The following is a 71,079-nucleotide window of genomic DNA, read 5'->3' on the forward strand; positions in this document are numbered from 1 at the left end:
TAGAAATCAGGGTAGACCACAGGCAGTCTCTAAAGGAATCGTTCAGGCTCCAGATTACAGCTCCCTGAGCTGGACAAGAAAGACCATGGCAGATGTACGGCCACTTCTTTGTGGTGCTTCATGGGGTCTAATCTCCATAGTCCTATGGATCATTGTTTCTTGCCCACCTTATGCAATACCAAGAAAATAAGAGAATTTGAAGTTTAAACTAAACCTATTAAAAATAAGGTCAGTGTTAAGACTCAGGAAGGTCATCAGGATTTAGCCTTCTTGCTAATTTTTTAACTTCTGTCCACAAATTTATGTTTTTGTTTTTGTTTTTTGCCAGAGATACTAAAGTTTGCAAATAATGTGACCCTCTTCAACTTTATGTATCTGTGTTGGTGTAGGGGTGGGCAGGGATAGAGGAAACTTCTTTTTGATGAGGAAAGACTGAAAAAGAAGAGGACCCTTGAATATAAGGAAGTTTTGAAACCTACTTATAAAATATTGCACTATACTTAGTAAGTAGGGGAAAGAGGAAGCAGAAAGAAATGCAGAGTTATATAACATTCAATGTGTCATCTTATTCCCCCTACTTAATAGTATTCCGGGGCAATAGATATAAGTTGACACATAGCAAACTTCAAGTACCCAGCAGAATATAAGATAAATATTGTCGAGAAACTGAGTAGTGTAAAACCTTCCTGAGAAAGAAACTTAACTATTTATATCAACTAAGGCCCACAGAAATTCATGCCTTTTTTTTTTTTCTGTAGTCAATTCCTGGACTGTTTTTCTTGTATTTCCATAAAAATCCAAGAAGTTTTATATGCCAGAAGCCATTATGGTTCTAAGAGATGATAGCTGCCATGTGATCTGAGTAAGAGACAGGATAAACAGAAAAGGGCTTGAAAGTGGTTTTGGCTAAAATACTTTGTAGGACAGGAGCTAACAGAAAGCTTTTTTTTTTTTTTTAAAGATGTATTTATTTATACATACAACAACTGGGATATAGGCCAGAGGGGTGTGTGCGTGGGGGTGGGGGGTGGTTAGAGGATTCACCAGAAACAGAGTGGGGAGCAGAACAGGCAGATCTACTGAAATACACTGCTCAGGGGAGCAGGCAAGACAGGAGAGGTCTGCTGTGCCATGTGGGTTAGCTCCCTGGCTGGGATCGAACTCATCCCACGGTGGCTAGTGATAGCTTGATAACGCTGAGACTTTGACCCCAGTGCCACTAGGGAGGCCCCCAAAAGCTAATACTTTTGATGAATGTCTTCTCCCACAAAGTTCATTGGTTGAAATTTTCCCAACCTAAGGACTTTGATCCCCTTATTTCCACATAATGGTTATAACTATGCTTTATCAGGCACTTTGCTAGATGCTTTATGTCAGTTTTCTCTTTTAACCCTCCCAGCAGCTCTCCAAGTTCTGGCTAGAAATCAGCTCCAGAGAGGCTGTGTAACTTTCCCAGGTCATGTCATCAGAACACCTTTCAAATTCCTTGACCTGTTACCCAACTCTGAGGTTGAACTAATCCCTAATTCAAAACCTGCTTGTTTCTCGAGTGTGAGTTACTCTTGAATTCTGTTAGAGAAAACTAGTTTGCATGAATTGGCAAAAATTATGAAAGTACAGTATTTCAAATCTTTCCACCTAGTTAAAAACTATTTGATCGATAAAATATGGTAGGTGGATTTTATCATAGATTGAAATTTAGGAATCCTAAGATTTTTTATTTTTCAGTTCTATCATTGAGTTATTAATTCAGAATTTTTAGTTAACATTCTGGTTTGTTAATAACATGTAAGTTTGAAATAGAAGAATAAGGATAAGAAAAATAAGTGGTGGAGATTTTAAACAAGAATAGGAGTTAACGTGGATGTAGATTGTTTTAAAGGCAGAAATCCTGTGATTCAATATGTTCAAAGATTATGCTAAGGTTCCATCTTGTCACATGTGCTTACTAGCTCTTCCCCAAGTTCTGTTCACTGTAATTGCAATATTGGCTGTTTTGTGGACCTTGAACCCATTTCTTAGAAAGAAACAGTGGGGTGGAGCTAAATTAGAGAAAAAAGTTCTTGGAGAGCAAGTTGTTTAAGTTGGCAGTGGACTTAGAAATTGGAATAAACCAAAGACAAAACAGCATAGCTCATGAGTAAGCCATCAAATTGAGATGACAAACTGCATTGCTGTGGTGGTGGTTTTATTTGTTCTTCAGTACCCATTTTTATTCTGGAAAATACTCTGTGGATCTTCTTAAATTAAAGCTATCAAAGAAAACAGACTAAAACAACTGTGAATTTACCTTCTGTAAGTAGAATTCCTATTTTAAAGAGAATGGTGGGTTAGGCGTGTTTGATTGACTTAGAAGATGAGTTATCTAGATACCTAGAACACATTAGTTTGAAAAATAGAAGGAGAAAGAATATAATTATTTCTTATTTATTGTGCTTTAATGAATTTCTAAGTTTTTCCTCATTTGACATAATTTGAGTTTAACATAATTGTTCCCATGGATTTTTTCTAAAACAAGACTTAAGTGAACATAAGGATTTGCCAGTATTGATTTAAGTTTGTGTCTACAGTGTATGTTTGTATATTAATTCCCACCAGATTTGTACCTTCTTGTTCATTTACCATTGGGCAGACTTTGCTTAGGATTCCATTACAAGAAATCCTTGGTCCACTGCCAATGAAAGGAAGTAGATTCTGTTTCTACTCTATTTCCTAGTGGTTTGAAAGTAAAATACATTGTACAAAGGTGACACTTCAAAACAAGTGCATACTTTGAAAGCCATTCTTGAGATTTGGACTTCAGAATTATTAGGTCACTGTCATGATTGCATATCTTCGTTGGTCAGGTGTCTCTAATTGTTAATAAGGCACCTAAATAATTAGGAATTTGTGCATCTTCAAAAAAATCATAATGGGAAGAATATGTAAAAGTTCTTCAAGGAAATCAAGGGTACAAATCTTAAGTAGTTTTTGGTACTTGCTTCTTGCTTTTAAATAATCTATTACATGTCATCTTATTTCCCCAAATGAAAATTATGGCTTCATTTTTCTCTTCCAGCTTTTATCCTTGATGCTCCTTTATGAAAGACTGGTGGAAATTAACATACAAAACAGTCTGTTTCATCTCTACATCTCCCTCAGTCTCTTATACCCAAAGGAACTCTGCAGATATCCACTAAATCAATGGCTGGGATTCATGTTAACATGGAATGAAATTATCCTTTATGGTTTTCTTATGTTGTGATCTTTTTCCAGACCTATTGGAAGAGAACAAAATTTGTGATTTATACCTCAGTCTCTTTTTGAGAATGTTATCTGTCTTCTTGTTTCACATCATTTGCTTGGTTAAAAATCATAATTTATAATCACTCAGATACCAGTGATCTCTCCATTCTACTGTGATTCTTTGTCTCAGAAGTGGTGCCCTCTTACCATTTGTGCTGTCATTGAAACTGATTGCTCTTTTGGTGGTTATTCTGGTATGTGTTGGCTTTTTTGTTTTTTTTTCACTGTTTATTATAAAAACCTCATGGACAGAGATCTCATTATATATCTCTTTATACTTCTAGAACCTTTGTGGCAATAAATAGTAATAATACTAAATTGTTAAGCTCTATAATTGTAAAGTAATATTGTGTCTGGCATTGAACTTTGATTATCCTAACTGATGCTTTACCTTGTTCTTTGCTGAAAGTGCGAATCTATTTATTGAGCTTGATGTCATAAAATCATGGGATGTAATTGAAGAGGAAAAAATAGATGGCTGAATAAGCATGCTTTTGAATTGAGCATACTTGACTCTGAATCTATAAATTTCATATTTAAAGTATTCCTTTTCTGGGCCTCCCTGGTGGCATAGGATTTAAGTCTCAATGCTATAATGTTGTCACCATGACGGCCTGTGTTCAATCCCCCACCAGGGAGCTAACCCACATGGTGCAGCAGACCTCTCCTGTCTCACCTGCTGGTCCCTTTAGCAGTGTGTTTCAGTAGATCTACCTGTCCTGCTCCCCACTCTGTCTCTGAATCCTCTCAGCTCCTGCCCCCTGATCCTCTTGTCTATACCCCAGTTCTTCTATGAATAAATTTTTTAGATAAAATTCAGAATTCCTCTTCTCCCTCCTTAGTAATGCTGTCACAGTACTCTGTTTCTTTCATAGCACTAATCTCACCGTGATATCATTGTTGCTTTTCTCTCCATTAGTCTTAGGGATACTTATGTTTGTATTTACTGTTGAATTACTAGTACTGAACTCGGTTTGTCACATAGTAATAGCCTGATAAATACTTACTGATTGAATGAATAATGACAGGCACACTTAGGCTCATAAGCATGAATACATGCTTGGAATTCTAAAGCATACTTTTTCACAAACTGGAGTTAAGGGACAGAAAGAATCCACCAGCACTTTCTTCTCTCCTTTTCTCAATTTCCTACACCCCACTCCAACTCCAGCTACAGGAGGTTTTGCTCCTTGGTGTATGTCCTGGATGGACTTTTACTTGCGGCAAACCAGTGACAAGTCTGTCTAGACTTAATTTAATATTGAATATCCAATTGATACCTTGTTTTCAGTGTTCTTAACTCTCATGCCCTGCTAGGATAGAAATGTATCTAAATTCTGAGTACACTCTTTGCCTAGGGCATCAATAGACCTTTCCTTCAAATTTAAATTAGCCGAAGTCTGGTTGTTCTATATGTGAAAATTCATTCTTAATGTCCTGATTAAACACAGACCATCCAATTAGGTGAATTTTCTGAAGTACTTGCTTTTTTATCTACTGACATTTATGATTAAAAAGCCTTATAACAGTTAAATTTCATTGGTGACATCCATTTGTCATTATTACAAATTACCTGTTTCCTGCAACCAAGAAGTCTTATCTCAGATTTAATTTTTTTCATCCTCTACCAAACCAGCTGTGCTCATTTGCCTCTCTCCCCCATTCTTCCTCCCCCACCCCCTTCCCGTTCCCTCTGGTAATCATTATGTTCTTTTTGCTGGGTTCAATACTTATTCCTATTATTCTTTGTCTGTGATTGTGGGATTTATATTCCATGGAAGAGTGAAACCATCCAGTGACCATCTTTCATTTTTTTTACTAATTTCACTAAACAAAATCACCTTGAGAGCCATTGATTTTGCCCCAAATGCTACCATTTTTTCTTTCTTCACAGCTGTGTATTTCTCCTTTGAGTATATAGTCCACAATTTCTGTCCATTCATCTGTTGAAGGGCACTTAGGTTGGTTCCATGACTTGGCAATTGTGAACTGTGCTGCTATATACATAGGCATAGATATATATTTCTGTTTTAGAGTTCATATTATTTGCATCAATACTTACTAGAGGTATTGCTGGATCATAGGAATTTCCATTTTTATTTTCTTAAGACGTCTCCATGTCATTTTCCACAGGGGCTGCACTAATTTGCTTACCCACCAACAGTGGATGAGAGTTCCTTTTTCACTGTAACCTTGCCAACATTTGTTAATTCCATTCCTTTTTATATGGACTATTCTCAGCAGGAATTAGGTGGTGTCTCAAAGTCGCTTTAATTTGTATTTCCCTTATACATAATGTTGAACATCCTTTCATATGTCTGTAGGTCAACTGAATGCCTTCTTTAGAAAAATGACTATTTAAATCCTTTGCCCATTTTTAATTGGGTTGTTGGTTTCTTCTTGATTGTGTAGAACTTTGTAAATTTTGTATATTAACCCCTCAGCAAATGTGTGGTGTGGAGATTTGTATTCAATCAAATACTGAACACCTCTATTAAAGAAATGATTCTGCAGAATAAAGAAAGGTTAGGTTTCTAAAACCCTAGTTGCAAATCCCCTTTGCCTCACTCTCCAAAGGGGGTCCCTATTAGCAGTTACTTCTCTCACCTGTAAATTCTGGAAAATAACTCTGATGCTAGAAGAGGGTTCCTTCACTGAATGAAATCCATGTAAAAAGTATTTACCAAGAAAACAGTTTTCATTTCCTTAAGTTATCATATATTATTGTTTTTCTTAAAGAATCTTCTGTGGATTCAACTTTTCCTGGCAAAATGAACCATTCCCACCATATGGGGATGCACTCGATGGACCACACCATGCCACCTTCGCACTTTCACTCGACCACGTCATCCTCCCACTCCCACGGCGGGACCACGACACCCTCCCACTCCCATGGTGGGGGAGGTGGCCACATGATGATGGTGAGTGCCACAGAAGAGGCAGCCACGGCCCCCTCCCACCCATTTGGGTAATAGAAGTAGTTGGGTTTTAGGGTATTATCTTTAAAGGACAGTTACTGAGGAGGAAAAGCTCGGGTAGACTCGGGCAAGTCAAATGATTTCCCAAGATCATGTAGCAGGTTCATTATGGAGCCACACCAGAACCAAGGTTAGGAGGGTTCTTCTCTATTTCTTTCCTTCAAAATTGACCCTTTTCTGAGTTAAGTTCTGGTCTTTGGGCTCTGTGGAGGAAAGGGATAGTGGCAAAAGTTGGTGGTGGGGACAAAGAAGACAAGCTGTGGAGAGTGCCTGCGGGGATGATGGCTAAAGTGAGGAAGAAAGTCTCCTACTTCCGTGAATGTCTCTTGTCATCCACATTGACTTTTATTTATTTTTTTTAAATAATAAATTTTATTTTTATATTCCCCCATACAATTGCAAACGCCCCATTCTGACCCCAATCCCTCCCCTCCTGCCCCCCGCCCCCCAAAAAGTGTCTCTGGTTCATAGTTTTTTGTTGATTTTGATTTTCACTTTCTTATATTCATTTTCCTGGTCCCTTATTTAAGTTTTCTAGATTCCTGCTATGAGTGAGACCATCCGGTATTTTTCTTTTTCTTTTTGGCTTATTTCGCTGAACATCAATTCCAAAGAACACCTGCACCCCTGTGTTTATAGCAGCACTATTTACAATACCTAAGCTTTGGAAACAGCCCAAATGCCCAAAAATAGATGACTGGATCAAGAAGATGTGGTACATATACACCATGGAATATTACTCAGCATTCAAAAAAGATAAACACATGCAATTTGCAGCAACATGGATGGCGTTGGAAGGGATCACATTGACTTTTTTAAAAGTCCTAAGCTACTTTGCCTGAAATTTTCATTGAGAATCTTCAATCACTTCTTACTGATTGGTTTTTTTTTTGACAGCCTATGACCTTCTACTTTGGCTATAAGAATGTGGAGCTGTTGTTCTCTGGTTTGGTGATCAACACAGCTGGAGGTGAGTAAGACAACATAGAAAGACAACAGAGGTGACCTTTAAAGATGACAGTCACAAGAGTACAGTGACACAGATTATGGAGATCCACCGCCTCTTCTGCCATAATTACTAAATCAGCGAATTGATAACTTGTTTCCTGCTTCCTCTTTAGAAGGCAAGGATGCACAGTGCTTATTTTGGTCTTCATTAAACTTTCTTTAAATGACCTTTATATGTTTTAATGTTTATGAAAAATAATTCAGACACCAAATAGATATCTTTTGCAATCCATTTCCTTTCAGCCTTTTCTAGTTATTGGTCCTGGACATTAAAAAAAAAAAAAGCTATAGACAAGTTCAAATGATATGAGAAGCATTTTATACATAAATACCACAAAGTAACTATGGATTAATCCTAATATCCTTCCATTTTATAGATAGATGAAACCTAAAACAGTAAAATAATTAGTCCTAAACCACCATGTCAGAGCTAGGAGAGGAACCCAGACAGTGAAAACCACCCAATCCATGCTATTCCTTGCGCACTAAGCCATTGGGGTCTATATCTTTCCTGATTCTTGGCATACCCCATGAATCAGGGTCAGTCCTAGTTTGGGGGAAGCGAATCACCCATTTCTTTGTGTCTTAATGTTGACTTGGTGTGCCTTTAATTTAAATTGCCTAAACTTAAAAGTCAGTTGGACTACTTTTAGCTACCAGGTATATCTTTGGATTCACAAAATCAGTTTGTGGAAGACAAGAGCATTTAGTTCAGATAGTGTGCTAAATAAGCAATTTGTATACATTTACCTCATTACCAGTACGTTGGTGTCAAAGATTTACGTTTGAAATGTCTATTCAAGAAATAGAGTCAGCATTTAAAAATAAGCGTTTTGTTTCCCTCTTGCATATTTTACATTGTATATTTCAATGAAGCATGCTCATTTAATGACATTTTTAATGACATAACTTAAGAAGCCAAACACAAAGGTTATTACTGTTCAGGTGATTTTATGTATTTTAATCAGAAAATGAGTGTGTTCTTCGGTGGAGGCGATGGTTTTTACTAACACTGTTCTAGTAGCTCGATTTGTGCAAGTACAGAACAATATATGTATTTAGAAATTGAGCATAGCGCTTTTTCTATGTTGTCTTTCTAGTTTGGACAGCATGCTAGCTAGTGGTTTTGCATGTGTTTGACAGTACCATCTTTCCCTTCCCTACTTAGAAATGGCTGGAGCTTTTGTGGCAGTGTTTTTACTAGCAATGTACTATGAAGGACTCAAGATAGCTCGAGAGAGGCTGCTGCGCAAGTCACAAGTCAGCATTCGCTACAATTCTATGCCTGTCCCAGGACCAAATGGAACCATCCTTATGGAGACACACAAAACTGTCGGGTAAGAAGACTGAACAGTTTCAGATGGAAGTTCTGGAGATTTCGATTAAACAGCAAAGCAACTATTTTTAGCAACAGCCCTCTTCTTGAATTAGTGGTGTCATATGATCTTAATCAAAACTGTCTTTGGAGGCTTGGGGTTGTGGGTCAAGAGCAGATCAGTGGGCTAATAGGTATCTTTCGGCAATAGGAATGTTTGTCTGAATTATAAGTACTGATCACTTTGGAAGAAAGTAAGGAATCCATATTTTAAAATATTTTCCCAGATAATAAAAATTAAATTCAGAGGAATTCAAGTAAGGGTATAGAAGAATGGCAGGGTCCAGTTTATTTCTTTCTGGTAGAAGTTGCACTTAGTGCTAGTCCCTTTTTGTTTATAAGATCAGATTGTACAAATGTCTGTGTTCTAAGAAAACACTTGGATGACAATTGGTTTTTGCCACACATGGGCAAATAATTTTTGAGATTCAGTTTTAAGAGAAATGTAGGTCTAAAAACTAAATTGTAGCTCAAGGAATCCTGTAGACCAATAGCCTCCTTTCAAGTAAGCTCAGTATTATTTATTCTCATTGTACTAATGAGTTTATTGAGGCCCAAATGGCTTGTAACTTAACTAAGGTGATAGAACTATTAATAGTAAGTAACAGAGGAGATTTAGTAGCCAGGTCTCCTGATCCCTAATTAAGTAGCTTCTACTAACAACCCAATCCTTAATTCTGTCTCCATTTTTGCAGAATGTGAGCTTTGCAAAGATGGAAGCCCTGGAAACATTCAGGCATATCAACGTGGGAAGGTTTAGTTAGGGCTTCCCTTTCAGGATCTAAGGTGAAGGTCAGTCAGTGGGTTGCTCCTCTTTCCTCTTGTCTCCTCCCCAAAATGGTCCCTCCTGCTGACATATAACCATATCTGGCCTATGCCTAGAAACCTGACATCCCTGTTGTGTTTTATTTCCAGAGACCAGTAAACATACACGTTACACAGAAATACCCATGTGTTTTTCAGGGAAGCTTGAGTCTAGTTCAAACTGAATTGGTGGCTACAACTGTTTGCCCTCTCTGTCTGCAGAGCTGAACTCTGAACCCGAGCCTTTCTAGGGGTCCCTGATTATTGTGTCCTTATTTGCTCCCCAGGCAGCAGATGCTGAGCTTCCCCCACCTCCTGCAGACAGTGCTGCATATCATCCAGGTGGTCATCAGCTACTTCCTCATGCTCATCTTCATGACCTACAATGGCTACCTCTGCATTGCTGTGGCGGCGGGGGCTGGCACAGGCTACTTTCTCTTCAGCTGGAAGAAGGCAGTGGTAGTGGATATCACGGAGCATTGTCATTAATGTCAGACTCTATGGTGTGGCCTTATCGATTGCAGTGGGAAGCAGTTCAAGACTGGAAGACATGTTTCTTGTCTCCTTGTGTACACACATCCTCACGTACACCTACTCAACAGAGGTTTAGCGTACAGTCTCTGGCTAAAAGTGGTAACCTCTTTTACTGTTTGTTTTTTTTCTCCTAATGAACTGAGATTCCCATTTTTCTTGAGGTGAAGCCACCCATGAGAATGTCCTCTCCTACCCCATCATCTTAGATCCAAGTTATATGTTCTTGTTTAATCCAGGTAGCTTTCAAGTCAATGATTTCATCACCTACTTCCTTTTAGTCTTTTGTTTTTATTTTTTTAACAGACCATATGTGAATTTGGTGGGGTTTTCCTGGGTTAAGTGATGGAAAAGAGTTAACTTCAGCTAGGATTGATGGCAGATGAGAGAAGTTCTTGCCCAGCTAAACCCAGAACCCAACTTAACGTTAAAAAATAAGTTCCAGTCTTTGGACTCAATGAGTGGGAAGTACCTTGTGCCTTTCCCTAGGTATGATGTGTTGACTGAAATCCTTGTAGTGTGCAGGGCATGGTTTGAACTAAATACAGGACTGGAGCTTTAGAAGTGCCCATTCTTGGGTGGCTGACTCGTCAACTGTGTTCCCACTTAACATGTTGATTAGAATGGTCTTGTCAATCAAAATAATGACAATCATTTTGAGAAAATAGAAATAATAGATATTTTTAAATAAAACCATTGGCATTTTACTTTGACTTGGTACTTTGGTTTGTCACAGCTGAATGAAGCAAAACAGTTTGAATTGTTAACTCCTGTTTTTATGTGTCTGCCTCTAGACCAGTGTTTTTCAAATTTTAGCATGTATCAGAATCACCTGGAGGTTTCTTAAATACTAGTCCCTAGGCCTCAACCAACCCACAGCGCCCAAAATTGGTATTTCTAACAGGTTCCCAGGTGATGCTCCACATTTTGAGAATCTCTGCTTTACACTGAGGGCGTACACTAGTGGGCGAGCTACCTGGTATTGGGCATGGAAATTTGGGTTGCTGATTGGTCGGTGGTATATCTGGGCTTAACTCATGTACCAAATTCTGCTGGTCAACACTTAATCATTCCACAAACATTTATTCAGCTCCAGCTGTGTATATGTATGCCCAAGGGCACATGCACAAAACATTATATAGCCCAAGTGGCTTTTTCAGCATGTATGAAATCACTAGTCTTTATTTTTAAAGATCTGTGGTTCCTTAGAAGTAGCTTGAAGGTTGAGAAAGACCTTTGATCCGAGATGTAAATCTGCCAGAACGGCATAATCTCAGCCTCTCTTTGGAGAGGCTTAGGGTGTGGCTGCTGATGGCCAGGCTCTCCTCAGCTCCTAATACCCATGCCCACACCAGGCAGATCCTCATACTCTCTGAGCATCTTTGTGACTCTTGGTGGCTTAATTAGATCACAAGTGGCCACAATCTCTTGTCGAAAGAGTCACATTGGGTTTTTCTTCTGTTCGGTCATTAGGCTACACCAGTCTTGTTCCAGTCCAAACTACCTCTATATAGTGACTCCTGTGCTGGTCTGTTAAATCCTGCCCTCCTTGGTGCTAGACTCCAACTGTGCCTCAGGGCAGAGGAGGCACAACACAGCTATCCTGTTGGCCTCTGCTGTGGTTTGGAAGTTTGTGCTTTCTGTAAGTGCCAGTTAAATATTGACGAGAAAGGAATGTGTACTTCCATGGCTTTGAACCACGACGGAGTTATGAGCCTACTGGATTGAGGTTAAAATCTAAGAATCAACATTTAGAGTTTGTGCTTTTCTCTCATTCCAACCCCTTGTAGTGCCGATACTTTGCATGAGCAGAGTGAGTGACAGGTACTGACAGAGTCCAAAACTAAAATGTTAATAGCCTATTATTGTCTCTGAAGCCAAGGAATAATAAAACCATGAAAAATCAAGTAAGAATCAATGTTAAGTAGTGACTGACCCTGGTGCTCTAGAAATCTTGGCATGAGCTGCTATGAAATACCCTTTCAGGAAGAGGAGACCTCACTGGTCAGGTAACGAGAAATCAAGGCCAGTTAAGACAAAGTGTTTTGACTTTGACACAGAGAGAAACATCAGTTTGGGATAGGTCTTCAGGCATTCAAGATAGTCTCATGAAAGACTTAAATTCCAGAGATTCGTAAACTCTTGCTGACATATAACCAAGGTTGCCAATGGGAGAAGTTAGTGAAGGAAAAAAATTCTAAATTGCATCTTTCTTCGGCTCTTGGATTGTGTAGTACAGTGATCTCATTGACTTTCATTTCTGTATCCTGGTCATTCTGAATTCAGTGCCTCACTTTGTTCCTTTTGGAGCCAAATTTATCTTTTCCTCCTTTGCTGTTCACCTCTGTTGGAAACCAGTTTCCCCACTTCTCTGTCCCCTTATTCAGCTCTCCTTTCCCCTTTCAGTCTTTCAACCCATGTACCGAGTTTGTTAATTCTCCCTAACCCTCCTGATGCAGGGGACATTGTCATATAGTGGGGATGGATACCACCCAGAGTTTTAAAACTTGATGGAGACTTTTAGCAATTGTCCCCCTGGAATGTCTATAAGGCTGGGTAAAGGGCTCCCCTAGTATCATCCACAGAGTTACAGAATTTTAGGTGCTGTTTCCAGCCTATGCTGGAGGAATACTGAATCCCCATTGCCACAGACAGGGATCCTCTGTGTCCACCACGAGATTAGAGATTAAGATTTCTTCACTGCTTCTCTGGAGGAGTGTCTGGAATTCCCCTTTCAGGCTGTGGGGCACTGGTTAGGTTCTAGCCACAAGGAGCTAGAAGGGGTGGGGGCAGGGGGTACACTCTCATGTCATTTAATTTTGATCCTGCCCTCTCCTGCTGCTGCTTTCAGAAGATACATATAAAGATACAAAGTCTGCTTTTGATATAATGCCTTAATCACTGGGTCTACATTTAATGTTGACTGTTTTAGATTGTAAGCTCCTGGAGAGCAGTATTGCTGTAGTAGGATTGTATTAACAGTGTCATGAGGAAAGAACAAAATAAATATTTTGATTTTGTGATTCTATGCACATCTTTCCACCAGAGTGTTCTTAGAATAAGCTACTTTCTTTGTTGTCCACATAGAGTCTGACCATTAGCACCAGTTTTAAAGATGTCAGTCTTTTAGGAGGTACGGGCCCTTTGTTTTTTCATCTCACTCATTCTACTCTACTTACAGTGATAATCTAGCACATGCCAGATCTGCATGTCCTTTTGCACAGAAGCTGGTGTCTTCATGGCTGCAAATATCTCCAGACACCAAGGATACCTGACATTAAAAACTAACTTGTTATATAATAGTCCCCTCCCTCGGTTTATGCCATCAAGCAATAAGATGAGCCTCCGGGAACTTCACCGCCAAGCCTCATGTGCGATGGCCCTGCCTATCCCTTTGATAACACTAGAACGCTGCTGTTGCCTGCCCTTCCTACGGCCTGCAGATAGGCACCTCACCATTCAGCATCACTCCTAGTCTTGGGTTAGTGTGAGGATGGACTTTGGAGTCAAGCACCAGGGTTTCAATCCTGGCTCTACCATCTTCTAGCAGTGCGACCTTAGGCAGGTTATTTTAACCCCTAAGCCTTAGTTTTCTCATTTATAAAAAGATAATACTATCATTTTGAATTAGGAGCTATGTATGTAAAGCGCTCAGCACATGAAAGGCAATCAGGCCATACTAAATATATTTTCTGATGATGATCATTACTCCAGCTTTCAGCAAAGAGAAAGGTACAATCTTGGTTTAGTATCTCTTCACAAGCACTTGACCATCCTCCTGAGTTTGGACAATCCAGAAATGAACAGTCGTGTCCAAAAATGTGTGCATCTGCAATAAGTTGTCTATTAATGTGGCCATTTTCTCATTCTTTGCCAATAAAACAGCATGGAAATTTCCTGAGAACCATAACCTCCACCTTAACATTCAATCCCTGATATCCCACCATCCTCAGACCCAACAGTGGAAGACTATGCAAGCAGCATAGCAAGGAGTTTAGAAGCATGGGTTCAAGTCTCAACTCTAGTCCTTAATAGCTGAGCATCAGTTTAACCTTCTGTAAAATTAGGATCAACTTCTCATAGGATTAAATGAGATAATCTACATAAAGCACTTAGCACAATGTCTTACGGAGTCCTCTGTGTGGTGGGTCCTGGAGTGGGGGTGGGGAGGAGGGAGTGCAGGAGTAGTGTCTCGTGTTTCTCTGCCTGTTGGTACAGGCTGACTTGTCCTCCATATTGATTTTTGCAGGCTTCAAGATAACAAAATTTTCCTATATGAAGCCTCACTCTGGTTGTATTTTTAAGAGTGTAAAGTTAACAGAATTGAAGGTCCTAGATAAAACTAGAATAAAGATTTTATAAGAATTGTTGAAGGAAAATTCTTCTGTCCCTTACTCTGCCACATTCTTATTACCCAGATTTAAAATACCCCAAAAAGGCTGTGTAAAATCCTAAAAGGTGTCTTTTTTAAGGATCAGTGTTTCTAGAGGTTCTTTCTACCACAGATAGTAGTTGCCTATAGTTGAATTAAATGGCAATGACAGGGCATGGTTTCCTTTATTATCCCATATTATCCCCTAAGCTGTTCTGTTTCTCAGATTGACTGTGAATGGAGAACATTCTTAGTAAAAGAAGGAAAACTGAAATGATTATACTGTTTGGAACATTTCTGTTACTATTTCCCTCTACTGCCTGTCCTCCCAAAATTATACCCACAGGAATTACAAAGTGACTCAGTAAAAAGATTCTAGAAACCAACAACTTGATCAGGTCCACACAACATCACTAAGATCAGTCTCCACAGTAGAGGGGTCTTTGGTTTTGTTCACCAACATTAATAAATACCTAGAACAGTACCTGCACATAGTAGGCTTGTTGAATAAATGAGTTAAATGAAAATGGGTGATGAGGGTCTTTTAAAGTCTAGTTACCAGTTCTATTACTCTTCATTAAAGATGCTGCACACTGTTCCAAAAATATATTTATTTTTAAAAACAAAAATCAGCCAAGTTTTATAGAGTCAAATTTTCCAGAAACAAACCAAGAGTTTGGATTTCAGCTTAGGATGAAAGTTAAGCTTCAGTAATCTCATGCAGAAGTATTTCTATGCAGGAGGTAAAACAGTCTGCTTAACTGTAAGCACCCAGTTCTCTAAATCTTGTTTGTACTTCATTCTATCCATTCCAGGACTCTGGCACTCAAGGTCATCCACCTCTAAAATTCAAAACTTCCAAATTGAGATGAACGACTGTTGGGCTTGGGTTGGGGTTTGTAACCAATTCGATCATGAATCATTTGCTCCCGACTCTTGGGGTCGTTGCCAAGACCCACAGCACCTTCCCCATCGCTGCCTCCTACAACTTCCACATCTTCTTTTTGTTTCTTACGGGTCTGAAAGCATAAGAGTTTTTGGATTAAGGCAACATTCTTTCCATTAACAAATATTTGACCTATTTGAGAGCAATTCAGGAGGGAGGGGCCTGACCACCAAGTACTTGGTGCAGGAAAAAGGACAGTGTTGAGGTCTTTGGGACAATAAACCGAAATCCTAGGTTTAGATGGTTAGGGGCAGAGTGAAGGTACAGGGAAAGGGTGATAAAAGATGTAACCCCTACACTCCAGGATGTCACACTCTAACAAGGAAATAGGTAAACAGATAATTGCAACATAGAGTGACCAGGGCTATGACAGAGAAACCCAAACAGCTAAGAGACATGAGGAGGCAGGGAGTTGAGTCTGTAATGATGGATGTTCAGATCTCTAACAGCTGCAGCTGGAAAGAAATAAGAGTTAGCAGACAAGGGAAAGAGGGCAGTGTTTCAGCAAATAGAGGATAGAAAAATAAAGTGACTGGTGAAACAACCACTAAAAATTTACAGCCTGATTGACACTATGAGGTTAAAAGTAACACAAAAATAAAAGGTGTGTGCTATCTTATCAAATGGCCTGAGCTAGGGGATTTCATTTTGTATTCAGATCAAAGGTTCAGCCCTTAAATGACAGGTGAATATAGAATTCACAAAGTCTACTTCTCAGTTCAATTATTTTTAGAGACACTAACACTTACCTCATAACTATATTACCTGGCTGTAAAGATATTAGATGATAATAACTTTCTCTATGACAGTGTACAGATGTTTTATCTAGAGTTTCTTACTAGAAGAATGGCTCAACTAACCACTGGAGTCGCTGCCATTCTTTTTTTTAAATTTTTTTATTTATACAAGAGCTGGAGTACAGGCTAGAGGCACAGGAGGGTGAGAGGATTCACCAGAGACAGAGCAGGGAGCAGAACAGGCAGGCAGACCGAAAGCACTGCTGAGGGGAGCAGCAGGCGAGACAGGAGCAGTCTGCCGAGCCATGTGGGTAACTCCCCGGCCGGCCAGGAATTGAACTGGCATTGCAGAGGCTGCAGACAGCTCCACAGCACTGCGGCAACCTGCTGTACCACCGGGGAGGCCCTCTTTACCATTTACTATTGAATTGTCAGCACTTACATGTCAATGTCAAAGTAGTACAGTGAATTCAATAAAGTGTTTTTTTTTTTTTAAGATTTATTTACTTATGCATACAAGAACTGGGGTACAGGCCAGAGGTGGGTAGGGGGTGGTGAGAGGATTCAGTAGAGATAGAGTGGGGAACAGAACAGGCAGAATGACCAAAGTACACTGCTGAGGGGAGCAGCAGGCGAGTCAGGAGACGTCTGCAGCGCCATGTGGGTTGCTCCCTGGCTGGCCGGGAATCGAACTCATGCTGTAGTGGCTGCGGATAGCTCCATAGGTTGTGTCTTAACCCTTGCGAGGCCCCAGTAAAGTGTTAACTCATGTTTGTGTGCACATGCATGCAATGGCCTTCCAAAGTTACTCTCTGATATATACTACCAATAAGTAACATGAGAAAGTTGTACCCAAATAACTTGGTGAAAACAAGTTCTTAAAGGCAAATAATACTATAATTTTATAAATGAGAAACTCTCAAAGTATCCAAATAGATCCCACTGTGAACAACTGCTGATTGTTTCAGAATCTAGAGTCTTCATAATGTAATTGAACCAATTTCAGTAATAAAATGGAATACCAGTTCTCTACTGCTCTCATTGTTCAGGGAAAGACTGCCTTTCCTCTCCCAAGTTGCTCTAAAACGGGTCAAACCCACTGGATAACTGCCTTTAGCAGAAAGACTAACTCAATAATGAGTTGATTTTGCAGTGTCAAAATTCAGTATGCTAGTGCTTTGAGACTCATTACAACTGAAATTTAAACCATACTTGAAGTCATCCTTAATAAGATATTATCAATGAGTTTTTGAAAAGCAAAAATTATAATGCCTTAGAGAAAATTAAAGTCTCCTAGGGTGAGGAAGAGTGGGGGAAATGTAAGTTACTTGTCTTAACAAGAAGCATCTGCAAAACAAGCCACCATGTTCATGGACAGGTAATGTCCTCTGCCATAGAGTACAAAATATCTATTGGGCTAGCAAATGAAAACAGACTGGTATTGCACACCTCCTATAGGCCTGGAACTGCAGGAACAGATGCAGGAGCATATGGCCCAGTGTGAGAAAACAGAAAAACAGACAACTGTAACAGTGATCAGCCCAAGGAGAGTTGAACCTAACGCAGTGGGAGACAGGTCGTCAAGGAAAACTTCTGGACGAAGCCAAGTTGAAAGGAGAGTAGAAGTTAATCTGCTAAAGAAAGGAAAAAGGCATTCCAGGCATGGGGGACATAGTGTACAGAGAAGCTCAGATTAAAGGTAAAGAAAACTCAGCAGTGGAAGATAAAGTGGAATGATAAGCAAGGACCAGGTTATAAAGGGATGTTTATGCCATTCTAAGGAATTTGGACTTTATTCTGAAGGTCACTGAAGAATTTAAGGTTTATTAATATACCTCTAATACTGTGGACTATGCTAAAAATACATATATTTAGCTCCTACTATGTACTAGTTGCTGGTGAAGAACTCAAAGGTAAAGAAGACACAAAATTTCTATAATCAGGCTCCTAAAGTAAGAGGTTTCACAATATAGAAATCATTGTAAATTATAGTAAATGCTATGAGATAAAGTGCTTTGAGAAACCAAAATGAGATGGAAGCAGCAAGGAGAGGAGTGAGACCCTAACTTAGGGCAGTAAGAGGCCCTGCAGACCAAGGAAGTGACCTATGAACTGAGACATGAAGAAAAGGGGGAAACTCTAGGTAGGGAAATAACAAACAGCATGGAGGAAAGTAGGTGCATTTGGGGTACAGAGGGCAAGGAAAAGAGAGGCCAGAACACACAAAATCTTGTAAGCTACAATAAGGAGTTCAGATTTTACTCTAAGTGCAGGAAACCACTGAAATGCTTTAAACAGGGCATGGATGGCATGATCTCAAAATTTTTCCAGATCATTGTAGACACCTGATGATGAACAGTGGATTAAAGAGACAAAAATGGAAAGAAAAAGAACACTTAGGAGCTACTGAAATTATACAAAGAGATGACAGTTAGTGTTAGACTAGGGTTGTAACAGTGGAGATGAAGTGGTATGGGTAGATTGTGGAAATATTCTGGAGGTAGAATCAAAGGGTTTAGGGTGAAGGAGAAGAACTCAAGAATGACTTCTAGGTTTCTGGATTAAACAACTGCATTGATACTGAGATGGGGAACACTAGGGTGGAACTGGCTTGAGGAAATTTTTTGTACTGATATGTGTAATAGGCTGAATAATGAGCCCCAAAGCTACCAGGCCATAATCTCTAGAACCTATAAATGTAGCTTTATGTGGGAAAAGGCTCTTTGCAGGTATGACAAAATTAAGGATCCTGCGATGGGGTCATTATTGTGGATTATCTGGGGTCATCACATGTATTTGTATAAGAGGAGGGAGCAGATTTCACAGACAGAAAAGAAGACAATCTGATCAGAGAGGCAGATATTAGAGGGATGCAGCTCCCAAAAACTGGAGAGGCAAGGAAGAGATTCTCCCTAGAACCACGGAAAGGAGAATGGTCTGTTAACACCTTGATCTTGGACCAGTGAGATTAATTTCTGGTCTAAGAACTGTGAAAGAATAAATTTCTACGATATTAGACCACCAAGTTTGTGGTAATTTGTTATAACAGTCAAAAGAAGCTAATAGTGGGTTAAGTCTGAGATACCTATAGAGCAGCTAAATAGAGATTTCAAATACGCTGTTTTGTATACAAAGATTCTGGAGATCAAAAGTTAGAGTTAGTATTTAAAATATTCCTAAGGGTTTGAAAGCTTACCTCCAGATCCTTTCGAATGCTCTCGAACTCCTCAATATCATCAAGCTTCAGCTCCAGGCGTGTTGGTTTCCGTCGCAGCATACTGAAATCACCCCTAAAGGCTAGATCCAGTGAACTACTAGCTGTTAAAAGTGATAGAGGGTGAAAAAATAGAGGACAAATCTCAGCCACAAATATAAGGTCAATTTGTAAGTATGCACGTTAAAATGAATGGTGATTCAAAAGACTCATCTGGATTCACATACAGTGCGTATGATTATCACACTGCATGATGGAGAGCTACAACTCTATAATCCAAAAAAACTTATTCTTCAAGACCTTAAAGTAGCTAGCTGCCTATAAAAGAATTCTAAGCAACAATCATTTTAATTTCATGCTCCAGTCACAAAGAAATATTCTACAAGAGGATAAAATTAAAATAACTGAACTAAAATATCTTAATTCAGTTAAGTTACTGGGAGAGTATGGATGCACTTAACTTTGATCAACTCTATAAGAGAATTGTGAGATTTACAATCACTCCCAAATGATAAAATCAGTACAAAATCTCATGAAAACTCCCTCTAACTCACCAATTCACAGGGTTCTCAGGCTTGTAAGTCTTTCCTGAATGGACAGATCATTCACTAAGCACTTCTTCTGCACCACCTACAGGGTCAAAGGGCACAATACCGTCTGTGGGGAAAACAAGTAAACAGAAAACTTCAATATAGTGTAGTAAGAACTCTGATGAGGGCCCTCCCTGGTGGCACAAGCAGTTAAACACCACACTGTGAAGCTGTCCATCCCTGGCCGGCCAGGGAGCTACCCACATGGTGCAGCCAGAGGACCTCTCCGCTGCTCCCCACAGCAGTCAATCTGCCTGTTCTGCTCCCCACTGTCTCTGGTGAGTCCTCTCAGTATCCCCCTCTGGCCTGTACCCCGGTTCTTTTATGCACAAAATCTTTTTAAAAAAAAAAAGAAAGAACTCTGATGAATCCAGCCTGGGTTGAGTGTGGGAGGGCAGGGACATGGAAGATTTCCTGGGGTGGTATTTTAATTGATTTGTGAAGCACCAGCTCACAGGTTCTTGAGAGCACTCCAGAATCTTACCCAAGACAATGCCTATGTAAACAAAAACCTTCATTCTGAGAAGAAAATAGAACCTCCAACTCGGTTTATAATCTGTTGAGGGCAGGGCCTCCCTGGTGGTGCAAGGGGTCAAGCACCTCACTATGAAGCAATCCGAAGCCTCTGCAGCAAGAGTTTAATCCCTGGCCGGCCAAAGAGCAAACCACATGGTGCAGCAGACATCTCCTGTCGCGCCCGCTGCTCCCCTCAGCAGTGTGTTTCACTCAGTCTGCCTGTTCTGTTCCCCAGTCTATCTTGGGTAAATCACCTCACCCCCTGCAGCTCTGGCCTGTACCCCAGCTCTTGTATGCATAAATAAATAAATCTTTAAAAAAAGAAATCTGTTGAGGGCAACCTCTTAATGTTCTCCACAGGTGTAGGGGGTACTACAGATGGTAAGAGTCAGCAAATATCTTGCTGAATAAAATAAAAGATCTAAGTAAAGGGAAGTGAGCTTTCCTTGTGCACTATGCATGCTTTTCCTTTCCCATTCCTTACTTTTCCATTTTTTTTAAAAATCTTTTTTTTTTTAAGATTTATTTTTTTTTAAAGAGGCATGAATTTTTATTTATTTATTTGTTTGTTTATACATGCACTGGGTACAGTCAGAAGCGCGGGAGGGTGAGAGAATTCACCAGAGCCAGAGCGGGGAGCAGAGCAGGCAGAAGGACCGAAGTACACTGCTGAGGGGAGCAGCAGGCAGCAGGAGAGGTCTGCACGCCATGTGGGACCCTCCTGCGGTGGCTGGGGAGAAGCCGGGGATCGAACCGGCTCCGCAGAGGCCGCAGAGGCTTCGCAACTCAGCGCTCAACCGCTGCGCCACTGGGGAGGCCCTAAAGATTTATTTATTTATACAAGCACTGGGTACAGCCAGAAGCGCAGGAGGGTGAGAGAATTCACCAGAGCCAGAGCGGGGAGCAGAGCAGGCAGAAGGACCGAAGTACACTGCTGAGGGGAGCAGCGGGCGGCAGGAGAGGTCTGCGCGCCATGCGGGACCCTCCTCCGGCGGCCGGGGAGCAGCTGGGGATTGAACCGGTGCTGCAGAGCCTGAGGGCAGCTTCACAACCCAGTGCTCAACCGCTGCGCCACCGGGGAGGCCCTTACTTTTCAATTTTAACACAAGAATCCTGTGAAGTTGCTAAACCCATCCCTATTTTATAGATGAAGGGGAAGCTGGTGGATTTGGTTAAGAACTATCAATCTATAAAAATTATACACAGCTTACATGGTGAAAATAATAACGAGAATGTGTGAAAGTTCTAAAACATGTGCAGACAAATTAGTACAGGTATCTAGATGTAACTAGGACTGTGAAGTACGTAATTGGAAGAAATTTTTTCTTCAATGATGCTTGGGATGGGTACTGGCGATGTTATGAACACACAACAGACACACTACATTTGAAATTGCTTTATACCATTTCAGAGTCTACCTTGATGCCAGTGTAGACGTATGGTAGAGGAAGCCAAAATTCCCAGGGAGTATAGGAGAAAAAGAATGCTTAAAAGAAAAAAATGCTAGGGTGGTGCAAAGGGTTAAGCACCGCAGTATGAAGCAATCCGAAGCCTCTGCAGCACGAGTTCAATCCCCAGTGGGCCAGGGAGCAACTGACATGGGGCAGCAGACCCCTCCTGTCCTGCCTGCTGCTCCCCCCCAGCAGTGTATTTCAGTAGATCTACCTGTCCTGTTCCCCACTCTGTCTCTGGTGAATCCTCTTACCCCCGCATTTCTGGCATGTACCCCAGCTCTTGTGTGCATAAATAAATAAATGTTTTTTTAAAAAAGAAAAGAAAAAACCGCTAAATTTTAACTTTTTTGGTCGGCTGAAGAACTCGCCACTAGGGGCCAGTAATGAGCACCGGATAACGCGCTGGCTTTGGAGGAGAAGGGCCAGAAAACATAATCTAAGCTCAACCACCATTGATTTTGGCCAATTAGCTTCGTCTTACCCTAGATCTTCATTTCCTCGTCTGTAGCTGTACTTTGCAGTACAGACTGAATGAGGTACTGCCAAGTAAGTTCCTTGTACGTACCTTGTCATTTAATAAACGGCAACATCCGTAATTATTATCACTGTCCTTGGGGGAGGAAAGGGGCCTCTATCCAGCTGGGGAAAGCATCACTGTTTTCATCATCTCCACCCCCAACATAGGGCAAAATTCTGGTTAACTGCTGATGTCCCAGCACCCAGCGCAACACTGGGACGGGCAGACATGCTTGTCAGTATTGATGCCTGCGTGCAGTTTACCTGACGCCTTCACAGCCCTCACCTCACCCTGAATCAAATACAAAGACAACAACACAAGCAGGCCTTGGCTCTCTGCCGGGTCTTTATTTTACTTTGGCGCTCTAGAAGGTACTTGGAGCTCAGTCTCGGGCCAGCCCAAGCCACAGAAAATGCTGCCAGCTCAGGGGACGCTTTCCGGGAGAACCTGCCCACACCGGGCAAGGGGAACAGCGCCCCTTCCACACCTCCAGAGGGGCGCTCACCCGTCCCGGGCGAGGGTTTCCATGGCAACATGACCCTCCGCCCCACTACCTGGCACGTAAAGATCTCGGGGCTGGGAGCCACCGCAGGCCCGGAGCCCTCGATTTGCTCCAGGGTTCAGCCTGGGGCCGCGCGAACTCCACGCACCTACCTCTTCTCGATCTTGCTCAACTCCTCCCCGGAACCTCGGCGCCCACCCGGGATCGTCGGCTCCGCGAGCCGGACTACACTTCCCAGATGGCTCCGGGCTTTGCTCCTCGCAGAACTTCGCGCTTGGCCCCGAGGCTCTCGAGTCCTCTCCGAGCGCCCAGACGCGTCCCTACTACGATTCCCATCATGCTCCACGACGCCCAGGGCGCTGCGTCCGCTCTCGGCTCACTTCCGGCCGGTGACGCAGTTCCGCTTTGCTGGGCGCGCGGTGGACGGTCTGGGACGTAGCGCTCCGCTATCGCCGGGGCTTGGCGGCGCGGGAGCCCGGCATGGCTTCCTCACGAGCCTCCTCCACGGTACAGATCGCAGCCCACGCTGGCAGGGAACGCGGGGCGGGGGGGGCGTCCCTGCGGGAGGGGCCGTTAGGAAGCGGGGCAAGGCGGTGGAGGACTGGAGGAAGGCGAGACTCGGTCTTGTCTTCATCGAGCAGCGTTTTCCGAATCCCTGAGGGCTTTCTTGTGCTTTAGCTCATTTGCACTTCTCCACACGACCCCGAGCGGTAACCACCTCTTCCCACGAGTCCAGGAACACCTCTGAAAGAGAGAAGGGTCTTGGTCCATGATTTAGGTCTATGTCAGACCTTCTAAATGTAAGGAGGCCTCCTAAGTGCTTATCTGCTGTTTCTCATCTGGAATCGTCTGAAATGTATGGAGCAGTAACTTTGCAACTTGTTCCCCTTTAGTTGGTTATTTCAGTTATCCTTCATCATTCCCCCGTGATGAGCCATAACCCTGGCCGTTTCATAAAACTCAAGAAGAGATTGCACTTTTATTTGAATGAAGTAAACATGTTTCAGAGTTAACCTTTGGTAGAAATATTACCCAGAGGAGTTAATTCGTGTTACCAGCCTCTTTCTGTCTGCAAAAGCTAAGGGAGTGAGAGAATGAACCAACACCACCACCCCAAATCTGTGCACACGCATCTTAACTGGCATCCAACTTGTCCTTTTCTTTGTGGAGAAATAGGATTGAAGTTAAGAATAAGCTTCATCCTTCAGGAAAGCTTAGTAAACTGCTAAGATGAAGTCTTAGATTAATTCAGGTCTTTGATTTAGCAGGCAACCAAAACTAAGGCACCAGATGACTTAGTCGCTCCTCTTGTGAAGAAACCGCATATCTATTATGGAAGTTTGGAGGAGAAGGAGAGGGAGCGTCTTGCCAAAGGAGAGTCTGGGATTTTAGGAAAAGAAGGACTTAAAGCAGGAATTGAAGCTGGGAATATTAACATAACCTCTGGTAAGATGCAAAGTGTGATCCCCTCTTTAACCCTCAGTGCTCAAATTTCTGTATTGACTATCTTTCTAAACTTAGAAGCATCAAAATTATTCCATTTTTAAACTTGTATTCTGTAAGGCTATACTTTCCCTACCTTGCTTAGACTCGCCTAGTCTTTTTCTTAAAACCTTTTGAAAACAGGGCCTCCCCTGGTGGCGCAGAGGTTGAGTGCTGGGCTGTGAAGCTGCCCGCAGCCTCTGCAGCACCAGTTCCATCTCTGGCCGCAGGTGAGGGTCCCAATGGCTGCAGACCTCTCCTGCCACGCCCTCTGCTCCCCTCAGCAGTGCATTTCTTCATCAGTCTGTCTGTTCTGCTCCCAGCTCTGGCTCTGGTGAATTCTCTCAACCTCCCGCGCTTCTGGCTGTACCCAGTCCTTGTATAAATAAATAAATAAATCTTTAAAAAAAAAAAAAACAAACAGCTTTTTTTCCATTAGTGGTAGTCATTTGGGTGTGTATTTGGCTTCAAATTTGATTCCATTTGTCTTCTGGAGATTGAGAGTAGATCTAGCATTGATTTGGACTTTATGGCTTATAATATTCTTCCTTTTTTTAGTTTTCCCATTTTCCGCCCATTATAAAATATCTGTTTTAAGTTATAAAAGTAATAGTTTTTATTTTGAAAGAAATCAGTGTAGAACAGTATGAAGTGGCATATCCTGTACCTTCTTAATTTAATCTTTTTTTTTTAAGATTCATTCATTCATTCATTTATTTATTTATACAAGCACTGGGTACAGTCAGAAGCGCGGGAGGGTAAGAGAATTCACCAGAGCCAAATCGGGGAACAGAACAGGCAGACTGACGAAGTACACTGCTGAGGGGAGCAGGGGGCGGCAGGAGAGGTCTGTGCACCATGTGGGACCCTCGCCTGGTGGCTGGGGATCAAACCGGTGCTGCAGAGGCTGCAGGCTGCTTTGCAGCCCAGTGCTCAACCGCTGAGCCACCAGAGGAGGCCCTTAATTTAATCTTTATTTTTCTGAGACTTTCTTGATGCTCTAAAAGTACATATTTTTCCCATAAATGAAGCCATGATATACAAATTGTTTTGTAACCTGCAGTTTTCACTGAATATACTGTTAAAGGTACCTTTCCATGTCAATAACTAGTGTTCATTAATTTTTAAAATAAAATTATACACGTTTGTCATAAGAAATTCAAACATTACAGAAGGCTATAAAGTGAAAAGACCTCTGTAGGAAGGATTTCTGTGAAGTTTCTCATTGATCTTCCTATGCAATTTTTCTCTATACATACACTTTAGTAACTGTTAAAATCATTTGTGATGTTTTAAACATAACTGTATCATCACTGTTCTTGCCATTTTTCATCCAAATGCTTATATCTGAACCTAACACCAAGATGGTTTGGTTTTGTTTTGGTATATTTTTAAATTACTTGCTGGAGGAGCCTCCCTGGTGACGCAGGGGTTAAGTCTCAGCACTATCAAGCTAACACCAGTCAATGCAGCATGAGTTTGATCTCTGGCCAGGGAGTTAACCAACATGGCACAGCAGACCTCTCCTGTCTTACCTGCTGCTTCCCTCAGTGTGTTTCATTCTGCCTGTTCTGCTCCCCACTCTGTCTCTGGTGAATTCTCCTGCATCTCTGGCCTATACCCCAGTTCTTGTATGCATAAATAAATAAGAAATAAATCTTTAAAAAAAAAAAATAAATTGCTTGCTAGAATATCAAAAAGCCTTATAATTAAATAAACATAATTTGCACAGTAATTATTTATGTAAGTGTCCCTATACTGGGACTATTTAGAGAATAGTTTTGGCAATTGTTAAGATCATGTTTCTACTTGAGCTTCTGAATAGAAGAACTTGCTAAAGATGCTCTATATACTCGTAGTTTCTCATCATCTAAGCCATGTGTTTATATAAGGTTGCTAAATGAGACAGGATGGCTTGAATCCTTTTCCTGCCTTTTAAAGCTGTGTCATTTAGTAAACTGAAACAAACTATACCTCTAAAGTGTCTAATATTAATAGATTACATGATTAACTTTCTTTGGGGGCATATAAAGACTCCATATCTATTAAATTTTCTCTTGCCCTATCTGAAGATCTGGTATTATGTTAATATTGCCTGGTGGTTGTGGCTTTTTTTTTTTTTAATAGGAGAAGTGTTTGAAATTGAAGAGCACATCAGCGAGCGACAGGCTGAAGTACTAGCAGAGTTTGAGAGAAGGAAGCGAGCCCGGCAAATCAATGTTTCCACAGACGACTCAGAGGTCAAGGCTTGCCTCAGAGCCTTGGGGGAGCCCATCACACTTTTTGGAGAGGGTCCTGCTGAAAGAAGAGAAAGGTGCCCTTTCTAAATATTTTTTATTTTTTCATCACAGAGTTCTAGTTCCAAAGGTCAGTTATTTGTAGCTAAAACATTTAATAGAACATCTCAGATAATGTTAACAGAGTATTTTATTAAGTGTATATATATATTTTGGCCCATAGTCCGAGTCTTATGCCAGTTTTTACTCCAGTAAGCATTTTTCTTTGTAGACTGTAAGAGACTTCGAACATCTTTTGTTCCTCTCCCTACCATTTCCAGTACAGGATATTTTGTTGAGTGAACATTTGTTCTTGAACTTTGAAAATTTAGATATCAGATGCTTTCTTCATCAGTGACATGAAATGGTAAATGTTTTCTGGCTTTTGAAGAGGGGGATTGTCTTCAGATAAGGCTCCTCTTGTGCTTTTAAGGTTGCACAGTTTAGTGTCAGACTAGTCATATGCAATTATGAGAACCACCTCTTGTCTTTTTATCCACTTTGTCTCTCTTCTTCATCATTAAGCTTCTTGGAAGAGTTAGTTACATTTACCTCTCATTTACCCTTCAACTCACTGCAAAATGATTGATCCCTGCCACATTGAAATGGCCTTTATTAAGGTCATTAACTCATCTTTCCTAAGAATAGCCCCAGTTCACTGCCAGCCACTCCATTTTTAAACTACTCTCTTTCCTTGGCTCTCATAAAACCAAGTACCCCTAATTTTCTTCCTGTCTCGTTAATTCTTCTCACCTTGAAGCCTCTTTTCCTCTGCCTCACCTTTATATACTGTGGTTAAAGAACCACACTTACCTGGAGTGGTCAGATCAGCTCCCATGGGTCATTGTTTACCATAAACCTTCTGGGGACTCCCAGAGCTCTGTAGCTACACATCCCTTAGACTTCAGGCTTAACCTGTCTAAATGGAACTTCTCCCTACCCTCTCCTATTCTTGTAAACTTTGATACCCAAACATAATTTTCAGTTGAAAACCTGCCTCAACTCCTTTGTAATTCACCCATTAGTCTATTCTATTTCTGAAATGTACCTACAGTGTATCCTGTTTTCTCTTTCTTCTTTTGCTTTTACATCTAGACTGTTGGGATAGCCCCAAACCTGCTGAGTTAATTGCTTGCTAATAATCCTACAGTGTCATACTTGGATAGCATCAGGAGCTCTTTGTGACCTGATCCTCTTACATTTCTAGTCATCCCCTTACCAATTCTTTTTTTATACTCTGCTCCAGTCATAAGTAAAGTACTTGTGATTCTAAACTTAACATGCTCTTCTTACCTCTAGGGCTTTATGTTTGTTGCATGAGTTGCCTCAGCTGTCCTTCCCCACTCTTGAACTGTTCACCTGACTCTTTCAGGACTTGGTTTAGATAACACCTCCATAAGCCTTCTCTGATCCCAAGCCTACATTGGGCCCTCCTTTTATGTTCCCCCACCCCATCTTCTACTATCACTGTCATACTAAATATTCTGTACTGTAGTTCCTTAATACTTTTTATCTCTTTACCACCACCACCCTGGCTGGATTACTTGAAATCAAGACTGTTTCTTAGCTGTTAGGTACCTAGCTGTTATGTACCTGGGTCACCATACAACACATTGTGGCATAGAGTGAAGGTTTGCTCTCCTGGCAGAGCGAATGGTAGCTGTCCAGGTGCTAGTTGATTCAACGTTGAGCAGGATAATTGCTTATAGTTCAATTTAGGGAATCTTCACATACAGAGGATTGAGGGAAAGGAATGACAGTGGAAGTTTAGGCATGACATTTTGACTCTTAAATGAAGGAAGACACTTGCTTGGGGCTTTGATGGTAAGAAAGGAAGAGAAGTTTCCTGTTTTAGATGTACTTTTATAGTGTCTCATCTCAACGCTGATTAAATTTTAATCTCTTCTGTTATAGGTTAAGAAATATTCTCTCTGTGGTTGGTACTGATGCCTTAAAAAAGACCAAAAAAGATGATGAGAAATCTAAGAAGTCCAAAGAAGAGGTAAAGTATATCTTTGGCTTTATAGTATAAACATGAAGAAAATGAGGGGCTGATTCTCCTTGCTTTGCTTTGATAGGATCGGGGATGGGGGTGTGATGTCTCTGATTTAGAAATAGTTGCTGGCAGTATTATGTGGTTCTTGTGTAGGTATGAATGCAGATGAGTGAATTTTCCATTCAGGAAAAAGCTGTAATATTAGCGGTGTAACTTTTGACAAGGAACCAGAAACCACCTAATAGAAAGAAAACAGTAGAAAACCTGATTTCATCTTATTACAGAATGAATTCACCTTCTTTCTGGGCAGTTGCACTGGAAAATTGAAAGGGAGGGGTGGAGTAGGAAGGCTTTAAACTTAATGTATTTGTTCTTTATTTAACTTTCAGTATCATCAAACTTGGTATCATGAAGGACCGAACAGCCTAAAGGTTGCTAGACTGTGGATTGCTAATTATTCATTACCCAGGTAAGGAGAGCCTCAAGAAAAAAGAAGCGTTTTTCTCTTGTTTCCTTGCAAGGGCTGAGGACCTGCTCTATATGATAAGTGAGATAGACTGGCAGAGACACATGTGGACTCATAGTTCCAACCCACTTGCTCGTGGTCATGATGATGTTTCTGTCACAGGGCGATGAAACGCTTGGAGGAGGCCCGTCTTCACAAAGAGATTCCTGAGACAACAAGGACCTCTCAGGTGCAAGAGCTGCACAAATCTCTCCGGGTAAAATGCTATTTGCAATTTTCCAGTCTCTTACAGTTTCATAAGTGTTTATCAGATTTTATGCTTTGGCATCATGTACCTTTAGGAAGGTAAAGACAGCTAGAATCATTCCTCCCTGCTTGCTCGGTTGCTGTTTGGGAGGAGCCACAGTTAACGTGGCGGGAACCGACTGTGCTTTGTACTCAACAGAAGCCAATGGTTCTGCCTTTAATTCTCCTTTTTACTATGTCAAAACCGTACTTTAAATTTGTCCCTGGTTTTCCTGTTTATGTTTAGTTGACACAGAAGCTAGTGATATTAAGCGTGTGGAAGGCAGCACACAAAGTTCCAGATAAGCTTTAACTCCATCCTTTCAGCAATATAAGTGTCTCCTAGTGAGAATCTTGGATTGGGTTAAAACTAAGCTTTTTTTATGGTGGAAAAGCCAGGAAACTTGGATTAACATATTGATGATCAACATTTGCCTTTTTTTTTTTTTTTTTTTTTTTTTAAGTCTTTGAATAATTTCTGCAGTCAGATTGGGGACGACCGACCTATCTCCTACTGCCATTTTAGTCCCAACTCCAAAATGCTGGCCACAGCTTGTTGGTAAGTCACATTTTACACTGACTTTTTTCCCTAAATGGGTAATAGGTTCAGGGGGGAAATAATCAGCTTTTGTGTTAAATGTCTGTTTTTATGTCCTCTTCCTCTGCTTCTCAGGGTCATACCAAACTAGAGATACTACTGCTCTGTGCTGGTGTTATACAGTAAAGTGTTTGTGAATACTTCTGACTGTATAAAGGGCCCAGAAATCTATGACATGTAGCAGGCTTGACTCTAGTGTTTTGGAGCAGATCCCATAGTGAGCTTGCAGACTAACCACACCTCGGTATAGCTTCTCTTTTTCAGTTATGTGCCTCAGCAAGATGTTTAATCTCTGTAAACTTCCACTTCCTTCAACTGTAAAGGAAAATGTTTGTAAAGCATTTTGCTATGATAATGCCTGGTAAATGGCAGGGACTCAGTAAACATGAATCATTATTTTTATCTTTATTTTGTTTTCTACTTGTCACCACACATGCAGAAAACTTAAGGATGTGATCAGTTTGTTGTTTTGTTATTTAGTTATTTTTGTGGGATTGACGCAGTGAACCTCTTTGCACAGTGTGTATGGGGTGCTGAACCAGGCAGAAATTGAGACTGTGGGTCAGGAGAGAGCCAAGGATGTACACAAATCCACCCACTCTCCAAATTTCAGTTATATTCATTATAAAATAGAAATGATCATTCCTGCCTTATGGACCTCACCAGGTCTATTATAAGCATCATTTGTTATGATAAAAGCATAATTTGTTAAAATATTTCCAAAATAAAAAATCTTTTCGGGCCTCCTCTGGTGGTGCAGCGGTTGAGCGCTGGGCTGCAAACCTGCCCACAGCCTTGCAGCGCCAGTTCGATCCCCGGCTGCCGGCGAGGGTCCCACATGGCGTGACAGACCTCTCCTGCCACGCCCACTGCTCCCCTCAGCAGTCTATTTCATCAGTCTGCCTGTTCTGTTCCCCGCTCTGGCTCCGGTGAATTCTCTTAACCCCCTATGCTTCTGACTGTGCCCAGGGCTTGTATAAATAAATAAATAAATCTTAAAAAAAATCTTTTCAAAACACATACTTTGTAAACAACACAGTGTTCATGTTTAAGAATGTAGTATCGTTGTTCTTAATCTTATAAACTAGCTTAACTTTCTTCCCTTCCTCACAAATTGGTCAGAAGTTAAGGAGAATAGCAACTTGTGCTGTATTAATTAATCCAGTGCAGGTCTCTGTGCCTGAGATCTGAAAATAACCCTCCAGATGATGTGACTCTTATTTTTATTTTTCTGTCTGCCACTGTAAATTTTATTGGGGGTAAGAAGAGATTGTCCTTTAGTAATGTTACCAAGGTACCTTTTCCTTCCCAGACCAACCCTGGCTGAGATGCTTTCCTTTGTATTTGATAGGAGTGGGCTTTGCAAGCTCTGGTCTGTTCCTGATTGCAACCTCCTTCACACTCTTCGAGGTGAGTTACAGACAGTCTTGTTTATAGTTTAGTCTTCTTCCTAGTGTAAACTCTATCAAGCAGTAAACTGTCTGACTCTGAGAATCCATATAGTTATTGATTCCATTTAATTGGATTTGGTTTCTCTGACCACAAAGCTAGAAGAGAAGACCTTATTTACATACTATTCTCTCAATTCCAGCATGCTTTGCTATTTTGCAGTCTATATACCAAAAACAGTTTTTTTGTGTTTGGCCTTTTAAAATAATACATAATTATTAGTTTAAATTAGATTCGTGTTTTTCAGTAGTTGAATAATTACTAATATTCTGCGTTTACATAGCCCCTCATTTGTATCTCTATTATCCATCATAGTCTGTTTTGCAGTTAGGTTATAAGGGGTCGGAACCCTTTAACTTTCATCACTTAACACTCTTTCAGGCCATAACACAAATGTAGGAGCAATTGTCTTCCATCCCAAATCCACTGTATCCTTGGACCAAAAAGATGTCAACCTGGCCTCGTGTGCTGCTGATGGTTCTGTGAAGCTTTGGAGCCTTGACAGGTGAATATATAACTGTTTTGTTTCCAGACTGTAGTCACTAACGTAAAAAATGAATTGGATGGCCCTTGGGACCTGAAAAACTGGCATTTAACCCCAGAGATGCTCTACGAGTCAAGGTAACTTAGTGTGAAAATAGAATGGAGGATTTCTTTCTTCGTTGTTTTCTCACCAGAGGAGTCATGCCAGGTTTTTCTTACTTGTTAACTTTGGATCTTGATTTTTGCCTCTAACCATGTTTCCCGGCTACAGTTGTTCTGAAAAGATCCATTGTACCTCCTACGCAATAGATTGACATTGGAGAAAAGCATTCTATGGTAGATGGACTAAAGATTATGTTCTTGGCAGCATGTTGGTTCTTAGCAAACAGCCACAGAGGAAACAAAACGAGGTCTCTTTGGGCGGTATTATTGCCAGGAAAGAAATGTCCCCCTCCCAACAGCAGCATCTTTGATCCAGACTACATTTTCCAGCTACAAAAGGTTTTTTTTTTTTTTTTTTTTTTCCAGTGTCTTTATGGTTATTGTTTTCCAAGAAATTTTTGGAAGCACCTTGCTGACTAAAAGACATCTGAATTCAATGGATTAGTTGTCTTTCTTTGGGAAAGCACTTGAGGCTTTTATTGCAGGATTTTGTAAATGGCTCATTAGTCTCTTCTCTTAGCCAGACAGGATTTTACCTGTGAGCACAGTAAGTTTTAATTGGCTTTGGTAATACTTAGCAATATTTGTTCCCCTCGGGCTTTGATTAGTTCTCTGTGTGCACATTGACAAAGTTCCCTTTTTAATTGCCCTCTTTAGGGTTCATGTTTATTTCCTTTCATTGGTGTTTCAGATCTCCTGTTGCTGGGTTGTAGAATATAATGGCCATTGAAAGGAAACTAAGCCTCTGTCTACTTAGGAGTTCCTTTATCTGTGTAGCTTCTTGAACACATTAAAATTTGAGCAAGATTCAGCTGTAATCTTCTTGTCCCCAAACTGTTTATTTCTGTAACCTTCCACCTCTATCAAAATACCTTTTCTTTTTAGAATCCCCATACTGCTTTGGTACAGAGAGACTTTTTTGCTTGTCAGGTTAAAGTATCTTTTGTTTTTTTCTCTAATCTTGAAGATAAAAGCCTTAAAAATGCATTCAATTTTTGAAGTGACTTAAATTATTATGAGACCTAAATTCTAACAAATTTCAAGTTATAATATGATCTCTGAAATCACAGAGTGGGTTCATCTATGCACAACAGCTAATAAATTTGGTGAATGTATATTTAACTGTAGACTAGTTTACTCAAATATGTTTGATTCCTTTTCAGTGATGAGCCCGTGGCAGATATAGAAGGCCATACAGTGCGTGTAGCCCGTGTAATGTGGCATCCATCGGGACGTTTCTTGGGTACCACCTGGTAAGCCATTTTGTTGTTCTATTGGTGCAGACCAATGGCATCTTTTTTTTTTTTTTTAGAGGCATGTTTTATTTATTTATTTGTTTGTTTGTTTTGTTTATACATGCACTGGGTACGGTCAGAAGCGCGGGAGGGTGAGAGAATTCACCAGAGCCAGAGCGGGGAGCAGAGCAGGCAGAAGGACCGAAGTACACTGCTGAGGGGAGCAGCGGGCGGCAGGGGAGGTCTGCGCGCCATGTGGGACCCTCCTCTGGTAGCCGGGGAGCAGCCGGGGATCGAACCGGCGCCGCAGAGGCCGCGGGCAGCTTCGCAACCCAGCACTCAACCGCTGCGCCACCTGGGAGGCCCACCAGTGGCATCTTGTTAACCTTTTTGGTTTAGCTGCCATATAAAATTTTTGAGTACATGTCTTTACTTAGACTGCAGTAAATCCAAATCAAAAGAGAATATATGATGCAGTTAGGGCTAAGAGCATTTGCATCTAAATTGCAGTTCATCTGACATTTCAAAGTCACTAATGGCCAGAAGACTGGTTTTTACTCTTCCCCTTCTTGACCAGTACTGGAGGTGTATATGTGCTTTGCTACACATCGTATTATAATTTCTCTGTTTACGAATCAGATTCCCCTGTTCTGACACTTTAGTGAGGCCAGACTCTTAAAGAACTTTCTGTTTGAGGTACAACTTAGAAGCAGTGGAATGAATTGATTTCACTTAGTCTTGACAGATAAATGCATACACTCATGACCCACATCCTTGTCACCAGAACATGTCCCTCTCCCTGGGAGGCGCTCTCATACCCTTTCTTAGTCACCTCCCCCTTCTAAAGCTACCATAGATAGATTGAATTTCTGTTACCATGAATTAACTGTGCTTGCCGTGTGAACTCATTTGTGTCTGGTTTCTTTTACTCGGCATAACGTTTTTAAGATTTGTTCTTGTTGTTGCATGCTTTGGTAGCTCCTTCTTATTGCTGAGGAGTATTCAGTTTTATAACTGCTGTGTTTTGTCTCTTTTTTTTTTTTTTTTTTTTTACTTTTAGTAAAGACATTCATTCATTGTTAACATTTTTTTTTTTAAGTTTATTTTTACATGAATGCCATGATTTGTTTTGTTAATCCATTTACCTACTCAGACACGTAGTTTCTAGGTGTGGGCTGGTCAGAATAAAGCTGCTATATATGTTCTTTTATAATGCTTTTTGTGGTCATGTTTTTACTTTCTTTTGAATCAATACCTAGGAATACAGTTGCTATGCCATAGGGTAAATGTGTATTTAACTTCCAAGCGGTCTTCTGAGGTGGTTGTACTGCTTTCATATTTCTAGAATTCTGGGTTCTTCACTTCCTTGACAGTGTTCAGCATTACCATTTTGCTCAATCTAGCAGGTGTATACTGACTGGGATCTCATCATTTAAATCTTCATGATCTTCATGACATTTGTTGCTGGGGACTTTGTCATTTGTTTCCTGACCATTTGTATGTCCTCTTTTGTATAGTATTCATGTTTAACCCATTTTTTTTTCTTGAGGGTTTTTTTGTTTGTTTGTTTAGTTTTTATTTCCACTTGCTAGACAGTTCTACCACCACCTATTAGAGAGACTTTCCTTACCCTATTTAAGGTAAGGCACCCTAGTGGAAAATTGCTTGATCTTATAAATATGTAGTTTTGTTTTTAAGATCTGTTCCTGTTGATCAAGCTGTTTATGAATGACTTTTGTATTCCCAGCATCCACTTTAGAGCCCAGTAAATGTGTAAATGCTCAGTGGATGAAAGGACATGATGGGATTGAGGAAGGAAGAAGGTAACAGAATTTTTTCTTTAATTTTTTTTTATTTTATGTATTTTTTACATCATTTTTCATTTTTACACAATGTATGCATTTTCATCTTGGTTATAGTCCCCATACAATTCCCACCCTCCTTGTTTGATCCTACTCCCTCCTCCCCCACCCCCACCCCTGGTAGTATGTCTTTGGTTTATAGTTGATTGTTGATTTTGATTTTTACTTATTATAATTAGTCTTTTTCCTGGTCCCTTATTTAGGTTTTCTAAATTCCTGCTATGAGTGAGACCATCTGGTATTTTTCTTTTTCTTTCTGGCTTATTTCACTGAGCATGATCCCTTCCAGCTCTGAATGACATGAGTTTATCTTTGCTGCGAATGACATGAGTTGCTCGAATGACATGAGTTGCTGCGAATGACATGAGTTTATCTTTTTTGATTGCTGAGTAATATTCCATGGTGTGTATGTACCACTTCTTCTTGATCCAGTCATCTATTTTTGGGCATCTGGGTTGTTTCCATAGCTTAGCTATTGTAAACAGTGCTGCTATAAACATAGGGGTGCAGGTGCCCTTTTGAATTAATGTTTCTGTGTCCTTTGGGTAAATACCTAGGAGTGGAATTGCTGGAGCATATGGAAGCTCCATCTTTAGCAGGCTGAGGAATCTCCACACAGCTTTCCATAGTGGTTGGACCAGTTTGCACTCCCACCAGCAGTGCAGGAGAGTTCCTTTTTCTCCACACCCTCGCCAACATTTGTTGTTGCTAGTTTTTTTAATATGTGCCATTCTCACTGGAGTAAGATGGTATCTCATTGTTTTGATTTGCATTTCCCTGATTGCAAGTGATGTTGAACATTTTTTCATATGCCTATTGGCCATTTGCATTTCCTCTTTGGAGAAATTTCTTTTTAGCTCTTCTGCCCATTTTTTGCCTGGATTATTTTCTTTGTTTTTGTTGGGTCTCGTCAGCTCTTTGTAGGTTTTTGTTTGTGATCAGTCCTTTATCATTAGTGTTGTGTGCAAAAATTTTCTCCCAATCGGTGGGGTGTCTCTTTGTTTTGGTTACTGTCTCTTTTGCTGTGAGAAGCTCTTTAATTTGATGTAGTGCCAGCTGTTTATCTTTGTCTTCACTATCACTGCTTTGGGTGATGTGTCTGTAAAGATGGGTGACAGAATTTTTGCTGGGCTTTCCTTAGGGAAGGCTTAAAATAACCACCGAGGTAGGTTTAGGTTTAGGAGTCCCCTGGTTCCTCAGTTAGCACCTAAGACACGTGGGCTTAGTTGTTGAGATATTATTTATCTCAGAAAGGAGTTTTTCATTAATACAGTTGTATGTATAGTTCCAGAAGCATAACTTAAGCTGTAGCTATTTCATGTGCCTTGTACATTGCAGGAACTGAATGGATATCTGTGGGTTAATTGTTAGTTTGGTTTTTCAGCTATGACCGCTCATGGCGCTTATGGGATTTGGAGGCTCAGGAGGAGATCCTGCATCAGGAAGGCCACAGCATGGGTGTGTATGACATTGCCTTCCATCAAGATGGCTCTTTGGCTGGCACTGGGTAAGGCTTCTTCCACTACTCGTAGGGCAACTAGTAGTCCTGTTTCTTATATATGCCTATTTCCGAGATAAAGTGATTCAGAAGGTCCATTTGTGAATTATTTTACCAGGGGACTGGATGCATTTGGTCGAGTTTGGGACCTGCGCACAGGACGTTGTATCATGTTCCTAGAAGGCCACTTGAAGGAAATCTATGGAATACATTTCTCCCCTAATGGGTAAAATAAGTTCACTGACAGAGGGGTGGAGAGGTTCTTGGTCGGAAGTACTCTTTGTCTTTAACTTCAGTGTATGTCTGACCCATAGCTACCACATCGCAACTGGGAGTGGTGACAATACCTGCAAAGTGTGGGACCTTCGACAGCGGCGCTGTGTGTATACCATCCCTGCCCATCAGAACTTAGTGACTGGTGTCAAGTTTGAGCGTAAGCATCCTTCCTGTTTTAGGGCTAATCATGAGATGGGCCAATCGTATTTCCATGACATGCAGATCAGGCTTCAGCTTAATCTGGAAGTGGAACAGGAGAGAATTTGGACACTATTGAAGAAGCAAATTATAATTTCTTTCCATACTTTTAGACAGAGCATGCTGCTACTTGCTAAGAAGTAAAGAAGACTTCCCTGAATGTTTTCCTTTAACATTTTTCTTGATGAAAGTTATAAGCACTGAATCCTTAATACTATTCTGAACAGGTTTCTATCAGGGAAGGAACCAAAAGACCTTAATATAATTTGTTCCCTAAGTTTGTAGTTGTCCACTTTTCCTGGAGACCTAGTAGGAGTATAGATTGGAGTGTTAGGTCTTTCTGAATGAAAAAAGACCTTTTTCAAAATAGTATGTTCTAGCAAATTTGGGGGCTTTTGTTTGCTGTTTTGAATTCCTTAAGCAACTCCTACTGTTTTCTCTTGTAGCTATCCATGGGAACTTCTTGCTCACTGGTGCCTACGATAACACAGCCAAGATCTGGACCCACCCAGGCTGGTCCCCACTGAAGACTCTTGCAGGCCATGAAGGCAAAGTGATGGGCCTAGACATTTCTTCTGATGGGCAGCTTATAGCCACTTGCTCATATGACAGGACCTTCAAACTCTGGATGGCTGAATAGGCAGGACCATTGACAGTGGACTCTAATCTTAAGCTCTCCCTTACGAGCCATTTTTAAGACAAAGGAATTGAAGTGTTTTTGTTCTATCATGTTTTTTGCCAATTACCATGTATAGACCCTCGATAGAATTGGATTTCCATGTCAGCCCCCACTCCAGGCAGGCAGCCATGTCCCTGGGTATTGATGAACCCTTTTCATGGTTGAAATTTTAATTTCCATCTTTAAGCCCTGCCACGAACTGTGTAGACATTGTTTTTATTAATCTTTTGTTTCAGTGCCCTGTTGCCTCCCTCACAGCACTCAGGATTGTGACTGACTCCATTTCTAATCCTTGAAACTTGACTTACATGGTAGATTTTCTGGACTATATGTCAGCCACAGAGCAAGGCAGCTGGACTATAGCCGGAAGCCCTCAAGTAAAGAGGCACATCTCAGCACACACTGGTTCAACAATACCTAGCAGAGCGAGAATTTTCCTCATGATAATGGGAGGTGAAGCAATAGACCACAGCTATGCTCAAGATTATGCAGTAAAGAAAAATTTACCTCTTTCTTTTGTGTTCACTTGGAATGCTCATGACTGCATCAGGACGCTCAGAACTGAACATTCACCTTGTCAGAAAATGTCTTCCATTTTGCTTGACATCGTTGGTGTTACCCCAGAGCTAGGCCATCTGTCAAGTTTCAGTGAAAGTTTTAGAAAGCAAACATGTCTATGTACAATCTCCTCTCTGTTGGTTATTTAAAGAATTTACCCTTCATGTTGCAGTAACTTAAAAAAAAATCATTACTTGGTATGCCTGACATCAACTTTTTTTTCTTTATTACACAGTTGCTGCAGAGTAAAACCCTGGTATAATCCTTTAAAAGAATTTTCTGAATCCAGCCATTAGTCCAGAGAGGTTCCCTTTTTTTTGGTTTGAGATAAAACAAATGATCTCAAATATGACTCAGTCCGTTTTCCATGTTCTTAGTAAGCACTCTGTTCATTTCTTAACAAACAGAAAACTCTTGCATTGTGGGCCTGAGAACCAGTGAACTGTATAGAGGGACTTATATCACTGTAATCATCAGCAAGGCAGCAATGACCTTCTCCTCTTTCCACCAGAAATGTATAACCACTGAAGTGTCAAAGTACCCAGTAAATGCACCCATAAGTACAGGAATCAAAGAAAGGATTTAGAGAATTCAAGAAGGACTCAGATACGGCTTCTCCTTGAATGTTTGAAATACTTCATTTGTTCACAGAGGCCGAGAGTGGCTTTGTCCAGCTCTCTTCTGCAAACTTCAGAATGTGTGATACATGGTTAGATGTTCTGTGTAATTTGATTTCAGTATATCATACTGTTTATTTGTTAAAGCTTCTGAATTCTTCACTCTACCCTCTTTTGGGCATTTCCCTGCTTAGGTATTAATAGACTTTATTTTCCTCAACAGTTGGCTATGAAAAGAAATTATTTTTCAATATACTTTGTATATGTGTAGGACAGTGATGAACACAGCATATTAGCACACAATTAGGATACAGTGTGCTCACAAAAGTTCTGTTTTTCAAGTTTTTTTTTTTTTTTAAATAGAGGCATGTTTTATTTGTTTGTTTGTTTGTTTGTTTATACATGCACTGGGTACAGTTAGAAGCGCGGGAGGGTGAGAGAATTCACCAGAGCCAGAGCGGGGAGCAGAGCAGGCAGAAGGACCGAAGTACACTGCTGAGGGGAGCAGCGGGCAGCAGGAGAGGTCTGCACGCCATGTGGGACCCTCCGGTGGCCGGGGAGAAGCCGGGGATCGAACCGGCGCCGCAGAGGCCGCGGGCAGCTTCGCAACCCAGCGCTCAACCGCTGCGCCACCGGGGAGGCCCTCTTTAACATTTCATCTAAGTGTCATAGCGTATATACTAGAAGTGTTGAGAAGGCAGCTACGCATAAACCAGGTGTGTCATTTCAGATAATGGTGAGATAAGATCAGAGCCACCACTGAGCAGGATGCTAGTTACTAGTCTCTCCCTAGACACTAGGTCCATTCAGGCATTCTGGTTAAACTCGCAATCTTAGGAGTTACACAATTATCCCCTTGTAGAGATAAAATTTGAGACTGGCAAAAGCTAGGTAACTTGCTCAAGGTTACCAGTTAGTAAATGAGGGAGCCCTTAAGTGAGGGAGCCTGGGCTGTGACCTGTTGAGAGATTTCCTAGGCCTTTACTGAGTGTTGGCAACACTAGCCAAAAAGACCAGTCGGCCTGTGTGGTGTGTCCTGTGCATAGCCTGAGCTGCTTTACTGTCCACCCTTTTGACAAGTTGCTGCATCTAACTTCATGCCACAGGGAGTTAATTTCCCTGCATCTATCTCATGAATTTAATAGTCCATAGTGCTATTCTACAGGAATCTTTCTGCATTCAAGGATTGATGATATTTTGTGTGGAACTATCTGAAGCACTGCAGCATCATATCTTAACCATTCTCGATCTCTCAGTAGTGATTGCTGACCTGATACCCAGTCCACCCCTTCATTGGCACACCAAAATCTATTTCACTTATTTCCAAATGCCCCCCAGAAGGATGACACTGCCCCAAAGCTAGAACCACTGAATATGAATATGGAAGACACTGTAATGTTAAGTATATTCTCTCTAAAAAAAAACCTCAAACCCTATGGCTTCCTCAGACGGTGTAGTAGCCACTCCAAGCGTGTAAGCCCCATTTTGGCACCAGACCTCCACCAACTACTAGGTGGATGACCTGAACAAGGTAAACTTTTGGAGCCTCAGTTTCTTCTGTGAAATGGGAATGAGAGTGAACTTGGCAGAAGTCCCTACTGGACAGGCAAATAGTCCTTCCTAAGCTTTCCCCAGCTCTTCCTTTGTCCCCATCCTAAGGAGCTGTAACTTGTCCTCGGCTCCGAGGACATAGTGAGATCATTGCTTAACTTAGCTGCCACGGGTTAAGAAGCAAAGGTGTAAAGAAATGAAGTCAGTGGAGAGAGGTTGAGTCCCAGCTTTAGTGTAATTACCTTTGATGGCGCAAATGGGGAGGTAGGTGCTAGTCCCCAGAGGGATGAATAGGCAGCTTTCCAATTTTGTAATGGAGAATTTTTTTCCTTCACGTTGGAGCTTAAGACTTTTGATTTCACTAAACGTGAAATATATGACTTGGCTAGTTGGGATTTCTTGTACATTAAGATCCCTGAGGGAAATTTGTGGAAGCTAGTTCCATTGAACTCACAAAATGATACTTAGAGCAAATAAAACTCAATTTCTGTACTCTGAAAGCTTATTCTACAAATCCAAAGCAACATCTTTTCATAATGATGGTATTTATCAAAACTCAGATTATTCCACAACCCAAGCCACCAGGCAATATTAAAACTAGGGAAGCAGAAATCGAGGCGTTACAAGCAGCAGCATCGACAACGCATAGTCCCACAGCAGCCCAAGCACCCAAATGTGCCCTCGTTCTCCTGGGCTCCTAGATTCTGCCATGGACAAAGAAAACCAGGGTCCCTGCCTGCACAGCCTAGGATGGGAGCTAAGGCTTTGGCTCTTCTCCAGGGTTTCTCCCGTTCATCTTGAAGCCAGAATTATAGTGCTTGAAAGAGCAAGTTAGAGCTCTACCCTCTACCCAGTCTTTCAGTCACGGCCTCAGCACCACTGGGAGAATGAAAGCCTTCCCTCCAAATTCCACATTTCTTTTAGCCACTGACCCTGCCTGCTTTCACCTTTAAGCCTATGTTCAACACTCCATAAATCACATAGTGGCAAGTGGTTGTCTTATTCAAGAAGAGAATGAGCATACCCTCCCTGGCAAGGGTCCTCTGTTACCCCTGGATAATCCAACCCTGTCTTCCTAGTTCTGACAGCACCAGCCAAATAAACAGTTGTTGATGAGTAAGTTGAGTACAATTATGAGTGCAGGCCATTTTTACTGGAACTGGTGGCAAGATATCCAAAGAGAAAACAGAGACATTTTGTTCATAGAATTTTAAGTTTTTTAGCAACATCATAAAGAGGGGGGAAAGGAACTGAATCTGAAGCAGCTCCAGTAAGAAAAGCAACTTGCTGATTGGGCCACTCGGGTTCCTAGATGCCATCGTCCAGCCCTTTGGCACAGCTTGCTGCTTAGCTCTGTAGTCACCCTTCCGTGACCTCGAGGCCCATACCCAGAGGTGTCTGCACGTCTTTTCCCTTTAGCTTTGAGTAGACATTACAGTAGGATTTTCTGTTCCCAGAAGCAAACACATGGCCTAACCGGTCCCTGGATTATAAAAATGAGCAATACTACAACGGAAGACATCCCCAAATGAGGCTCCACAGCCCCATACCCAGCAGCAGCAGGTAAGAATGATTTGCTTCTTTGTCCTGGGACAGAGTGCTCACCCCACACCCCAAAGGAACTGCTTGGCCCAAAAGATGGAGAAGATGAGCAGCAGAGTGACGCTGAGGATGACGGCCATCAGGTAGGCAAAGATCCGGAACTGAGGGTTGCGGAAACATTCTCTCAAGGAGTAGTGGCTGGGGATGGGCACAGGCCTGGTGGCGGGGGCTGTGTCCTGTGGGGGCCCCACCTGCCTCCCGAGCTCAGGGCCTAGGTCCAGTGTGTAGACCCGTGGCTGGCGCAGGAAGTAGCGGCTCTTGGGCTGGTCCTTGAGACAGAGCTGATGGCCCTCCAGGATGACATGGTGGGGCTCCAGGCGCAGCAGGGTGAGCATGGCAGTGTCCGTGGGCAAGTCAGTGACAGGCTGCCCAGAGGCCAGCACTGTGGGCTGGCGACAGAGTGGACACAGCAACCGGCGCCGGGCAGGCGTCACTAGGCTAAGGTGGGCCAGGCATTCCACACAGAAGGAGTGGCAGCAGTCCAGCACTTTGGGGGTGTGGAATGTGTTGTTGAAAGGGTTCCAGCAGACAGGGCACTCGGCCTCAGGCTCCCGGCTCCGCTGCTCAGCCATCCTCAGACCAGATGCCAGGAGGCCTGCCAGGAGGCCCACTAGAAGAAAGGGAAAAGGAGCAGAGGAACACCCATTAAGCTCTGTCCCTGTTTGTGGTACCATGCTAAGTGTTCTGTGGGTTGTTGGAACGTGTATCACCCATGTTTCACGAATGAAAAATCTCAGGTTCAAAAAGATTAAGGGATTTGTCCCATGTTACCCAATTCCTATGCTGTAGTTTGGTGCTCAGGGTGAAGGCCTGAGCTACCCTCCTGTTAACGAGGTGCCATAGGAGGAGACTGTATCCCCGTTTCGGCAATGGATATAAATGCTGCTTAGGCTCCATGTGATTGTCTTTGGTGGCTTGAACTTCAGGAATGAGGAGGGAGCCAAGGTCAGGTTTGTGCTAGTGGCCAGTGTTTCCTTCTCTGATAACCTCAAATTCCTGACTAGTGCACAGATGGGCTTTGTGAATTCCCTGGTCTGTCCCTCCTCTGAGGACAAATGCCAGGCCCTCCTTCCCTCCTCCCATTGGGCAACAGAGCCAACCCTCAAGAGCCCGTTGGCCTAATCTTTGTGTACTGCACTGGGTGGCCAGGAAGCCTCACCAAGACTTTTCCCCTTGACCTGGAAGCTTGGAGAGACTGCCTGCCCGGGTCCCCAGATCAGCCCTTCCAAAGCCTCCTCCCAATACTCTGGGCCCCTGGCTCTTCCTCCCTCCCTTTGTCCCTGGAACCCCGAAGGCACCCACCTGGGCTTCCTTGGTCAGGTAGACTACCCTGCAGGGCCCGAGGTACCAGTCCCTTCTCTCCTGAATCCACAAAGCTTTGGGAGACTGCCTTCTCACCACCAACCCTGGGGCCGTCTCCATGGCAGCGCACACGCAGCACCTGGCGCTGCCAGGTGGCCCAGGCTGCAGCCTCTGGAGCACACCTACCTAAAGTGGGGCCAGAGAGCTGCGCTGGTGGTGGTGGGGGACTGGAGTTCCCGCAGGGCATGACAGGCCGTGCCTAGGAGCCCAGGATCTGCAAGGTTGGGGGTGGTGCCTTCAACAACCGGAATCCCAGTCTGCAAAGGCAGGAGTGATGATTTCCTTTTTCTAGAGTGTGGAGAGTGTAAGTGAGCCTTCTGGGTTTCCTCTCTCCTGGGCCCTCATTTATTTTCTAAAATGGCTGAAACCTCCTTGTGGCGCAAAGGGGTTGCCCGCCCTGCCCTTCAGTTGCTATGAAATTCACCTACAGCACAGGCTAAAACTTTGAGTATCAGCTACAGCAAGTCCTCACCTACCCCTTTTTCTCTTTTAATGTGGCCAAGTAGCTGTAATCAGAACATGCACACCCTGCTGCCTTTGTTCTTAGAACACAATCAGCCTGGCAGGCACTGAACTCTGAGGTCTTAGGGAGTTGGGAAGGGGCGGGGCTCTCCTTGCTTCCCCATTTCAATCAGAAACGCTCACCTGGTCTCACACTGCTCATTTGAATAAGCTAAAGAGTAGAAGTGCTGGGGGAGGAAAGTTTTAAAAACACTCCTCTGTCCTAACCATTCAATTTGCAAATGGGTGACAAGAAGTGAGTTTCACCTAAGGTGACCCAGCTATTCCATGGGGACACCGGGACTCCCAGCCACCACTGTTCACTCATCCATTCAGTCCCCCTGCCAGAGTTTGTTGTTAGACAGTGTTTGCCTTCTCTTGGGAGAGTCCACAAGGCCATAATCTCCTGTGGTAGGAACCCGGGAACTGTGCAAGGGGGGGATGGGGAGCTGATGGAGCCCTGATAGGACACTATCAACCCTGACAATTGATACCCGATGCAAAACCTGTTTACACTCTCTTAGCCAGAGCTTCCTGTTTTCTGCTAGATCTGTGGCTCCTCTGTGTAGGGACAAGGAAATGAAGGCGTGCAAGAGGCTGGAAAAGCTCTGGCCCAAGCCAGAGTAGCTAACCATGGGTCCTTACCCGTGCTTTCTTCTGTGAACCATCTAGCCACCTACAGCAGTTACTGAGCTGCTGTAGGCTCACTCTGTGCCAGGTGTCATGTGAGGCACTGGGTAAATAAAAATGAACAACATAGACTTGGTCTTTTACCGCATAACATTTAGAATCTAGTGAGGGGGGTTTCCCTGGTGGCGCAAGGGATTAAGCACAGCACTGTGAAGCTGTCCACAGACTCTGCAGCACATGTTCTATGTCCAGCTGGCCAGGGAGCTACCCACATGGCGCAGCAGACCTCTCCTGTCTTGCCCACTGCTCCTCTCAGCAGTGTATTTCTGTCAGTCTGCCTGTTCTATTCCCTACTCTGTCTATGGTGAATCCTCTCACCCCCTACACCTCTGGCCTGTACCCAGTTCTTGTAGGCATAAATAAATATATCTTTTTTGAAAAAAAGAATTTAGTGAGGGAAAGAGACCCTTAATGAGTGATGGTCAATCAATCAATCCATAATTTTAATGAAAGCTATAATGGGCTGAAAGCAAAGTGGGCTTAGGGGGCTGGCTGCTTCAGAGGAGGCCACCAAGGAAGATTTCTCCTAAGAGGTGATAATAAAGCTGACGCTGACAGAGCAGACAGTCCATCCGGCCATGCAGAGTTGAGAAAGCGCCCCCAGGCCACAGCCTAAGGTGAGATAAAGCTCTGCTGGATTCAGGGAATGAAAAAGGCCAGGGTGACTAACATGTCCTGGGTGGGGCCAGTGAGAAAGTGGATTTGGATGAAGCAGAGTGGGGAAGCGCCCAGGAAAGAGCAATGCATCTGGATTTTAACCTAGGGATGAGCACGCGTCTCAAAGTCGACCTGATCCTATTTCCATTCTAGAGACACCATTCCAACACAGCAGAGAACAGACAGAGAGAGACAGAGTGGAAATGGAAGACCAGGCCGGGACAGTGACAGAGGTAAAAGGAATGGGGTAAAAAAACATCTCTGGAGATGGAATCAAAAGCACTTGCCAAGAAGCAAGGGACAGGAAAGATTCTGGAACCAGGTTGTCGAGGCTTGTGACCCCAGCTCCATTGCTTACTGGGGCTGTGATTCCAGTTGAATTGTTTAAACTCTCTGTGCCTCAATTTCTTCCCCTGGAAAGGAAACTAAAAGTAGTACATCAAAGGGTAGAGATAGAGCCTGGCAGCCAGTGAAGAATTTTCTGAGGAAGTTGGCATTACCCCTGCAAATGGATTTGAGAGAGAAGGTTCAATTCAAGGCCATGGAAAATCTTCTGCACTGAGTGTTGCTAAGTCCCTGAATTCCAGAGTGTCCTGATCACAAGTGTTCATTGGTACAGCGGGCTGTACCAATCAGCGGGCTGATTCAGCGGGCCCTTCCTGGAAACCAGTCCAGGGAATAATCAAGGTCTTGAGCAAAGATTCGATTACCAAGATACCAGTCAAAGCATTGCTCCAGCGTGAGATATTGAAAACGACCTAATTAGCCAATAGTTGGAGAATGATGAAATAAATTCTGTTCTATATATACAGAGAGACATTTTCTCTATCACATTAATATGGAAGTATGTCTGTGATATAATATCATTAAGTGGAAAGAACGAGTAATAAAATCATACTACATTATATCTGTATGCAATGGGAAAAAAACTGGAAAAACAAACACCAAAATGTCATGAGGGGTTATGTGGGGGGTGGGAGAGGGTAAGATTATAGCTTTTTTTTAAGTCTCTTATCTAAAAAGCCTAACTTCGTAAGCCTGTATTACTGCCTTTAAAGCTTCTCCCTTCCCCGCCAAGGCAGACGTGCATTTCTCAACTGCCATGGCAGAAGCTGTAGAGTGCTGTTCAGAAGAGCTGATGACACTTGTCCCTGGATCTTATCTGCCGTGGGCCCTCAGGAATCCACTATTGTTTCAGAATCTGCTGGTCAGAGTCCAATCCCTCCAGGAGAGACTGGCTGTGCATCCACCCACCACTCACCCCCAGGACACCTACACACCACCCCAAAAGCATCACCTTGGTCTCTGAACCAAGCCAGTGAGTCACAGACTCATTGTAGCATCATCCCAACATTTTCAACCTCAATAGACAAAGAACTAACATTGTTACAGCACTTCACAATTTACAAAGGACCCCCATCCTTGTTAGGATCTGGGGGTCATGGTTGCCATCTAAAAATGCCACCTGCCTTTTACAATTTTTTGCATTTGCATAAGGTCAATTAATTCTTTCAGACGCACACTGTGAAGGAGGTAGGATGAGGAAAAGAACGTGTGCGTTGTAACCGAACGTACATGCTGTGAAGTCTGGGACAAATGGCTGAACCTCTCTGAGCTTCATTTTCCTCTATAAAATAGCTTAATAATCCCACCTTCCAGGACTGCTGTGAAAAAGGAATAATGTCTGTGATGTGCCCAACAAAGCACAGCAGGTGTCTTCTATCCCCATTTTTATATTTTTCTGCCCATTTTGTAGATGGGGAAGTCAAGTCTCCGAAGAATGCAGTGGCCTGTCAAGGTTTAAAGAATGGCTGAACCTGAAAGATGATTCCAGAAACCCTGCCTCCCAGGCCAGTGTCCATCCCTGCCATGCTGCCTCTCAGGATCCTGAGCCCTGTGACCACCCTCCCTGCCCCTCGCAGGCTCCTTACCTGTACTCTGGGAGCCTCCTCCCTTGCTGAGTGCAGCCTGCCCGCCCGTTCGGTGCCCCGGGCCTGGTTTCCAGGCAGCTGTGGGCGGGGCTCATTTGCATGGGTCAGCTGGCTGCTCTTGGCAGCCTGTCTGTGTCAGGTTTTCCTCTTCCTTCTGATAATTGGACTGTGGGCTTATAGAGGACAGTTGGGAGCTTTGGCTTTATCTTCCTCCCCTGAGTCACTCTTGCTTTTTCTCTAAGGGAGTCGAAATCCATTCATCTGTGCAGGCCGTGGATCCACTTGGGTCAGCCTGTCCCTGTTCTCGCCCTCTATCTGCTGACCTCGTGGCACCTGCTGCCTTGACTCACGTATAGCCCGACTTTGGTGGGAGGCCACATGCGTCTCCCTCAAAGAGCTGCTGCCCTAGCCTGAGCCCCTACAGCCAAAAGACAAAGGACTCATGCAAAAACTAAGGAAAAAAGGTAATAATCCAACAGAAAAGCAATCAGGGAGAAGCATTTAAGCATCAGCATGAAGAAGCTAGGGTCTCAATCAAGTCAGTCCTGGCTCAGAACCTAGACTTCACTTACAGTAGTGGAGACTTGAGCAAATTAGAAAATGGGCATAATAATTTGATCTACTTGATTTACAGGTTAAGTCAAATAATGCACACAGCAATTATCACACAGTGCTTCACACTAGGCCACAGCAGTCAATGTCTCCTTAGAACTAGTCTCATAATTAGAAAAAGAAATGCAAATGGAATAGATAGGTGTTATTCAACCTTATTTATTGTTAGAGACATTTATACATTTAAATTCAAATTGAAATAAGATGCTGATTTTTTCCAATCAGACTGACCTATCAAAATAATAGTAGTTAAAAATGCCACTATTCTTGGGCCTCCCTGCTGGCGCAGGTGGTTGAGCACAGTGCTGTGAAGCTGTCCGTAGCCTCTGCAGTGCAGGTTCGATTCCGGCCGGCCAGCCAGGGAGATACCCACATGGCGAGGCAGACCTCTCCTGTCTCAACTGCTGCTCCCCTCAGCAATGTATTTCAGTCAGTCTGCCTTTTCTGTTCCCAGCTCTGTCTCTGGTGAGTCCTCTCACCCTCCTACACATCTGGCCTCTACCCTGGTTCTTGTATGTATAAATAAATAAATCTTCAAAAAAAGTCAGATAGTGAATATTTTTTTAAAATGCCACTATTCTTTAAAGTAGCAATAGCAGTTTTCTTATTTTAGTTTTTAAAAGATTTATTAATTTATGTATACAAGAACTAGGGTACAGGCCAGAGGTGTGGGGGGGATGAGAGGACTCACCAGAGACAGAGTGGGGAGCAGAACAGGCAGACTGACTGAAATACACTGCTGAGGGGAGCACTGGGTGAGCGAGGAGAGGTTTGCTGTGCCATGTGGGTAGCTCCCTGGTGGGGGATAGAACTCATGCTGCAGTGGCTTCGGATAGCTTCATAGGTTGCGTCTTTACCCCTTGCGCCACCAGGAAGGCTCCCATTTTTTAAAAAAAGATTTATTTATGCATGTAAGAGCTCGGGTATGGGCTAGAGGTACAAGGGGTGAGAGGATTCACCCGAGACAGAGTAGGGAGCAGAACAGGTAGATTGACTGAAATACACTGCTGAGGGAAGCAGCAGGCAAGACAGGAGAGGTCTGCTGCGCCTTGTGGGTTAGCTCCCTGGCTGGGGATCAAACTTGCTGCAGTGGCTGGTGATAGCTTGATAGTGCTGAGACTTGAACCCTTGCACCACCAGGGAGGCCCTGATTTTTTTTTTAAGATTTATTTATTTATTTATACAAGCACTGGGTACAGTCAGAAGCGCGGGAGGGTGAGAGAATTCACCAGAGCCAGAGCGGGGAGCAGAACAGGCAGAAGGACCGAAGCACACTGCTGAGGAGAGCAGCGGGCGAGGCAGGAGAGGTCTACGTGCCATGTGGGACCCTCGCCCAGCGGCTGGGGGTAGAACCAGCGCTGCAGAGGCTGCGGGCAGCTTTGCAACCCAGCGCTCAACCGCTGCGCCACCAGGGGAGGCCCGAGGCCCTGATTTTTTTCAATTGAGGTAGCATTGGTTTACAACATTCTACATGATTTAAAGATACAGGATCACACCCTTTGGGCCTGGTCAGCATTGAGATAAAAATAAACCTCACCCCTTTCCAGGTGACTAATCACCTAGCGATCAGATCCACTATCAAGATGGCTCCAGGTGGTCAAGGCCAGGGAGTGCTTTTCAAACAGTGGAAAATTTTCCTCAAGAGATACCCAGGAGAGATAGTGAGGCATCTCAGGAATTTGAGAGTTTAACTAATTTAGTTCCAACTTGGGAGGTAGAGAGGCCAGTCAGCCAGAAAAGCACCTCATAGAAGCAGCATCTTGGACCCGGGTGAGTGAAGAATCAGGAGACTGGGAACCCAGCCAAGGCCTGCAGTGAAGGCGCAGGTGGGAAGGACAGGTTTGGGGAGAAAGAAGTAGCTGCAGGCGGTGGCTGAGGACAGAGAAAAGGTAGGAGGCAAGTTTGCATCAGGTGATGGCAAATACCTCCCCCAGCTTCTGCTGAGGGCAGGGGCCAAATCTCCCTGGGGGGTGCAGTGTGATGCCAACCCAGTTGTCCAGAGTTTAGGACAGCCCAGGGCACAGGCAACTCCTAGAGATGGTTAGAAATACCAGCCCATGCCAGCCCCACTGAATCAGAGTTTGCATTTTCACAAGATCTCAAAGAGATTCGGAAATACTTTAAAGCTGGGAGGGGCCCTGATTTAAGAGAACTCTCCCCAGTATGTGCATTCATCTTCAGCTCTCTGACAACAAGAGAGCCCCGACAGGGCTGGCGCACCCCGCCTGGCACAGGCACCCCGGGCAGATCCACTTAGGCAGCATATGAATTTGTTTCACAAGGTCATGCAAAACCCTAGGGGCCAGGTGTGTTTCAGAGTTTTTCATATTGGGGGAGGTAATAGGATGCATTTACCGCGTGTTAAGTAACTCTCCCAGTGGGCACCCGGTAATCAAGTGAATTAATATTCTGCAATTTATTATGAATACATGACACCAAACAATACATGACACCATAAGCACCATAAAATCAAGACAGATTTGGTACCAAATTTAACCAAAGTCTATGTCTTCAGAGTGTGAAGATTCTAGAAGGGTGGATTAGGGTTATGAACTACCTTGTTTTATTTTCTTTGTAGAATGTGCCATGGACTGATGTTAGGAGAACTGAAATGGCAACATTCCCCAGCTCTTGCTCACATCAGAGTTCCCAGGAAGGACACGGTCTGGATATCCTTTCAAATATAAAGCCGTGCTCATACTTCCTCTGCAAGTGGCCACATCTGGCAATCCAATTTTGGTAAAATTAAGAATTTAGGGCCTCCCTGGTGGCCCACGGGGTTGAGCACCGCCCTGTGAGGCAGTCCACAGCTTCTGCAGCGCAGGTTCGATCCCCGGCTGGCCAGGGAGAAACCCACATGGCACAGCAGACCTCTCCTGTCTCACCTGCTGCTCCCCTCAGCAGTGTATTTCGGTCAGTCTGCCTGTTCTGTTCCCCACTCTATCTCTGGTGGATCCTTTCACCCACTGTATGTCTGGCCTGTATCCCAGCTCTTGCATGCATAAATAAATAAAATATTAAAAAAAGAAGAATTTATCCCAGATTTCTTCTTCTGTGGGCCCAACCAGAGTTGTGGTTTCTCGCCTGACTGCTCAGCAGCGTGAGCTTCACCACCGGTACCTGGGCTCAGTGCAGCCACCCAGCCGCCCAGCTGCTTGTGTGAACCAGCATCTTTGTAGGTACAGGGACCCAGTTTCCTAGATCTCTGTGTCCACCAGCTTCTGCAGTGGTTGAGAATCTGGGGGCCTGAGATGGCCAGGGTATCGGTGGGCATGGGGAGCACCCAAGGTGAAAAAGAGGCCATGGACTACCTGAATGGCCACCTGTTTTCCTACCTGGAGTGGGTGAGGAGCTTTGAGAGCAAAATCGGGAACACCTGGAAAAGAAGGGCCCCCCAGGTCAGGGACTGAGGGTATTACTTCAAGACCATGGAGGAGCAGAGGGCTAGATCTTGACAGATTCTATGGACAATGCCAGGTGTCTCTGCAGGTGGACAAAGCCTGTCTTGCTAGTAATAACTTCAGAGTCAAATACAAGACGCGGCAGCCACGTGCCTGTGTAGCAGGACATCCTTGGGCTCTGCAAGGTCACTGATGACACTCATGTCTCTCAACTGCAATTGGAGATAGGGGCCAACTCTCAAAGAGGAGCTGTTCTTCATGAAGAAGCATGAGGAGGGCCTCTCTGGTGGCACAGGGGTTAAAGTCTCAGCACTATCAAGTTATTGCCAGCCACTGTGGCCCCGGCCAGGAGCTGACCCCGGCCAGGAGATGACCCACTTGGCGCAGCAGACCTCTCCTGCCTCGCCTGCTGCTCCCCTCAGCAGTGTATTTCAGTAGATCTGCGTGTTCTGCTCCCACTTTGTCTCTGGTGAATCCTCTGACCTCCCCGACCCCCACTCCTCTGGCCTGCACCCCAGTTCTTGTATGCATAAATAACTCTTAAAAAAAAAAAAAGCAGCACAAGGAGGAAGTAAAAGGGTCTACAAACCCAGATTACCAACTCTGGTTTTGTAACAGGGACTGAAGCCAAAGACTGTTACAATTTGACTGTGGAGGATAATGCCCCAAAGCTCAGAACCTCAGCAGGCATCCGGGTCCAATATGAGGAAGCAGGCTCAGAGGAACTGGACAAATATTGGTCCTAGCAGACTGAGAGCACCACACACAGTCACCTCACAGAGCATGAGCTAGGAGCGGCTGTGACGACCCTCAAGGAACTGAGATGCACGTTCCAGGCCTTGGAGATCACCTGGAATCCATGAGAAGCCTGAAGGCCCGCTTGGAGAATAGTCTGAGGGAGGAGGCCTGCAATGCTTGCACACAGGGTCCCAGTGCAGCTGGAGTTGGAGCTGGCACAGGCCCAGGGAGAAGGGCAGTGCCAGACCTGGGAGTACAAGGCCCTGCTGAAGAGCAAGGTCAAACTGGAGGCTGCACCTGCTGCCTGCCAGAAGATGGGGAAGACTTCATTCTCCATGATGCCCTGGGCAGCAGCAACTCCATGCAAACCAGCCACAAGACCACTATCCACAGGACTGATGGCCAAGTGGTGTCTGAGACCAATGACACCAAAGTTCTGAGATATTCAGGCAGCAGAAGTGGGGGCACCCTTTGGGGAGCAGGTCACAAATAAATTCAGAAGTCAGAGAGAAAAAAGGACTTTGCCCATATATTAGACAGGAAATATCAGCACTAAGGCCGGAATCCTGAGCCTCCAACTGCTCATCTTCTGCGTCCCCTCCCCTGCCTTCCTCTGGGACAGTGTGTACAAGGTCTTGGGCAGCCCTCTCTCCTCTCTGTACCCCTTCTGTGTTTGCAGAGGACAGGCTCCAGCTGAAGGATGAAGGACCCGCCTCCTGTACTGCTTCCTGTGTTTAATTTTTTTCTAATTATTTTTTAATATAATTTTTTTTATATTTTTTTACATCATTGTTCATTTTTAAACAATATGTGCTTCTCCCCACCCCCCTCAGGTGTAATCCCCATAGAGTTTCCTTCACTAGTGCACCCGTGCACCATCACCTCAGTCCCCGGAGCTCCTCTGATCCCTCTCCCGCCACCCCCCTGCAGGATATCTCTGACTTATAATTGTCCATTTTTGCTTTGTTGTGTTTTTGTATTGTTATTATTTTTTTATACTGATGTCTTATTTGGTTCCCCTATAATCCTGCTATAAGTGAAACCATCCGATTTTTCTTTTTCTTTCTGGCTTATTTCACTGAGCATAATTCCTTCTAGCTCCATCCATGTTGCTGCGAATGACATGAGTTTATCTTTTTTGATTGCTGAGTAATATTCCATTGTGTATATGTACCTTATCTTCTTGATCCAGTCATCTATTTTTGGGCATGGGTTGTTTCCAGGTTTTACATATTATAAATAGTGCTGCAATAAACATAGGGGTACAGGTGCTCTTTTTAAAAACTCATCACCCAAAGCAAAGAAAGTCAAGGAAAAGATAAACACCTGGGATTTCATCAAACTGAAAGCTTCTGCACAGCAAAAGAGACATTAACCAAAACAGAGAGACACCCCACTAATTGGGAAAAAGTCTGCACTCCAGTCAACTGATAAGGGACCGATCACAAGGATATACAAAGAACTCACATGACTCAACAAAAACAAAATAAACAATCCAGTCAAGAAATGGGCAGAAGAACTTAAAAGACATTTCTTTTTTTTTTTAAGATTTATTTATGCATATGGAAAGGTCAGGAATGGACCACAGTGCAGGTTTTCTGATCCCATGTAGACCGGGTAAAGGAGGAGTCAGAGTCCTTAGTGGGTTTTTGCAGGTCTTTTATTGGAATTCACCAGGCATATGGCAGGCAGGGGTGCTGGTGGGCTGGGAGGCTGGCAGTCCTCCCAGCCCCCAGCAAATCCTCACTCTATCTGGGCTCTCTGGCCTTCTCTGCTTCTGCTTCTTTGCTTCTCTTCGGCTTCTTTCTCAGCTTCTGATGGCGTCCCGGTGATGCCGCCCTTAAAAAGCACAGTCTTAGCTCAGCTGAATCCCATCTACCTATGCCCACACCCTATTCCAGGTGCCCGCCATCAGGCATGCATTCAGGACAAGGATCCATCATCTATCCTGATGGCGGAAGGGCAGAAAAGCCTGATATTTTCTTTACCCTACAGCATGCAAGAGCCTGAGGTGTGTGAGGGTGAGAGAATTCACCAGAGACAGAGTGGGGAACAGAACAGACAGATTGACGGAAGTACACTGCTGAGGGGAGCAGTAGGCGAGTCAGGAGAGGTCTGCTGCACCATGTGGGATGCTCCCTAGCAGGCTGGGGAATGAACTCATGCTGCAGAGGCTGCGGATTTGCTTCATAGTGCGGTACTTAACCCCTTGCACCACCAGGGAGGCCCTAAAAGACATTTCTCCAAAGAGAAAATGCAAGTGGCCAACAGGCATATGAAAAGTGTTCAACACTCCTTATAATCAGGGAAATGCAAATTAAAACCACACTGAGATACCACCTTCACCAGTAAGAATGGCACATATCAAAAAAATAAGCAACAACAAATGTTGGTGAGGATGTGGTGAAAAAGGAACTCTCCTACACTGCTGGTGGGAGTGCAAACCAGTCCAACCACTATGGAAAGCTGTCTGGAAGTTCCTCAGTCTACTAAAAATGGAGCTACCATATGACCCGGCAATTCCACTCCTGGGGTCTACCCAAAGGACGCTTCCTGTGTTTAAAATAAATCGGGCACTGGATCAAGAAGATGTGGTACATATATACCATGGAATATTACTCAGCATTCAAAAAAGATAAACTCATGCAATTTGCAGCAACATGGATGGCGCTGGAAGGGATCATGCTCAGCGAAATAAGCCAGAAAGAAAAAGAAAAATACCGGATGGTCTCACTCATAGCAGGAATCTAGAAAACTTAAATAAGGGACCAGGAAAATGAATAACTATAAGAAAGTGAAAATCAAAATCAACAAACAACTATGAACCAGAGACACTCTATGGGGGGTGGGAGGTGGGGAGGGGAGGGATTGGGGTCAAAATAAGGGTGTTGCAATTGTATGGGGAATATAAAAATAAAATTTATCTTTAAAAAATTAAAAAATAAAATAAAATAAAATAAATCGGGCAGCTTTCTCCGGCCGGGCTGTGCATGAAGTGTCTGATCTTTCAACTCCCCCCTCTTCAGCCACCAGGGCCTCAGTAACTGGCTCCAGAAGACCCTTGGATCAAGCTGGGCACAATCAGGGACATCCTCATGCTTATTCTGAAGGCTTTGTCAGGATGAGGCTTGCCAGGAAGACCGTGGCAAGGAGTTGGCTGAGGCTTATTTGTCCAGGGAGCCTCCAGGAGGAGAAGACTGTAGGGTAAGTGATATAACCAGGCTTTTAACACCACAGCCTCTATGGCTATCACCTGCGTTCTTGGCTGTGCTAATGCAGGAGGCACTTGGGCGTGGGGGGCTGGGGCACGCATGCTCAATTGTCGACACCTGGAGTATGGTGCGTGCATGCCTAAGTGGGCACACCTGAGCCTAGAGCTCACCTATAAGAGTATGACTAGGAGAGGGAGACAGCTAGGAGAGGAGCAATGACTACGGAAGAGGCGAGGCCACGCTAGAATGCCAGAGAGCACCCCGAGAGAAAGCATCAAGATTCGCTGGGGGCTGGGGACTTGGTGGCTTCTAGTTTCCTGCCCTCCCCTGCCCCCTGCTGCCCTGCACCTAGTTTGCCATTATGAGGCTTCTAGGCCAGTGTCCATCCATTTTGTGAGGCTCTGCTGGCAACACTCGCTAAGGGACTTCTCAAAGAATTTTTAGCGGAAGCCAGAGACATACCCACCTCCGCCCTGTTCTGGGGCTGCAGCGTCTCATTTCTGCTCATCCTTGGGCTCAAGTTCTCTCACTTTTCTTTATAGACACGGTCTCTTCTCTGTGCTCCTCTCTCCAGCTGTGATTCCCTTCTCTCATGGGAGCTCCTTCTGCAACTTTTATTATAAGACGTGTCCAAAATAAAAAAAATTAGGAGAGGCAGATGAATATAATGATGGACACTTAAAAAAGATGCTTAGGCTTTCTTCTAGGGGCACCACCTGAACTTTATATGTTCCTGATGACAGCCCTAAGGGTCATTGCATCATTTCCATGGCACTGATGAGGGCACTAGGACCCAGAGAGAAGTCAGTCCCTCAAGGACTAGTGGTGAGATGGGGGTAGATTGAACCTGGCAGAGCTTGGGGGTAGAGTGCACACCTTAAACTATCACCCCAAATCCTACACATACAATAACCACTGGTACATCTGGATCATAGCTTTTCAGTGTCTTCACAGTTGTTTTATTTTTTTTAGTATTTATTTTTCCATACATACAAGAACTGGGGTACAGGCCAGAGGTGTGGAGGGGTGAGAGAATTCACCAGATACAGAGTGGGGAGCAGAACAGGCGGATGGATTGAAATACAATGCTGAGGGGAGAAGCAAGCAAGTCAGGAGAGGTCTGCTGTGCCATGTGGGTAGCTCACTGGCTGGGGTTAGCTTCATAGTGCTGCGTCTTAACCCCTTGCGCCCCCAGGGAGGCCCTCTTCACAGTTGTTTTAAATATAAATTATTGTAAATTATTATGAAATATGTCCTACTCAACGTACTGTTTTGTATTTTTTTCACTTATATCTCTACATCCTAAGTCTTCTCTAACCTTTTCTTCAGAATGAAAGTAGTCTTGCTTTTTGATTGGAAAAGCAGTGAAGGAAACCACAAACTGGCTTGTAGATGCATTAAAATGTCTCTGAAAGGAAATGCGAGGTGCTGCTAACACAGGTTACCTCTGGAGGGCGCCAGAGTGAAGGGAGCCTTCACCATGCAGCCTTTTGCCCTCATGTGACTATGTGAAAACATCTAAAAATTAAGTTTTTAAGGAAACTGATTCACCCTCCTTGCCTAAATAAACAATATGAAAGCATGATTTAAAATTATCTTTAAATTCAATACCTACAGATAACACTGCATATAATTTTGCTCTATTTTTTCCAGAATTTTATCTATGAATGTACAGAAATATATGCAGATATATGTTTTACTAACATGGGCCAATGTTCCATGGTTCTGTTTTGTTACCTGTGTTTTTCACTTTGGATAAATGAAGGACAACAGTCCATGCAGCCTCACTTCAATATCTGCATGGATATTAGTCAGGTGAAGTTAGTCAGTTTGCGAAAGACCATTTCTGGATGAACTGGGAGAGCCAGGCATCTGGACATGCAGTGCTAGTTAATGCCAATCCTCATGTCCCCAGATCTGGGCTTTTTGATTTTCTGTGGGCAAGACCTTGACTAGGTGGCAAGCTGCCTATCACACCCTTGGGGGAATATCTGGAATCTTCTGTGATTTTTTATTTTTTGTCACTTATTCCATACATTATTATACAAATGACTCCTCCCTGCTCCTCTCTCTTCATTCTTGTGCCCGTACCACCAGGACAACGCAGCACTGAATAGAGGCCTTGGTGGAAGCATCGGTCTGCATGAGGGATGCTGCTCACCTCTATGCAGTAGTGTGAACCAAACTCAAAACATATTGAGGGGCCTCCCTGGTGGTGTAGGGGGTTGAACGCAGCTCTATGGGGCTGTCCGCAGCCTCTGCAGTGCTGGTTCGATTCCCGGCCGGCCAGGGAACTACCCACATGGCGCAGCAGTCCTCTCCTGTCTTGCTCGCTGTTCCCCTCAGCAGTGTATTTCAGTCTGCCTGTTCTGCTCCCCACTTTGTCTCTGGTGAGTCCTCTCGCTCTCCTGCACCTCTGACCTGTACCCCAGTTCTTATGTAAATAAATAAATCTTAAAAAAAAAATCGAGCGAAAGGAGCCTAACCAAAAATGAGAATGGTTTTACTGAAATTTATTAACAATTTAAATGGTGCATAACAACCCCAAAACCCACTATCTTAAAACAGCAGCAATTTATTATTTCCCTGGATTGTGTGGGGTGGCTATGTAGTTCATCTTCTGATTTTATCTATAGCAGTATTCAGATTTGTCTAGGTTGGAAGGTCCAAGGGGGGCTTGCTTACTGGTGGTGCTTGGTTCTCCCCATGTGGCCTAGGTCACCTCCCTGACAAGACCGCAGGGCAGCATTCCAAGAGGGTGGAAGTGAAGCCACAAGGCCTTAGAAGTTGCTCAGTGATTATGCCTCTGCATTCTGTCAATCAAGTGAAGTCAAAGATCAGAGCAGATTCTAGGGGAATCTAGACCCTACCTATTGACGAGAGGTCAGGTTGCAAAGGGTCACACAATGTGGCTGGGAGAAATCCGTGGCTGTCTTCCCACATACCACAGTACAGTATGATTCCATTTATATAAAGTATAAAAGCTCACCGAACCAGCGTGTGCTATTACCAACTCCTTAGCATGTGGGCTGGGAGTGTAAGGGAGGCCATCCGGGTTTTGGATAAGTGTTTCTTCATTAGAACTGGTTCTAGCCCTGGCCCAGGCGGGCACCAAGAGCAGGCAGGGATTTGCTACTCCCACTGTGCTGCTCCTGAGAGTAGAAGCCAAGGCTCTTGCTCTCTGGCCATAAAGGATTCCTCCTATTGCTGAGGAGCAGTGACTGCAGTGACGCTCAAGTGTAAAGTCTACGTCCTCTGTGGAGCTGCACTAGTCTTTCAACAATTTTGAGGTGACCAAACACTCTCTCTCTCCCACCCCTGCATTTTTTTTCTTTTGCGGCCACATGGACAAGGTCAGTTCAACAGACTCGGGCCCTGGGTTCTGACTCTCTCAGACAGAGGCCTTCACTGCACTTACAAGTCATTATTTTGAGCCATAAACATAGATTGAGAACCTTATGTTCACCCCATGTTTCTAAACTTCGAAGCTGGTTTTGAAGCACTGGACTTGAACTGACTTCTAACACCGATGTACCCCCTAAGTGACCCGAAGAACACCAGCCGCATCAGCCTCCCACAACGTAACATGGAAAGCCAGGCATGGAAAGCACAAAGCACACTGAGAAAGGAGGGGCCGTGGTTTACTACTGTCCAGGGAACATTTCTTGGCCTCAGAAGGCTGCCACGTGCTGCAGTTCCAGCCCTCGGCTGTGGTCCACTCTGAGCAAGTGAATTCCTCTGTGGAAGCTGGCACACAGCAAGGAGACGGGGTCGCCAACAGCCAGCGAAGTCAAAGGTCCCGAGCCATCCAGAGACAAGGTGAAAAGGCAGGCTGGGGGAGGAAGGGAGAGCCAGCAAGTTAGGCCAAGATGTCTTTGGAGAAATCCATGTAAGTAAAACCTGAGCTATTTCTATCTAACCCAGATAAAAGGCACCGCGTGCTTCAGAGAACGTGCACTGGCATGTTCAGACACGGCAGAGCTCGGGTCAGGCCAACTTCAGTTCCAGGGAACAGTATATATGCGCCACCGAGTGTGTGTCTGACAACTGGGCCTCTGCTGCGAGAATATGTTACCAAGCTACTCAACAATTACCCACCCAGGGAACAAAGCAGAGGCCAGGGCAGAGAAAAGCAGGTAAGGACACTGATCGTCAGATGCTGGCTTCCGGGATCCTGCTGCCATCAATGCAAAGGATAAGGGGGGGGTGAGGAACCTGAAGGCAGTCTGGGGGCTTCCAAGTGATTCAGTCTCCCCACTTCTGCATCTCAGTGGCTGCTTGTCTAAGAACTGTTGGCATGCACCTGGTGGCAGGGTGGCATCGTCAAACTCTCTGGCCTCAGGTTTATGATCATTGACTAAAATATCTGCTTGCCTCACTGCCCCCCCCCTTCCCGTCCCGACTGTTACCCCCAGGCAGCTGGAGAGGCTACTATGGGGAGAGTAGAGCAGGGCTGTCCTCACCATGAACAGGCTGGTTGTGTGCCAGTAACATGACCCTACATCTGGTATCTGAGAGATTATTATACCCTCCCTCCTGGGAGCTGAGATTCTGGAAGATTACTGTAGGAGGGATTCGGTTTGAGAGTCTCTAAATGAATGTTATTCCTGTGTCTGCCTGAACCCCCTGTCCAGGAAAGAATAGCATAGAGGTTTTCTGGAAGAGAAAAACCAACAAGCTTCACTCATAGCATTTGCCAATATCTGTGATGGAACTTCTCCACGATGAGCATATATTTAACAGTCCGACAGTAGGAGCTGAATCCAGTGTCCCACCTCATCGAGGACTTTGGGGAGTTTTGTTCCTTAAAACTTCTTTTCCTCTGGTGCTTTGAAGTGCCCCCACCTCACTAAGATATCAAGCCTTAAGGAGAGGCATGGTGGGGTGCAGTCTTTCTAACACCACCCCATACTCAACCTTACCCTTGCCAAGAACTTAAGCTCGCATTTGAAATGAACTCAAAAACAGCCCATTCTTTTTCTCTTTTCCCAGACATTTTGAGCATCATAGATAAAAACCTGATAAGCAACTTTGGATAGAAAGACTTGAAGAGTCAAATATATTTGCATTCTCGGAAATTGAGTCTGTACATACAGCGTGGCTCTGGAGGATATACGGTGAGGATAACCTTCTCTTCAGAGGTTGAACAGAGATTCTGGCGTCTTGGTGTTCTTTCTTTTTTTTTTTTTTTTAAGATTTATTTGTTTATGCATACAAGAGCTGAGGTACAGTCCAGAGATGTGGGAGGTGAGAGGATTCACCAGAGACAGAGTGGGGAACAGAACAGGCAGACTGACTGAAATACACTGCTGAGGGGAGCAGCGGGCGAGACAGGAGAGTGCTTCACCATGTGGTTTCTCCCTGGCTGGTCGGAGATGGAACTTGTGCTGCAGAAGCTGTGGATTGCTTCATAGTGCAGTGCTTAATCCCTTGCACCACCAGGGAGACCTTGGTATTATCTCTTAATCACTAGGTGTCTCGCTAGGGGCAGGACAAGATGGCTTTGTAGATGTGGAGCAATAAAATGGAAAGTGTTTTAAGGAACCTTTAGAAGTTAATGTATCTTTGAGCACCAGGTCCTTACCGCCAGTGTCTTGGTTCCAAATCTTCACCTTGCAGTCATGTGATGAAGTAGCAATTAGAGGCATCAAGGCCAGTGTTCTTGGTAGAAAGACACATGATGCAATGGTCTGGAAATGCCCCTTATACTCACATATTCTGCTTCGTGTCTGCCGTAGATCCCACAACTGCAAAGTAATGACATGGGCCAACTTGTACATATATATTTCTCTAGCTTCATACATGCTTCATTCATTGATATCCACCTCCCCACCCGCTCATGATTCACCTATTCCTTCCGCTCACGTAGCTGCCTTTAACTTCATCCATCCCATCTATCCATCCAAACATTATTTTAATATCAACTATGTTTCAGACAGCCCTGGATAAGGACGCGCTGAAAGGGTTGCTGCCTTCTTCATGGGTAGGGACAGTGTGGGGCTGCCTGTCTTCTATGTCATTCAAGAACTGCCTTATGTCAGCCTTTTGGCCTCTGTGGGGACTGTGTGCACCCCATAGTTAGTAGCACCTTCTCACAAGTGCGGATAGCCCCAAATACTCAGATTTCATGCCTAGATGTTGGACCTTGATACATGGAGGCTACAAGAGAGGTGACAGTCCCCCCAGTACCACTAAGGTTTGAGATCAGACCACATCTTGAGAATAATGTTCAGGGAGGAGAGCAAACTGATTTGTATCCAAAAAATAATGAAATCACTGAACACCATATCATCCAAGGAACAGTTGTAGGAGCTGGGGATGGTTTGCTTGGAGAAGAGATGCTACATCAACAGCCTGGAAATTAACACCATGATCTACCACTTCCTGGAGGTGTGGTCTTGTGCAACAGATTTCAGCTGGCCATGTCTCTATCTCCTCACCTATAAAATGGAAATTATAATAGTATCTAACACACAGGTTGCTTTAAGGATTAAATGAGATCATGCATGTAACATGCTCAGTCTAGTACCTGGCAAATAACAAATGTTTAATAAAATGGGAGATGCAATTGCTCCATTTAAATACTAGATAAGGGCCTCCCCGGTGGCGAGGCAGTTGAGCTCTGGGCTGCGAAGCTGCCCGCAGCCTCTGCAGCACCAGTTCGATCCCCGGCTGCCGGGTGAGGGTCCCACATGGCGCGCAGACCTCTCCTGCTGCCTGCTGCTCCCCCCAGCAGTGTGCTTCATCGGTCTGCCTTTTCTGCTCTCCGCTCTGGCTCTGGTGAATTCTCTCACCCTCCCACGCTTCTGACTGTACCAATGCTTGTATAAAAAAATAAATAATAAATAAATAAACCTTTAAAAAAAATAAATACTAGATAACCCTTGTATTTTTTTTTAAGATTTATTTATTTATTTATATAAGCACTGGGTATAGTCAGAAGCGCAGGAGAGTGAGAGAATTCACCAGAGCCAGAGCGGGGATCAGAGCAGGCAGACAGACGAAGTACACTGCTGAGGGGAGCAGCAGGAGGCAGGAGAGGTCTGCGTGCCATGTGGGACCCTCACCCGGTGGCCGGGAATGGAACCGGCTCTGCAGAGGCTGCGGGCAGCTTCGCAACCCAGCGCGCAACCACTGTGCCACCAGGGAGGCCCTAGATAACCCTTTTAACTGATATTTTATGATTAGGAATCTAAGATACTTTGGGGATGCTTTGGCAATCTGTCCTAAAATTAATTGCCAGGAAAAGTATATAGGTAAAGGATAGGGTGGAAACCTCAACCAACAGTAGAGCTCCAAACTGCCCAAGAAGCTTAACCCTCTTTACTGGGGTCACATGAATAATGGAAATACACTTGGTTCTTCAAGCAGTTTGCCTTTTCTAAGCTCTACTGGGGGTGGGGACATAAGCAGGCAGGTTGAATTTAGTGCCTTCCTAGCCTCACTCTCATTCCATTTTCTTTTCTACCACCAATTCAGAAAGCCCTGGGCTAATAGATGTTACTTGAAAGAAGTATCTGGAATGCAAAAGATCCCTCACAGTATGCACCTGAATAGGCCTGAGCCATTAGGAAGCCTGCCTATGTAGCTCAGTATAGGCATGAGGTCAGCATAAGTAATTTGCTCAATAACAGATACTTAACTCCAATCTCTTACCGTAGCTTCACAGCCTTCCCCTCCAAAGCCACTGCTGCAGGAGACACACTTTTGTCCATCTTCACTGACCTCACAGTAGGTCTGAATATGCTGCTTTGTGGGAAATATATGAGCTACCTGTAGCCCCCGACTATCCCATAATCTGAAAGAAATCACAGCAGGAAATGAGTTTGTAGTAAATATATCTGAAATAATGCACCTGTTACATGAAAGTTTTGGCTCTTTGCTGCTTCAGCCAGCCAGACTAGAATGTCATTATTTAGCTAAAAGTAATTGCATGGACCAGATCAGTTTTAGAGACTCCAAAGCTGGTAAGAAATAGCCAAACTGGATGACACATGAGTTTCTTCTATTTTCAGATCCAGTTAAAAGGAATTTAGGCCTAGCATCTTAATTATTAATTGGTCCTTTGGGATACTGATTTTAACAGAAAAGAGTACATTTCTGTGCCTATGATTTGATTAAAAAAAAAAGACACTCATGATTCAGAAGAGACAGTCATGGTTCCAGAATCAGATATAAAAGATTTATAGACCTTGTGCAACCTGTACCATGGAGTACACTGGGGGAAGTATTCACTTTTATTGCTTGTCTCATTATTACCATTTTCTAAGTAGAATCTCTTCAGAGATCCAGTTTCTAGTCCTGCTTTCTAGCCTGAGAATGATTTACTTCATGTGAGCCCCTGAGGGTGATTCTAACCCTGCTTCCCCAGGGAGGGCTTCACTTGAGGGCTGAGACTGAGCAGTGGGGGTGTTGGGGTAGGGAGGGGCATGTTGGACCTGGCAGCTTGAAGGGTTGGGTCGAGCAAGTGACCGACCCTGAGCTGAAGCTGAACAGGTCCACACAGTGCAACAGGCAAAATAAGCCACTTTAAAACCATCCAGAACAAAGGCTTTATCCTGGCCTTACCCCCTGGCATTCAATCTCTACCCAGGTGATCCATGGGGCCAGATCAGAGAGGTCCAGCACCAGCAGGAGACAGAGGTGGAGGGGCACAGCCATGCAGAGAAGCAGAGGGGACGGGGTTGAGGAAGCACAGAAGCCACAAACCTTCACCAGAAACACCTTCACTGCCGCTCAGTAAGCCCACCTGAGGGTTTTGTCTTCAGAGGTCTGCAGTATGTACGGTTCCCCGGGGACCCAGCACAGATGAGTGACCTGGAAGAGGCAGCATCTTCAGAACTTCTCTAACCGAGTCACTCCTCAGCTGGAGCCCCTCTCAGCTGTGCTAAATGGCATCTCTGCCTTTCTCATGGACGCTGAATGAAAAGGTTTGACCTTAGGGATTTTATGTTTTGCAGATGGCCACCATCTAGGAGATGCCCTACTTGTATTTCCCAGGCTAGCAGCAGTGATGGCAGCAGTGATAACAGCAGCTGGGCCACTTGTAAGACCCAAAATGCATGTGGGCACTCAGAGTGCTTCAAACCCAGACGTGCTAGAGAGCTGCAGGCTAGGTGGCTGCTAAGGAGGGCAGCCCTTCTCAGGGGGAACCGCTGAAACCCTGGTGTGGGCCTCATAGCATTCAGGAAGGGTGCTGTTTCTCTTTATCCCTGCAGCCCTCTGCTGGACCGGCATGAAACAATTTTCAGAAACAACCCAAGGGAACAGAATTCCCTATGCAACCTTCACAAACATGCAGCACGTATGGCAAGCACCTTGCCATTGACAGTGGTCTTCAAACTAGACAGTGATGACCACTGAGGAACACCTATTGCATCCATTGATATAGTGCTCCCCACTTTATAAATAAGACTCTGTAACTTTCTCAGAGTAACAGAGCTAAACAGTGAAGGATCCATGATTTGAACCCAGATATGCCTGACCCAAAAGGAGGTGGGGTTCAGATGCCAGTACACTACCAGAAAACATTCCTCTATAAACAGAGCACATGGCACATAGACAAAAGGGCATGCTTATTTTTCTGCATGATGTTACATAGCCAGAACACACACTAAGTGGTGAGCTTCTGAGGGCCAAGTCTGTGTCCCAGGGCACTAGCCCTGCTCCAAGCAGTGTCTGATCCATAGAAATGCTGGAATACACTAGTCCATCATCTGTGGTCTCGTTTTCCATGATTTCAATTATCTGTAGTATATTGTTGTAACTGTCTCATTTTATTATTACTTTGTTAATATCACTGTTTCTAATTTCCAAATGAAACTATCATACATGTGTACATACAGGAAACATGCTACACATAGGCTTTGCTACTGTCCATGGTTTCAAGCATGCACCAAGGGGTATGCCATGGATGGGGGCATCTACTGGAACTAGATTTTGAAGGAATAAACAAGGACACCATTTAAAATTCAATATAAGCAAGTGGAATCATTCTGGGCAGCAGAAGATCTTAAGAGATCACTGTAGGGTAAATGAGTTAAAAATAAGGCTTTTTTCATGACCCCCGCCTCCCGCCACCCTGCCCCGCCATTAGCTTCTATGACCAGCATCTGTGGTCTTGCATGCACACTTGTAATTACGGACACCTGGGCCCAAAGAGTGTGGGGCATGTGCACATGTAAATAGGGATACCTGTGGCAAGGGGTGAAGGGATATAAGGGTGTTGGCACTCTGCAGCAGGACGACAGCTACACAGAGGGGAGGCAGCCAGAGAAATGCCGAGGAGAAAACTGGTCTTTCCCCCAATTCGGCATTAAAGGCCTGTAAAAATCTACCGAAGCCTCCAAAATTATCTTCTCATCTGTGAGAACCAACAATGAAACTACCTGGCCTGGGATGTTTGCAAAACAATCACCTATCCAAGAACCCTGAGAGATGAACGGTAATGAGGACCCAAGCTACAAGTGACTGGTTGTGGGTCTCTGGGTCTCCCTCCCGGGCCCTCTCCCTCACGCCAGGCCCCCTTCTGCTGCCCAGCTCTGCTCTCTGAACAAACTTGAACTCGTACCAGGTTCCTGGAGACTGAAGCTCTCTCCACACACTGGCCGGTCCCCACATCCCACAGAAGCAGGGTGTTGTCCCGCGAGCCAGAGCATAGCTGTGACGAGTCTTGGGGAACAATAGCAAAAATATGGCACATGAGGTGGGCCATCTTCTGAAAGTCCTTTCCAGAAATCGCCGTGGCACGGGGAAGAGATCTGCTTTGCTTACCTGGACTCACAGCCAACCCGGTGACCACCATGCTGTGGCCAGAGAAGTGCTGCCAGGGCTGTGGGGACCCCAACAAGTCCCACATCATGACAGTCCTGTCGCGGGAGGCGCTGAAGAACTGGCTGGATTTGGGAACACAGGCGATCTGCTCAAGGGAACAAAGCGCTTTGACTGGACTTTGAAATGGGGAAAAGGCCTGGGGAAAGCATGCTAGAGCCCGCTGATCTGTCCGGTTCCAAACGTGCTCTGCCAGTTCAGTGTCACATTCTGTGTTATTGGATTGTGGTTGGTGCCCAGTTTCACAGGAGGAAGTTTGTCTTTTAATTTTTGGCTGGTTCAGGTGGGCTTTAGAGACGGGGGTTATACGTGCACTGATGCTCCCTATCCATTTACTGGAAGGTCACTCCACTCTGTAGTGCTCTAACAAATTTTTATTTAACTGATGTTGACTTTTTAAAATCTCCCCCACTAGATTAGAAGGTTCCTGAGCAGAGGGATTTTGGTCATTTTCCTGGCTTTGGTAAACACACAGTAAACCTTCAATCTATATCTCTGCTAGGTGAGGACAGGCTGCATAGAGTTATTCTCAGCTGTTCTCTATTCACTACCTGAGCTATTGAGGGCTTCATAGCAACAAGTTGGGTCTCGCACCCCTGTGGCAAGTGAAGTGAATGGTTTGCCCTCGCAGTGTAAGAATGTCTTTTCACTCTCTTACCGAGAGCGCTGAGCTAGCCCTTTCTTCAGTCCCAAATTCCCTCCATGCTAATAATCACTTGACATTTACCTTGGTGATTTCACTTTCGTGTCCTTTGAACCGTTTCACCACATCCCCAGTCTTCCAGTTACAGGCCACCACTGTCTGCAGGGAGAGGCATTAGGATATCTTAGGCCAACTGAACTTTGGCTTAACTCACATAGCAAGCCTTTCACTTCATTCTCTACCTAATTTCTCCTCTGTCAAGGGAACTGCACCAAGCTTTAGGGTTTTGTTGTTGTGTCCTTCTCAGTGTCCCCTACTTTGAGTGGCTTTTCTTTCCTCCATTGTTTCACTGTCTCTCCCCAGTGGGCCGCTCCTCTGAGCCATACTGATGGGTTTGGGATAACACTCCCCAGCGGGGATTGATTCGGGTTCAGGCTCCAGTTATAAAGACTCAAGAAGTCTACATGGGATTCGATTTTGTTCCCCATTACTGTAATGTAATTTTATTTCAGTGTTTTTATAATTTACCATCTTAATCATTTGAGCTGAATAGTTCAGCAGTGTTAAGTATAGTCACACTGTTGTGAAGCAGATCATTCCTTACTTTTTCTAAGATTTTTTAAAATTTTATTTATTTATACATACAAGAGCTGGGGTTTAGGCCAGAGGTGTGGGGTTGTGTGTGAGAGGTTTTACCAGAGACAGAGTGCGGAGCAGAACAGGCAGATTGACTGAAATACACTGCTGAGGGGAGCAGCAGGCCAGACCGGAGAGGTCTGCTCACCATGTGGGTCAGCTCTCTGGCTGGGGATGGGGACGGGGGAGGAGGGGGTTGAACTCGAGCTGCGGCGGCTGCCAATAGCTTCATAGTGCTGCGACTTAAACTCCACGCGCCACCAGGGAGGCCCAGATCATTCCTTTTTTAATATTAAAAACCTCATCCAGGGCCTCCCCTGGTGGCGCAGCGGTTGAGCGCTGCGTTGCAAAGTTGCCCGCAGCCTCTGCAGCACCGGTTTGATCCCCGGTCACCGGCGAGGATCCCACAAAAAAAAAAATAAAATAAAAACCTCATCCAGAATCCCTTCTTCCAGAGAAAAATCACTGTTAAAATTTTTCCATCCTTTCCCCAGGTGTAGTACATACTTTAATATTTTGTGGTAAGCATTTCTCTGCCTAAACAAAGTTTCAAAAGCATTCTCTGCCCATAAATCATTGCTGGAGAGTAAGGAGCATGTTAGCAATGGACTGAGTTAAATCCTTCTGTGTACTCACAGGAGAGGATCACAGATACAAATACAATTCCATATAACTAAGATGATGTCAATTTTAAGACAAAATGCCACCAATTAAATTTACCATGTTTTCTCATCACTTTGTGGCTGCATCCTGATTTCAAAGGTATTGAAATGTAAAAATGTACACATCTTTGGATCAATGAAAAACAGTATAAAATGGAATTGAAGACTCTAAATGAGGATGAAAATGAGAGACATTTCTTTACTACAAAAGAATTTACTACAATTTTGTTACCAATATCCGAGCTGTGAGTGCTATAAGAGAGCCAAACATGAGGGAGAGAAAACAACCAGATTCAAAATGACAACAGAAGGAGGAACAAAAACTTAAGAATCACAATGCACACCAATGCAGACATTTTGGCAAAAGAAGTGCAAAAACAAAAACAACAACAAAAAAGACTAGAAGGCTCTATTTGCTTATGACTACCTTCTGTGTCTGTGTGTAGGTATAAAACTGGATCAGCTACAATAATCTTGTCATATATAAAAAGCCTGTGGGTAGTTTTGGCATAGTGCTAAGGATCTTGCCACATAATGCTCACAAGTGTCCTATGAGGGTGGCATTGTTATCCCCATTAAAAAGATAAGGAGAATGAAACTAAAGGAAATAAAAGACATGCCAAAAGTAAAAGGAAGTGGCAGAGCAGGGATTTAAACTCAGTCTCTAACTGTAAAGCCCATGTTTTCACACTATTCAATACTGCTCAACACCACTGCCAGAAATGCAAAACCGGGACCACCTCACTGCCTTGCAAAATAGTTGTCCTTCCCTGAAATAAGTTTGTTTCCTTGGAAGCACTGCAAACCCCACCTTATCTTTTCCTCCGGAGACACAAAGGTCTGTGTTCAGAGCAGCAACAACAGAGACAGGATCCACGTGGGCTGGACTATACTCTTGAAAAGCTTTAGTTTGAATTCTCTCTTCTATAATTCCATCAGGCCTGCTAAAAGAGGATGGGAAATGAGAGGCCCAGAGGCGTGCGATTACAGAGGAGTGCAAGGGGAAGGATTGGACGGGGCTAAAGAGACAGGTGGAAAAGGAGTAGAGAAAAGCGACCCGCTGACATTGCCGGAAGTGGTGGCAGTAAGCCTTGAACGTGCTCTGGATGCTGAATAACAGGAATCTGATAAGGGGAACCTTGAAGTCAAGAAATCAGGAGTCTTTGCTCACAGTAGAAATTATTTCCAGAATTGGCGGGCCCCTCTCTGTGTGGCTGCAGACACTAATTAGTAGGGTGATTCTTACCCCAAAGAAAACAGACCAAATTGACTGTTCAAGGAGGGTCATCAGTACTTGTGCTGGAACCTCTCTCTAGTGAAGAACAGGGCATGATAAAATTTGGGATCCCGTGGTTGGATTGCTGTACCTGTATTTGTAAGTGCGGTGTTTGAGTTTGCTTTGCAGTTTTCCCATCACAGGATAAAACCTACAGGAAACCTCCTGAGGAACTTGGTTCAGATGGCACTTGAGTAGCAGCATTCCTTGGCTGCGGGAAGTTGTGTTCCTTGTATGATGAAGAGAAGACCACAAACTGTTAATCTTATAGGCACAACTGTAGTTTGGTTATGCTAAAAATAGATCCTTTTTTTTTTTTTAAAGAAATATTAACTGTACACATTTGCTTTTCTTCCTTCCCTGCCTCACTCCTATGACCCTGAATTGCATCCTGAGTATTAGTTATATATATTTTTTTTAAAGATTTATTTATTTATACAAGCACTGGGTACAGTCAGAAGCATGGTAGGGTGAGAGAATTCACCAGAGCCAGAGCGGGGAGCAGAACAGGCAGACAGAGGAAGTACACTGCTGAGGGGAGCAGCAGGCGGCAGGAGAGGTCTGCGCGCCATGTGGGACCTTGCCCGGTGGCAGGGGATCGAACTGGTGCTGCAGAGGCTGTGGGCAGCTTCGCAACCCAGTGCTCAACTGCTGCGCCACCGGAGAGGCCCCTGAGTATTAGTTATAAAGCAATAAGGCAAATAAACAAAAGCAAAAGTAAAACTAATTTTAATATAGCCAAAAGAATTAAAAAACAAGTGTTCAAGCAAAAATTGTTCAGTTACCCTTCAGTAACTGAGGTGGGAGCACTCAGTCCCCACCTCTTCTAGGGTTCTGTTTAAAGAAGTTCTAGAAAATAAGCTTCTTATGAGCATAATCAGGCTAGTTCTAGAAAAACCATATAGGGAGAATGGCAGCTAAGACTCACCAAGTAAATATTCTCAGTTATCCCATTATCATTAAAAGGTAACTTTCCAGAACAGTCTACATTATGAAGCTGCCAGAATTGACATCCTGACAAGAATAGGTAACTAGCACAAAAGCACAGCCCAGTAGGAAGAACAGAGTGGCATCGAGAGCCTGGGACTGTAGAACCAGCCACCTTTGTCTTTGAGTTTCTCCATTCTCCTCTGTGCACCTCAGCCTCCCCATTTGTAAATGAGGACATTATATTAAATGATTTTTGGTAGACCGCATGTTTCCTAAGAGGAAAGATACTACCATATTCACCCTTGTACCTCAAGTGGCTCACAGAGCATGACAAAATCATTGGTTGTGAAGTAGTGAAGCTAAGGTCCCTTCCACATTAGGCGTTCTAGGATTCTCTATATTAAAGTATAAAATGTGCTGGGTCTCCCTGGTGGCACAAGGGGTTAAGCACCGCACTATGAAGCAATCCACAGCCTCTGCAGCACGAGTTCAATCCCCGGCCAGGGAGAAACCCACATGGTGAGGCAGACCTCTCCTGTCTTGCCCGCTGCTCCCCTTAGCAGTGTATTTCAGTCAGTCTGCCTGTTCTGTTCCCCACTCTGTCTCTGGTGGATCCTCTCACCCCCACATCTCTTGCCTGTACCCCAGTTCTTGTATGCATAAATAAATAAATCTTTAAAAAAAAAAAGTATAAAATGTGCTAACGAAAAATTCCCGGACAGATTTCAAAAAAGCTTAGGACATATTACTTGCAGACAGAGGTTGTGGGGCTTTGTATATGCCTGTCTAACACATTTTTCAATGCTGTCATCTAAGGACAGATGCCATCCATAGATCTAGGTCACTAGAAACTGCAGATGCTATAAACGGATCGGATTTGACTAAAACTGACTGGA

The 71,079-nt window shown here is 43.7% G+C and overlaps 5 protein-coding genes across 8 annotated transcripts; 2 read left to right on the forward strand and 3 right to left on the reverse strand.

Moving 5' to 3' along the window:
- Window positions 1-6,056: 6,056 nt before the first annotated feature.
- On the forward strand, window positions 6,057-9,939 carry SLC31A1 (solute carrier family 31 member 1; the record flags this gene model as incomplete). The annotated part of the gene is made up of 4 exons (XM_084236975.1): window positions 6,057-6,206; window positions 7,161-7,233; window positions 8,440-8,608; window positions 9,738-9,939. The coding sequence occupies 4 exons, from the start codon at window positions 6,057-6,059 to the stop codon at window positions 9,937-9,939; spliced, it is 594 nt and encodes a 197-aa protein (XP_084093101.1).
- A 5,256-nt stretch (window positions 9,940-15,195) lies between these two features.
- Window positions 15,196-19,313, reverse strand: CDC26 (cell division cycle 26; the record flags this gene model as incomplete). Its single annotated transcript, XM_084238166.1, has 2 exons — window positions 15,196-15,372; window positions 19,233-19,313. The coding sequence occupies 2 exons, from the start codon at window positions 19,311-19,313 to the stop codon at window positions 15,196-15,198; spliced, it is 258 nt and encodes an 85-aa protein (XP_084094292.1).
- Window positions 19,314-23,309: 3,996 nt separating this feature from the next.
- On the forward strand, window positions 23,310-37,735 carry PRPF4 (pre-mRNA splicing tri-snRNP complex factor PRPF4; the record flags this gene model as incomplete). 2 transcript variants are annotated; one of them, XM_084237176.1, is made up of 14 exons in its annotated part: window positions 23,310-23,336; window positions 24,095-24,275; window positions 26,439-26,625; window positions 28,502-28,589; window positions 28,973-29,052; window positions 29,212-29,305; window positions 29,799-29,893; window positions 31,284-31,342; window positions 31,763-31,886; window positions 33,190-33,279; window positions 36,508-36,630; window positions 36,740-36,847; window positions 36,936-37,054; window positions 37,542-37,735. In XM_084237176.1, 14 exons carry the CDS (start codon window positions 23,310-23,312, stop codon window positions 37,733-37,735), a joined length of 1,569 nt encoding a protein of 522 aa, XP_084093302.1. The 2 variants fall into 2 exon arrangements, with proteins under 2 accessions (XP_084093302.1, XP_084093303.1); XM_084237177.1 differs by having other exon boundaries at window positions 24,098-24,275.
- Window positions 37,736-42,101: 4,366 nt separating this feature from the next.
- On the reverse strand, window positions 42,102-42,680 carry RNF183 (ring finger protein 183; the record flags this gene model as incomplete). The annotated part of the gene is made up of 1 exon (XM_084238167.1): window positions 42,102-42,680. The coding sequence occupies exon 1, from the start codon at window positions 42,672-42,674 to the stop codon at window positions 42,102-42,104; it is 573 nt and encodes a 190-aa protein (XP_084094293.1). The 5' UTR covers window positions 42,675-42,680.
- Window positions 42,681-58,877: 16,197 nt separating this feature from the next.
- WDR31 (WD repeat domain 31) lies at window positions 58,878-69,457 on the reverse strand (the record flags this gene model as incomplete). 3 transcript variants are annotated; one of them, XM_084238605.1, is made up of 9 exons in its annotated part: window positions 58,878-59,038; window positions 60,791-60,953; window positions 62,863-63,004; window positions 63,956-64,023; window positions 65,777-65,877; window positions 65,980-66,124; window positions 66,764-66,838; window positions 68,789-68,918; window positions 69,345-69,457. In XM_084238605.1, the coding sequence occupies 9 exons, from the start codon at window positions 69,455-69,457 to the stop codon at window positions 58,878-58,880; spliced, it is 1,098 nt and encodes a 365-aa protein (XP_084094731.1). The 3 variants fall into 3 exon arrangements, with proteins under 3 accessions (XP_084094731.1, XP_084094730.1, XP_084094729.1); XM_084238604.1 differs by having other exon boundaries at window positions 68,789-68,921; XM_084238603.1 differs by having other exon boundaries at window positions 65,980-66,175; window positions 68,789-68,921.
- Window positions 69,458-71,079: the final 1,622 nt, after the last annotated feature.

The sequence above is a fragment of the Talpa europaea genome (assembly GCF_964194135.1).
Source record: "Talpa europaea genome assembly, chromosome: 7".
NCBI classification, from domain to species: Eukaryota; Metazoa; Chordata; class Mammalia; order Eulipotyphla; family Talpidae; genus Talpa; species Talpa europaea.